Genomic DNA, 72,089 nt, shown 5'->3' on the forward strand with positions numbered 1-72,089 from the left:
CAGCTTTCTCCGACAGCTGACACTCCACTCTTGCCAGCCAGTGCTCCTTTGCCGCTGATTTTGGGAATTAACCCCTTAGATGCGGCGATCGTTTGCGATCGCCGCATTTTAGTTGTTTGTAGCACATCGGCAGACCCCGCTCTGAAATCAAGGGGTTTGCCGATGGTTAGCATGGCAAATGGAGGACAAACAATGGCCTCCGTGTCTGCCATGGACAGAAGCCTATCAGGACTAGCCAGAGGCTGTAAAAAGTTAAAAACAAAAGTTAATAAATATGTTGTATAAAAGTGTAAAGATAAAAGTTTAATAAGTCTTTTATTATAGGAAAAAATTAAAACGTTAAAAAAAAAGTCCACATATTTGGTATCACTGCTTCCATAATGATGGGACAGTTTAGTTTTGGCCAGAGTAACCGAAAAATGTGGTTTATGTTCTTACTGAATCCAGACATCTTATCTCAATGTTCTCAGTCACTCGGGACATAGATCTCATTCTCTAATCAAGATCTTCATCAAGATAATCCACCAGAAGTCATAGGATACGATATGTCTTACTTCCAAAGACTGCATTGTTTGCTATAATAATTCAGAAGCTACATGGCCCGTCGTCATCATCGTCGTTGTGGAGTCTTGAGGAGTTCTTGGGTGTATGAGACTTATCTTCAGTATCTCGAGTTTGCAGAATCTCGTAGGTAGATGATGGATTAAACTAATGATTGAGTTGAAAGGCACTGAAGATCATCCTGTATATTCATTATTTTACTGTACATATTTACTGTGGAGAAGACTCAAGTTGTCACTTAACCCTTTGGGGCTGAATTGTTTGCATTTAAAGGTAATGCTAAAAGTTTATTAATAGTGATCATTTTATAGTTTTACGTAATTGTGTGCCGGACCTGCACCGATCAGCTGCTCTGGCTGTCCCCGGGCACTGGATGTATATATGCCGGAAACAGATGGCTCCGGTCACAGTATAGCAGCCGTGCTGCTATTCGAGTAAATAGGAGACGATTTGCAGTTCTGCAGCACGGCCGCTATGCAGTGGTCGAAACCATCTGCTTCCGGCACCAAACGCTGCCACTGCATAACATCCGGCAGCCGGCACAGCTCATGGGTGCGGGGTCCGGATGTCAGACCCCCACCGATCCTATGTGCCCGTACAACCCGGATCTGGTCGGGGGTCTGAATTAAGATAAGGGGTCAGGTCTGGGGTCTGAATTGAAGTGGTTGTCTCATGAAGAAAACCCCTTGTCCATATGCCCTATTAAGGCATATAGACTTCATAGAGTGGGGTCCCCTGCTTGGGACCGGGTCTTTAAGCCAGAACGGAGAACAGCTATAAAGGAGCGGCTCCCGTTCTGGCGGACTCGTGCTGCGCTTGTATTACACGGATAGCTATTTATCTGTAGGACTGCATGTAATACGACATCTCCCTGGCAGCAGCTGCAAAATTTACCTGCAAATTCTCAATTGTCCTTACAATTTGTAATAATTTGATCAGTAGAGATGAGCGAATCGATTCTTCGCCGATCAAAATTGGTCTTAATTTCCCAGAAGTTTCAAATTTGGCGAAATCGCGGTAAAATTATGCCATTAAGCTGGCCTGGCGTTAAAGGGTGGCCTACGTTGTGTTTGCTTTCACTAATAAATGGGAATCGGCATTATGTGTCACTTATTACTACATAGAAGATCAGCGCCAATCTCTAACTTTGTGAAGCGCCGCCACTTGTTAGTACAGCCTTTATGGCGCTCCTGTTCTAAATATGGTCGTTGATGGCGGAGACCAGACACGTCCATTTGCGGCCTCCATTGAATAACACTGCAAAGGGCAGCGGAAACTAGCGCATGTTCAGCGCCACACTCAGTATTATTCAATGAGAGTCAGAGACGAGCTTCAGGGTGTATTCAGACATTACGGTTGCAAAACCGCATCCGAAAACCGTGTTTATGCCTTAATTTGGTGCATTTTTAGGCAAAAAAAACCCGAACTGCATTCGACGCTGTTTTTCAATGCGGTTTTAATTGTACGTCAACCGCACCGTCTGAATAAGGGTATGTTCGGACGTAGCGGTTATGATGTGTTTTTTTTTTTGTTTATTTTTGCTTTGACTGTTGCGAAATGGATGCAAAATGCTTCAGTATTGAAAAAAACGCTCCATTTTTCGGCAGTCGCAGTAAAAAAAAACAATAAGTTGGCCACACCATCTGAATAAGGCCGTAGGGTCCATTCTCACGTTGCGGTTGAGGTGCGCTTAGAACGCATTGAATAACTGCATCCAAAAACCGCATACATGTTTGTTGCGATTTGGAGCATTTATCAATGCGGTTGCATTAAAAAACGCAACCACATCAAAAAGACGCACCTAATCGCGGTAAAACACATGCGTTTTTTTGGATGCGGTTTTTTCAATGTGTTCTAAACGCGCCTCAACCGCAACGTGTGAATGGACTCTAAGGCCTTATTCACACAAACGTGTTTGTTTTGCGCGCATAAAAACTGCAGCGCATTTCCTGCGTTGCAGTTCCGTGTGACATCCGTGTACGGTGCGCGTCTTTGTTTTTTACGCGCGTACGTCATGCGTATGTCACACGTTTTTTACGCCGGCAAAAAAAAACGTGAAGGAGGGGTTTTTCTTTTTCTCATCATTCCTTTAGCAACTGTTGTGTGAATCACAGTCACCACACAGATGTGCGTCCGTGTGATGTCCGTGATTTTCACGCACCCGTTGACTTCAATGGGTCCGTGATGCGCAAAAAATGCACAAGAATAGGACATGCAGTGAGTTTCATGTAGCGGACACACGCTGCGTCAAAAACACTGAATGTCTGAATCGCCCCGTTGAATTGCATAGGTCCGTGAGCGTCCGTTGTTTTAACGCACATAACACAGACGTGAAATATGCTAGAGTGAATAAGGCCTTACAGTGTTAGTTTTTTAGACACACAGGACCTGCTCAAGTCCAGATGAAGGCTTGCTAGAATACTTCCTTCTGAAATGGTGCAGATCCTGGAAATCCAGGAAACTCGTGCAGGAGCAGTGTGCTGCAATGGAGGAGGCTTACCAACGTGTCTCATCTGGGGATGCATCCCGGCTGGTATCCACCTCAAGTGCCGGTAAGTTTTTCACTGGCAATAGTAATTTCCGGTGAAAAAAACTTTACGTAATTGCAGTCAATGTTGTTGAATAAAAAGATGACTCTCCTTTTAAATCCCCCTGCTGCTCCAGGTCTGGTGTTCCAGGGGTTGATGTACATCATTCATGTGATCGCTGCAGATCCTCTAGACCGGTCCACTACAGCAAGGGAAATGGCAAGATTCCCACCCCCTCAAAAACCAGCTCTCCCAACACTGAACCCAGTTTGACAAGCTCACCGCTATTTTATAGACACAGGCGTGATGACGCACACACATAATCTCCCATTATGTATCAAGTCCTTGAAGTGTTGATGGAGGACGGATTTGTTGGCATTGGGAATTGATTGTTTTTGTTAATCTTGAGTCGTTAATCTTGAGTCCTCTAGTTGTGGTGGTCCGTAAGGTGTTCAACGTCACTTAGACATCCCATAGAACCTTCTTTCTATGGACCCCATTCTGTTCGTTATGGGTCCAAACCTCCGTGTGATGGTGAAGATGTAGTTGAGGGTATTGGTGGAAGACTGGAATTTTAAAAATGTTTCTTAGGGTTTATGAAGAAGTTGACTTTATTATACTGTAATGAGAAATTATATTTCTTTTCAGATTCCTGCTGACTGGGGAGAGTTCTGCATCTGCTGTTTTGTGTAGTAATCGACCATTTCACTTATCAAGAACCGGTACATGGAGACCGGCTGCACCGGATTCTACAATTGAGCAACATTAAAAACTTTATTGACCTAGTTGTTCAATTTGACAGTCAATCTACATTTCTACTGTTTCGATTTTAAATATGTCTTGATTTTTTTTTGGGAAAAATGTTTCTTATTTCTACTATTCAGTAAATAAATTTGGTTTTCCTTTTAAGTTGTTTTTTTGTAGAATTTTGGCATTGTAATGTGAATGAATAGTAAAATTGTGTAACTGTAATTAACGAAAATCCTTGAGATATCCTCATATTTCCTTAAAGAATTCAAAAATGTTGATGGTTAAACTCCACAATGTTTTTAGGTTTTTCCAATATTCATATAGTGAGTCTTTTAAGACTGTGTTAGTTTATTTTGAGTCAATAGATGAGGGTCCTAAACAGGAGACCCTTTTCTTTGCTAGAAAGGAGAGTTACCACAAAGAGTGTATTTAGCTCTGGAGGACCCAGCTCATCTAAGTATTACAAGGACTACCCATTAATTACTTCAATTTGCCCTGCGGTGGCGCTGTAGAGGAGGCAAACACTTGTTGATGGGTTCCCACAAAAGGTTACAACTGATCAATGGGGGACCGAGCAGAGACAAGTGTATTGTCCTAATGGACTCCTGGTAAGATGGTATTAAAGGGTTTTTTCCTCATGCTTACAACGCTTACCCCTATCATGTAGATAAGTGTTTGATCACGGGAACTCCCATCAATCATGAGAACAGGGGGGGACCTGTTTCCCTCATTTTAATGGAGGAATGAACGGACCATGTTGCTCCATTCAACTCTATGGAACTGACTGATAGAGTACAGCACTTGGCTATCTGTCCGGTAGAGTGCATGCCCAATTATGTCTCTAATCAAATGGGGGACAAGGATCCCCTGTCTCTTGATCAGAGGGTGTCCCATTGATCAGATACTCATCCTCTATCCACAGGAAAGAAGATAAGTTATGTCCATGGGAAACCCCTTATGTGGAATTGATATTTGGCATTGACAACTTTCTTCTGGTCATGGTCATGACTAAAATAAATGATTGTAATAAGCGTGTCACATTATAGATGTATATAGTGTTACTTTTACAATTTATTTACAACTGTTTCTTCTCTGGAAACACATCCCATTTATAGTGGGTACGTTGAATGTCAAACATTGGTGAACACCTGGTACCCGCCAAGCTTCTCATTGTACCGCCTTTTGGGTTTGGGGGTCTAGATGGACCCATATGTTAACTTTCACTAGCTAGGGAGGCAAAAGGTTCTGTGTAAGCCCAGATGAATATGCGCCTTTTTTTTTTTCCTGAAAAGCAGAACAGTCTTCCACATCCGTTGTGATCTCATGCAGAGGAACTTGCCATTTCTGAACTGGGTACAAAAGATATCGATTCTGAAGATCAGTTTTTTTTATATGTATGGGCATTGTACAGGTAGGTCAAGATAACAAAATGAAATATAAAAAATAATGCTACATTAGGTGTCCTCTTCCTCCAAGAAACATATTAGAAAACATATTGTATATTATATATATATACCAATAACACACAGAGCACAATAAAACGGCAAGTGGCCATTCATTGAGCTAGTGGCATTTGCATGGCATAAATAATATGAAGACCAATCATCCTGGACATAAATGCAGAACGAATGCAAAAATTGTGTCTATGGTAGAGTAGCCAAGAGAACACAAGCACCAGACGTCCTTCATATACAGGTAATATATGAGCCATCCAGATCACATGTTTTAATATTGGTTACTCAAATTGTATTTACATATATTATTGCCATTTCGTGTGTTTCTTTTCTTTTTACTGCACTGGATTTGTAAAACAAAAATATTGAATGACCAAAACCACTGGTGACTTGACAAAAACTTTTTACATTTTCTATATTTGGAAAATGTGGAAATTATGAATAACGATTATAAATACTGTAATAAAACATGAGCATATTACAGATCTATTCAAACATTACGTTTTATGGCGCCTGTAAAAGTTTATGGAGCTCTACTGTACATCTGTGTATCGATGTAGCCATCTTTATCTTGACTTTTAACACATTAAATACACAGTGGCAAGAAACTTTAACTTGACATTTTTAATAGCTTTTGTTGTGTGATATCACGCTCAAGCTAGTCATCAGAGTCAAGATAAACTTGGCTACATCTGTACTACCAATTGTGTACAGGTTTTTTTTTCAGGTGGAGAATGTTTCTGTAAGGCAATATCATACAATTTGCAGTATATATACTGGTCCTTCTCAATGAATTAGAATACCATCAAAAAGTTTATTTATTTCAGTAATTTAATTCAAAAACGTGAAAGTCATATATTCTATAGATTTATTACACACAGAGGGATCTATTTCCAGCATTTTTTTTTTTATATTAATGCTGAATATTATGGCTAACAGTATATGAAAACCACAAATTTAGTCTCTCAGAAAATTTGAATATTGGGTAAAAGTTGAAGATTGTAGACTCATGGTGTGACACTCTAATCAGCAAATCAACACAAAACGCCTGCAAAGGTTTCCTAAGCCTTTAATCGGTCCAACAGTCTGGTTCAGTAGGCTACACAATTGTGGTGAAGATGCTGACTTGACAGTTGGCCAGAAGACAGTCATTGACACCATCTACAAGGAGGGGAAGCCACAAAAGGATGATGCTAAAGAAGCTGCTGTTCAGAGTGCTGTATCCAAGCAGATTAATGGAAAGTTGAGGGGAAGCACAAAATGTGGTAGAAAAAGGTGCACAAGCAACAGGGATAACCACAGCCTTGAAAGGATTGTCAAGAAAAGGCCATTCAAGAATCTGAGGGAGATTCACAAGGAGTGGACTGCGGCTGGAGTCAGTGCTTCAAGACCCACCGCACACAGATGTATCCAGGACATGGGCTATAACTGTTGCATTCCTTGAGACAACGACAGGAGCGTCTTACCTGGGCTAAGGAGAAAAAGGATGGGTCTGTTGCTCAGTGTCCACAGTCCTGTTTTCAGTGTAAAGTAAATTTTGCATTTCATTTGGAAATATCGGTCCCGGAGTCTGGAGGAAGAGTTGAGAGGTATCAATCCAAGTGACTTGTGGTCCACTGTGAAGTTTCCACAGTCAGCGATGGTTTGGGGGCCATGTCATCTGCTGGTGTTGGTCCACTGTGTTATATCAAGTCCAGAGTCAGCGCAGCGTCTAGCAGGACATTTCCCAGCATTTCATGCTTCCCTCTGCTGACAAGCTTTATGGAGATGAGGATTTCATTTTCCAGCAGGACTTGGCACCTGCCCACACTGCCAAACTCGCCTGACCTAAACCCCATAGAGAATCTATAGGGTATTGTCAAGAGGAAGATGAGAGACCCCAGACCTAACAATGCAGACGAGCTGAAGGCCAATATCAGAGCAACCTGGGCTTCCATAACACCTCAGCAGTGCCACAGGCTGATCACCTCCATGCCACGCTGCATTGATAACACCTCAGCAGTGCCACAGGCTGATCGCCTCGATGCCACGCCGCATTTATAACACCTCAGCAGTGCCACAGGCTGATCGCCTCCATGCCACGCCACATTTATAACACCTCAGCAGTGCCACAGGCTGATCGCCTCCATGCCACGCCGCATTGATAACACCTTAGCAGTGCCACAGGCTGATCGTCTCCATGCCACGCTGCATTGATAACACCTCAGCAGTGCCACAGGCTGATCGTCTCCATGCCACGCTGCATTGATAACACCTCAGCAGTGCCACAGGCTGATTGTCTCCATGCCATGACGCATTGATAACACCTCAGCAGTGCCACAGGCTGATCGCCTCCATGCCACGCCGCATTGATAACACCTCAGCAGTGCCACAGTCTGATCGCCTTCATGCCATGCCTCATTGATAACACCTCAGCAGTGCCACAGGCTGATCGCCCCCATGCCACTCCGCAATGATAACACCTCAGCAGTGCCACAGGCTGATCGCCTCCATGCCACGCCGCATTGTTAACCCCTCAGCAGTGCCACAGGCTGATCGCCTCCATGCCATGCCGCATTGTTAACCCCTCAGCAGTGCCACAGGCTGATCGCCTCCATGCCACGCCGCATTGCTGCAATAATTCATGTAAAAGGAGCCCGACCAAGTATTGAGGGCAGATATTGGACAGAGTTTTTAGTAGGTTTAAAAATCATTTTTGAAATTGGACTTACGTAAATAATATTCACATTTTTTGAGATACTAAATTTTGGGTTTTCATTAACTATTCCCATAATCATCAACATTATAAGAGAAAAATGCTGGAAATAGATCCCTCTGTGTGAAATGAATCTATAGAATATATGAATTTCACTTTTTGAATTGAATCACTGAAATAAATTAACTTTTTGATGATATTCTAATTCATTGAGAAGGACTAGTAGCAGCATGCATCTTATCTTTCACTTTAAGGCTGTCACACGTTGTGGTCAATTTGTGTTTTTTGCAAAAATAGGAAACTACAACACAGCCCTATTTAGCTCTAAAAATAAGTGAATCCAATGTACAGTATATTCCTCATTTAGCACAAGGGCGCACACTGTATGATAAATTTGGTGAACTTTTGGTTGGCTTCATTTTTTTCTGTGCATTTGTGCACTGTGGTGCATTTTAAGCCACACCTTTCCCCATTAAGCCACACCCCTTTTCTAGATGTTTTGGTTTTTTTTTAACAGTCATATTACTTTCTTATAAGTTTTTTCCCATCAAGGTCACAATTACAATGCTACTACTGTGTATGAAACAACTTAGAATGTTTACAGGCAGTTCAAAGTGTTGCTAGGACCAAAACAAAATTTGCATAATATTTTGCATCTTGTTTTAGACAACATTACCATATTCTTAACACAATAAGCTGATCACATGATCAAAGGGTGTCCCGCAGCTAAAATCCCAGAGATTATCTGTCACCCGTGGAGGAATCCAGAATTAACTGTACAATTCTCCTGCAGCGCCACCACAGGTGAACTAAAGCATTACACAGTGATCATTGAACTAAAGTCAGGTCAGAACCGGGTCCTCCAGAGCGAGAGTGGCTCTAATAGGGTATATGATTATGAAAGGTCATACATACCAAACAGGCTGACCATGCGGCCATTGGAGAGAGAGTGTGACGGTCTCCGTCCAATATAGCGTAGTAATAATATTTTTGGACCTCAAAGGATATAGTGATATAGGTATCGTATGGGATTTCTGGTGGCTAGACTGGGGAGCAGATTTCGGGGGACCCTCAGCTTTTCACTTTCTAACCCTTGTATAGGGTCTTGGTTTTCAGGGCAAGGAATCCCTTGATCGCTGAACCCCCAAAATAGTCTCCCAATACAACAGCTGATAATGATCCACTGGAATAGAAGTGACAAATGGCGCACTAACTATTTAGGTGTACAGTCTCGAGTGCGGATTCATAAAAGTAGATGTAGGCAGTGGTACTGAGGAATGGTAGGGGGTCACATTCCAGGCCGGCAGGTAGGAGGCAAACAAGAGTTATCGATGATACAGTCCAATAGATCAATAACAGCAAACACAGAACCAGGCTTTAAGAGGGAGCAACCATCTTGCTCTGGCAAAGTCAAACCGTGAGTGAGAGCATTATATAGGAAAGCAACAGGGCTGAAGATGACCAATTAGTGTATGCTGCTACACCAGAGCCAAGGACAGAAGGTGCAGAGAGTTAAGTACTAGTAGTGTGAGCTGTCCTCAGTAGTACCAGGAAGAGTAGATGTAGCAGAGCTGGCACTGCAGGAAGGAGGCCAGGACGCATCCTGGAGTGAACTGAGGTGGTACCGTGAATAGTATGAGTGGGGGAGAGAGGTGCAGTGCTACTGGGTGGTAAAAACCTGTACAGGACTCACATCTCGTGAAGACCTGCGTTGTTAGCAAGCAAGGGATTGGGAAATTTGCTCAAGGGTCAAAGGAATGGTGGGTTCGAGCAAGCAAACACTTTGCCCTACTGTCCTGGGTAGGAAAATCTGGCACAATAATTGAGGGCACATTTAAATTTTTGCTATGGAGACCTCTCTATGCTATGTACCCACCATGGGTAGGAGTCACCTGAGGCAAACAACCCTTTTAAATGAGTATTCCAGGAATTAACAATTATAACTTATTCAAAGTATAGGTGATTATTGTCTGGTTGCTGGGACTGCCATCGATCACGAGAACGGGGGTACCGAACCCTCTGTTACTCCTCACTGATTAACCGCAGTGAGGAAGAGCTTGAATGGAGTGGCGGACGAGCATGCTGCTGCTCCTCCATTTAAAGTCTATAGGAATGACGAAAACAGCCGAGTACAGAACACGGCTACTTCCATCAGTCCCCTAGACAATGAATGGAGCCGAAACACACATGCTCAACTGCCGCTCCATTCAAGCTCCTCCTCGCTTGCTTGACGGGGTGCAGATAGGAAGAACCGGAAGTTAAAGATCTCTATTTTTGTGATCGGTGGAGCCTACAGCGATCAGACAATTATCACCTATCTTATGGATAGGTGATAACTGTCCATTCTGGTACAACAGTATAATGTAGTGCTAACCGAATAGCAATGAATATAGCGCGAGTGCTGAGGACGGACTCACAAAGTTCCTCTTTTCCTGACCGGTTAATTATGGGCATAGTTTGCATATCATGACTAATGCCCAAACGCAGCATCCCAAAAAATAATTTACACCGGAATATTTAGGAGAACACCAGCTCTCAACTCTCTCAATCCACGGTTAATGTATAATATTATCTACTGCAGTAAGTGTAGTATATCTGGTGTTTAATCTCATCTTATATCTTCTTACTACTTTGCTTTTACTTTAGCTTTTGATCCACTCCATATAGAGAAAACCTGTTTGTAAGGTAAGAGCTCAAAGACAGTGTTTATATTATTATTATTATTTATTATTATTATTGTTATCATTATTATTATTATTATTATTATTATTGTTTATTATCAATATGATTAGAATTATTATTGTTTATCATTATTGTTATTATTTTTATTATTATTTATTATTATGATTATGATTATTATTATCATTATGATGATAATGTTTGTTGTTATTGTTGTTAACCCCTTCCCTCTGCAACAATTTTTCAGGTTTTCATTTTTCTTTTTTCCTCCCCATATTTCAAAAGCCATAACTTTTTTATTTTTCCGGCGATAAAGCCGTATGAGGGCTTATTTTTTTGCGGGGCAAGCTGTAGTTTCTATTGGTACCATGTTGGGTTATATGAGACTTTCTGATCACTTATTATAAAATATTTTTGTGGTAGATGAAGTGACCAAAAATCTGCGATTTTGTGTGTGTTCAATAATGTTATATTGTGATAGTTCTGACACTTAGGTTCAGTTCACACAGAGTTATTTGACTCATTGGAAAACTCACCAAAGATCAGATGATCGCATAGTGAAGTCCCCTAGTGGGACTAATAAAAAAGTTAAAATAAAGTTTAATAAAAGTTTATACTAAATAAACAGAAATTCAAAGTAAAAAACATGAAAAACCCACTTTTTCCCCTTACAAAATGCTTTATTATGAAAAAATAAATGTACACATATTTGGTATCGCCACATGCGTAACGACCCCAGCTATAAAGCTGTTACATTATTTAACCCCCTCGGCGAACGCCATAAAAACTAAAATTAAAAAAAATCATGAATTGCTGTTTTCTGTGCATCCTGCTTTAAAAAAAATGTGATAAAAAGTGATCAAAAAGTCGCATGTACTCCAAAATGGTACCAATAAAAACTACAAGTCGTCCCACAAAAAAAACAAACATCTATACAGCTGCATCGGTGGAAAAATAAAAAAGTTATAGCTCTCCAAACATGGAGACACAAAAACAATAGTTTTGAAAAAAAAAGTGTTTTTACTGTGTAAAAGTAGTAAAACATAAGACAACGATATAATATTGTTGCAATCGTAACATCCCGCTGAATAAAGTTATTATGTTATTTATACTACATGGTAAACGGTGTAAAGTTAGGACGCAAAAAATTGTTTATTTTTATTCACCCCCAAAAAAAGTTAACAAAAGTTGATCAATAAATTATACGTACTCCAAAATGGTGCTATTAAAAAATACAACTTGTCCCGAAAAAAAACAAGACCATATACAGCTTTGTAGACACAAAATAAAAAGTTAGAGCTCTTTGAATGAGACGATTGAAAAACGTAAAAAAATAGGGGTATGGAGCGCGGTTACGGGCTGAGCTCACTCCATAAACAGCGACGCAGCCCACACCTCACTTTCATTCCTCCTGTTTAAAACCATAAATGCAGCGCTCAATCGCGACCGCGGCCATTAAAGTGTTAGAATCAGGGGGCGCCCCCTCAAACACGCAATTGCGCCCCCCCGGCGGTGCGATCGGCCGGTAACAACGGTTGCTATGGCAGCCTGGGGGCCTAACAAAGGCCCCCAGGTCTGCCATCTTTGTACTCCGGCAGGGCTTCAAAGTGGACTGTCAGAATCACGATATACTGCAATACATTAGTATTGTAGTATGTCATGCAAGCGATCGAACGAACGAACGAACGAACGAACGAACGAACGAACGAACGATCGCTGCTTCAAGTCTCCTAGGGGGACTAATAAAAAAAAGGAAAAAACAGTTAAATAAAGTTTTTTGTTATGTTCCAAAAAAATAAAGTATTAAAAGTTAAAAAAAAAACCTTTTCAAAATTTTTCCCTAAATCAATGTTACAAAAAGTAAAAGTTAACATAACTGGTATCGCCGCGTCCGTAAAAGTCAGAACTTTTACAATATAGTGTTGTTTAACCTGCTCGGTGAGTACCGTAAAAAAAATAATATATATATATACAAATTGCTGTTTTTTGGTCACCTTAGCGCTCCAAAAAAATGAAATAAAAAGTGATCAAAAAGTCACATATACCCCAAAATTGTATCAGTGAAAACTACAATTTAAGCCCTCACATTGCTAAATTGATGGAAAAAATAAAAAGTTATGGCTCTCAGAACATGGTGACATAAAATATTTTTTTAATTTAGCAAATAGTTTTATTTTTTTAAGTGACAAAACATAAAACAAAACATATACATTATGCGGTAGGATAAATGGTGCCATGAACAACACATTTTGCCATCCACAACTTTTTACATTTTACATTGATGTGTCCGGATACAGCCTTGTTTTATGTGGAAGCAATTTTTTATTTTTTTTTAGAAACTATTTGGAGGAATATATACATAAGTAATTTAGATATTTGTATTGCGTGGTATCATTGTTTTTTTTAAATATCACGGTTCATACTAAATAACCTGTTAAATTAATTCTTGAGGTCATTACGGTCGTGGGGACTGATCAACTTTCCAGGGTTTGCCTTTATGAGGCAACCCCTTCGAAAGCTCAATAAAAATCATCTAAAGTACCTTAAATCTATATAGGCAATGAAATAAATGTTTCATCAAAGACAACTCCTTTAATATCAGAGCTTATGCAGCGTTTAGCTGACTACCGCCAGTGCTGCTCTGAAGACTCCGCGACAAACAACCGATTTTGCAAAAGTAGGTCTAGTCAGCTGCTCATTTCCCCTGCAGTGGCCTCTATGGGGAAAATGTAGTATTACATCTGCCGATTGAAATAAATGAGCATTCATGAATTACATGACCAGATCAGGTCCGCCATATGTCCATAAGCCTAATAGAGCATATAGATGAATTTGCCGGGTTAAAGACTCACTATTTAAAAATAAATTACGGGGAATAGTCAGATTGATTGTCCCAATATATTTAAATATCTGGCAAAGCAGCAGTTGAGAATAAAAATGTACTCATCTATAGCACGGTTTTACTAAGGAAAGAAGCTGTCAAACCAACCTGATTTGTTTTTATGAAGAGGTGAGCAGAAGCCTAGACAGAGGGGCCGCTGCGGGTATAGTGTTTTTGGACTTTGCAAAGGCATTTGACACTGTCCTTCATAGACGTCTAATGGGTAAATTAAGGACTATAGGTTTAGAAAGTATAGTTTGTAATTGGATTGAGAATTGGCTCAAGGACCGTATCCAGAGAGTTGTGGTCAATGATTCCTACTCTGAATGGTCCCCGGTAATAAGTGGTGTACCCCAGGGTTCAGTGCTGGGGCCACTATTATTCAACTTATTTATTAATGATATAGAGGTTGGGATTAATAGCACTATTTCTTTTTTTGCAGATGACACCGAGCTATGTAGTATTGTTCAGACTATGGAAGATGTTCGTGAATTGCAAGCGGATTTAAACAAACTGAGTGTTTGGGCATACACTTGGCAGATGAAGTTTAATGTAGATAAATGTAAAGTTATGCATCTGGGTACCAACAATCTGCATGCATCATATGTCCTAGGGGGAGCTACACTGGTGGATTCACTTGTTGAGAAGGATCTGGGTGTACTTGTAAATCATAAACTAAATAACAGCACAATGTCAATCAGCTGCTTCAAAGGCCAGCAGGATATTGTCGTGTATTAACAGAGGCCTGTACTCGCGGGACAGGGATGTAATATCACCACTTTACAAAGCATTAGTGAGGCCTCATCTAGAATATGCAGTTCAGTTATGGGCTCCAGTTCATAGAAAGGACGAAAAAATACAAAGAAGAGCAACGAAGCTAATTAGGGGCATGGAGAATCTAAGTTATGAGGAAAGATTAAAAGAACTAAACCTATTTAGCCTTGAAAAAAGACGACTAAGGGGGGACATTATTAACTTATATAAATATATGAATGGCACATACAGAAAATATTGTGAAATCTTGTTCCATGTAAAACCCCCTCAAAAAACAAGGAGGCTCTCCCTCCGTCTGGAAAAAGAAAGGTTCAACCTGCAGAGGTGACAAGCCTTCTTTACTGTGAGAACAGTGAATTTATGGAATAGTCACCGCAGGAGCCGTCACAGCAGGAACAGGAGATGGCTTTAAAAAAGGCTTAGATAATTTCCTAGAACAAAAAAATATTAGCTCCTATGTGTAGACATTTTTTACTTCCCCTTTCCTATCCCTTGGTTGAACTTGATGGACATGTGTCTTTTTTCAACCGTACAAACTATGTAACTATGTAATAGCGATGATCAATAAAAATATTTCTACTTGATTTACTTTCAGGAGACAAGACATGAACAGTAATAATTCAGTAAATTATTATCAATATCGGTAAGTTCACCTTTACTTAAAGGCTATGGAAACCTTTAAATGTTTTATTTATTATTAAATCAAAGTTTTTTTTTTTATTTTAAGCACTTTTTGAATGACACTATTTTTTCACTTTTTTCGATACAGCTTCTATGTATCCTCTATACATAGAAGCCTTATCGTTCTCTCTCAGCTGATTCTGTCAGTACAGCTAAACTGGTGGCTCAACTGACAGTGGGTCCTACGTAATAAATCTATTTATCTAATCATCTAATATCTATCGATCCTCAGAAAACAGGCAGTGTGAGACTCTTCCTCAGATAACAGGCAGTGTGTGACTCCTCCTCAGATAAAAGGCAGTGTGTGACTCTCCTCAGATAAAAGGCAGTGTGTGACTCTCCTCAGATAACAGGCAGTGTGTGACTCTCCTCAGATAACAGGCAGTGTGTGACTCTTTCTCAGATAACAGGCAGTGTGTGACTCTCCTCAGATAACAGGCAGTGTGTGACTCTCCTCAGATAATAGGCAGTGTGTGACTCTCCTCAGATAACAGGCAGTGTGTGACTCTCCTCAGATAACAGGCAGTGTGTGACTCTTTCTCAGATAACAGGCAGTGTGTGACTCTCCTCAGATAACAGGCAGTGTGTGACTCCTCCTCAGATAACAGGCAGTGTGTGACTCTCCTCAGATAACAGGCAGTGTGTGACTCTCCTCAGATAACAGGCAGTGTGTGACTCTTCCTCAGATAACAGGCAGTGTGTGACTCCTCCTCAGAAAACAGGCAGTGTGTGACTCTTCCTCAGATAACAGGCAGTGTGTGACTCCTCCTCAGAAAACAGGCAGTGTGTGACTCTCCTCAGATAACAGGCAGTGTGTGACTCCTCCTCAGATAACAAGCAGTGTGTGACTCTCCTCAGATAACAGGCAGTGTGTGACTCTCCTCAGATAACAGGCAGTGTGTGACTCTCCTCAGATAACAGGCAGTATGACTCCTCCTCAGATAACAGGCAGTGTGTGACTCTCCTCAGATAACAGGCAGTGTGTGACTCCTCCTCAGATAACAGGCAGTGTGTGACTCTCCTCAGATAACAGGCAGTGTGTGATTTTCCTCAGATAACAGGCAGTGTGTGACTCCTCCTCAGATAACAGGCAGTGTGTGACTCCTCCTCAGATAACAGGCAGTGTGTGACTCCTCCTCAGATAATAGGCAGTGTGTGACTCTCCTCAAATAACAAGCAGTATGTGACTCTCCTCAGATAACAGGCAGTGTGTGACTCCTCCTCAGATAACAGGCCGTGTGTGACTCTCCTCAGATAATAGGCAGTGTGTGACTCTCCTCAGATAATAGGCAGTGTGTGACTCTCCTCAGATAACAGGCAGTGTGTGACTCCTCCTCAGATAACAGGCAGTGTGTGACTCCTCCTCAGATAACAGGCAGTGTGTGACTCCTCCTCAGATAATAGGCAGTGTGTGACTCTCCTCAAATAACAAGCAGTATGTGACTCTCCTCAGATAACAGGCAGTGTGTGACTCCTCCTCAGATAACAAGCAGTGTGTGACTCTCCTCAGATAACAGGCAGTGTGTGACTCCTCCTCAGATAACAGGCAGTGTGTGACTCTTCCTCAGATAACAGGCAGTGTGTGACTCCTCCTCAGATAACAGGCGGTGTGTGACTCTCCTCAGATAACAGGCAGTGTGTGACTCCTCCTCAGATAACAAGCAGTGTGTGACTCTCCTCAGATAACAGGCAGTGTGTGACTCCTCCTCAGATAACAGGCAGTGTGTGACTCTTCCTCAGATAACAGGCAGTGTGTGACTCCTCCTCAGATAACAGGCAGTGTGTGACTCTCCTCAGATAACAGGCAGTGTGTGACTCCTCCTCAGATAACAAGCAGTGTGTGACTCTCCTCAGATAACAGGCAGTGTGTGACTCTCCTCAGATAACAGGCAGTGTGTGACTCTCCTCAGATAACAGGCAGTGTGACTCCTCCTCAGATAACAGGCAGTGTGTGACTCTCCTCAGATAACAGGCAGTGTGTGACTCCTCCTCAGATAACAGGCAGTGTGTGACTCTCCTCAGATAACAGGCAGTGTGACTCCTCCTCAGATAACAGGCAGTGTGTGACTCTCCTCAGATAACAGGCAGTGTGTGACTCCTCCTCAGATAACAGGCAGTGTGTGACTCTCCTCAGATAACAGGCAGTGTGTGACTCTCCTCAGATAACAGGCAGTGTGTGACTCCTCCTCAGATAACAGGCAGTGTGTGACTCTCCTCACTTTCACATTTTCACTTTCATTCTTATTTCGCTTGTTATATATTTGGAATGTTTAATATATGTTTGCCCCTTTTATGCTGAGTCTATTTTCTGTTCGCTGACTATCTCAATTTGTATTTCTGGCCAGTACTCATAATAAAATCAATATCAAACGCTCCAAGGTTCAACAAATACGATCTGTAAAACCAGAGCATTATATTAGTGCTCTGGTTTTGTAAAAAACCAACCAGTGGATCGCTGATACTCAGAGCCAATTTACCATGTTATACAAAGTAACGAAAACACACTCCACCCATGTTCACTACATGGGTTAAAGTTTCCACCTGCGGAATTAATTATCAATCAATGTCAGCCTATGCTGACTCTGGAATAGTAGTTTGCTTTGTATATAAAGCAGACACAGCATTGGGGGCACTCATATTCTTTTTGCCATGATTAAGAGCAACACGCTTGCTCGAAACGCGTAGGCCAAGGTCATCCAGCCCGCTATATATACACCTTGAGACTGCGTCTCCGTGTAACTTTTAACCATTTTTTCAATAAAATTGGGAACAATTTTCCTTTTTAATCAAACACAGCGCTGGATTTTCTCTTTCTTTTTCCTGAGTGTGTGACTCTCCTCAGATAACAGGCAGTGTGTGACTCCTCCTCAGATAACAGTCAGTGTGTGACGCCTCCTCAGATAACAGGCCATGTGTGACTCTCCTCAGATAACAGGCAGTGTGTGACTCTCCTCAGATAACAGGCCGTGTGTGACTCCTCCTCAGATAACAGGCAGTGTGTGACTCCTCCTCAGATAACAGGCAGTGTGTGACTCCTCCTCAGATAACAAGCAGTGTGTGACTCTCCTCAGATAACAGGCAGTGTGTGACTCTCCTCAGATAACAGGCAGTGTGTGACTCTTCCTCAGATAACAGGCAGTGTGTGACTCCTCCTCAGATAACAGGCCATGTGTGACTCTCCTCAGATAACAGGCAGTGTGTGACTCCTCCTCAGATAACAGTCAGTGTGTGACGCCTCCTCAGATAATAGGCAGTGTGTGACTCTCCTCAGATAACAGGCAGTGTGTGACTCTCCTCAGATAACAGGCAGTATGTGACTCTCCTCAGATAACAGGCAGTGTGTGACTCCTCCTCAGATAACAGGCCATGTGTGACTCTCCTCAGATAACAGGCAGTGTGTGACTCCTCCTCAGATAAAAAGCAGTGTGTGACTCTCCTCAGATAACAGGCAGTGTGTGACTCTCCTCAGATAACAGGCAGTGTGTGACTCTCCTCAGATAACAGGCCGTGTGTGACTCCTCCTCAGATAACAGGCAGTGTGACTCCTCCTCAGATAACAGGCAGTGTGTGACTCTCCTCAGATAACAGGCAGTGTGTGACTCTCCTCAGATAACAGGCAGTGTGACTCCTCCTCAGATAACAGGCAGTGTGTGACTCTCCTCAGATAACAGGCAGTGTGTGACTCTCCTCAGATAACAGGCAGTGTGTGACTCTCCTCAGATAACAGGCCGTGTGTGACTCCTCCTCAGATAACAGGCAGTGTGACTCCTCCTCAGATAACAGGCAGTGTGTGACTCCTCCTCAGATAACAGGCAGTGTGTGACTCTCCTCAGATAACAGGCCGTGTGTGACTCTCCTCAGATAATAGGCAGTGTGTGACTCTCCTCAGATAATAGGCAGTGTGTGACTCTCCTCAGATAACAGGCCGTGTGTGACTCTCCTCAGATAACAGGCAGTGTGTGACTCTCCTCAGATAACAGGCAGTGTGTGACTCTTCCTCAGATAACAGGCAGTGTGTGACTCCTCCTCAGATAACAGGCAGTGTGTGACTCCTCCTCAGATAACAGGCAGTGTGTGACTCCTCAGATAACAGGCAGTGTGTGACTCCTCCTCAGATAACAGGCAGTGTGTGACTCCTCAGATAACAGGCAGTGTGTGACTCCTCCTCAGATAATAGGACGTGTGTGACTCTCCTTAGCTATTATACATATTACTTTGGAGGCAATTTTGTTTTTTATAGGCAACGAGTGATTTTTAAGATAATAGAGGAAAGCTAACAAGGATATTCCATCTCCTACCTCCGGCTGCTCTGGGTTTATGGATGATTATGCTGGTGACAGGTTCCCTCAATAAATGTGTTATTTTAGTGAGGAGATTCATCCAAACTGTTAAAAGAAAAACAGTTTTTTGCCTTAACAACCTATCACAGCTCAGCTTTCATTTTACCACAGCAGTTTAAATAAATGAAAGCTAAGATCTGATTGGTTGCTATGGGCATGACAACACCTAGAGACAGACAGTGAATGAGCTGCACAACAATAAAAATTATTCCACCATTATTCTGATCTAGTTACACCATGGATGAAATGTAACCCTGTTAACTGAATGCCAAATGTCGCATGATGTGTGTGTGTATTGTGGGTGAACGCATTGCAGACAACAAAATTACTTCTATAAACAATGCCATGTCCAAAAAGGCAGTTACCAGCAAAAGAACAAGCGGATACTAAACGCTGCAAAGGCAATTATGATAGAACAAGGCGGCAACAACGAACGGCAGCATTTGCGTGATCGTCGTAAATAAATGACACTACAACAAATTAAAGCAGAATCTCACCGTGTGCATAATGTGAGTTTTGTAGAAGCACAAAACATGACACCCCGAAAAAAGGGGCAAGTCCCAACAATCGAAAGGCACAAAGACGACTCAGAAATAGACAAAAAGAACGGCCTCAAGAAACTGTTAGAAGTCGTCAAAACCCAGTGTGGGTGTAGAGCGGGTTACGTTGCGCCAGTAGAAAGCCATTGAGTAGGGGGGACTATCACTATTAGGAGGTCAGTATAATAGATATGGAGGAGTAAAAAATAAATATAAAAAAACATCAACTATGAAGCAACATGCGGAAGGGGTCCACGTCTCCTGCCCTGGGATTATCGTCCTGCACATGCTCACGCAGTTTGTATTTTAATGTTTCGTAAAAAATGAAAGAGCTGACCAACAAGAGTTTCCTAGAGCCCATTGTATGTCTTGCACTATGGGCATACAGGGGGTAGAGTGGTGACACACCGAGGACAGTGATGGCAGACAGGGGACAATGATGGCATATAGGAGACAAAGTGGTGGCATACACGTGACAGAGTGATGGCATATTAGGTGGCAGAGTATTCTAGAGCCCGTTTTTTTTTTTACACAATAGGCTTTATTGCTGGGGTATTGCATGAACAGATCAGGTTCGTTATGTCCATACACATCTTTTTGCCATGTTCAAAAGAGACCTTTTTAAAATTAAGGGGAATAATAGACAAATCGATTGTCCCAATATATTTCATTATCTATTAGAGCAGCAATTCAGATAAGAAAATTACTTCTCTATACTGATGATCAATAATATTTATTCTTGTCTCACTTGTAACAGACAATACATGAACAGTACCAATTCCATTGATAACAATGGGTAAGTTTACCTTTAAAAACTTGGACCAATCAATCATCAAAGTTTGCTTTCTATATGTTCATCTGTCTGTCTATCGTGAAATCTCTTTGAGATGGCCACCCACATTTGCATAAAAATTGTCTTCTCAAAGAAGACTGCCTTTTAATGAAATAGCAAATATAGTTCAAATATAAGGGAATTGGAAATTTGTAACACAAAACCTGGTTTAGGGATAGATAGATAGATAGATAGATAGATAGATAGATAGATAGATAGATAGATAGATAGATAGATAGATAGATAGATAGATAGATAGATAGATAGAAAGAGAGATAGATGATAGATAGATAGATAGATAGATAGATAGATAGATAGATAGATAGATAGATAGATAGATAGATAGATAGATAGATAGATAGATAGATAGATAATAGATAGATAGATAGATAGATAGATAGATAGATAGATAGATAGATAGATAGATAGATAGATAGATAGATGATAGATAGATAGATAGATAGATAGATAGATAGATAGATAGATAGATAGATAGATAGATAGATAGATAGATAGATAGATAGAAAGATAGATAATAGATAGATAGATAGATAGATAGATAGATAGATAGATAGATAGATAGATATGAGATAGATAGATAGATAGATAGATAGATAGATAGATAGATAGATAGATAGATAGATAGATAGATAGATAGATAGATAGATAGATAGATAGAAAGATAGATGATAGATAGATAGATAGATAGATAGATAGATAGATAGATAGATAGATAGATAGATAGATAGATAGATAGATAGATAGATTGATAGATAGATAGATAGATAGATAGATAGATAGATAGATAGATAGATAGATAGATAGATAGATAGATAGATAGATAGATAGATAGATGGCTAGATATGAGATAGATAGATAGATAGATAGATAGATAGATAGATAGATAGATAGATAGATACAAAGTCCAGCAGCACCAGCAGCGTGTGGGTGCAAGCTCGGAGGGACAGACCAAGTCCCAGATACACAGAAATCCAAAAAATGAGCAGCAACTCCAATATAGAGGGTGAAAAAAAGTGGGTACTTTATTGCCCGTGCAACGTTTCAGCTCCTATCTATCTATCTATCTATCTATCTATCTATCTATCTATCTATCTATCTATCTATCTATCTATCTATCTATCTATCTATCTATCTATCTATCTATCTATCTCATATCTATCTATCCCATATCTATCTATCTATCTATCTATCTATCTATCTATCTATCTATCTATCTATCTATCTATCTATCTATCTATCTATCTATCTATCTATCTATCTCATATCTATCTATCTATCTATCTATCTATCTATCTATCTATCTATCTATCTATCTATCTATCTATCTATCTATCTATCTATCTATCTATCTATCTATCTATCTATCTATCTATCTATCTATCTATCTATCTATCTCATATCTATCTATCCATCTATCTATCTATCTATCTATCTATCTATCTATCTATCTATCTATCTATCTATCTATCTATCTCATATCTATCTATCTATCTATCTATCTATCTATCTATCTATCTATCTATCTATCTATCTATCTATCTATCTATCTATCTATCTATCTATCTCATATCTATCTATCTATCTATCTATCTATCTATCTATCTATCTATCTATCTATCTATCTATCTATCTATCTATCTATCTATCTATCTATCTATCTATCTATCTATCTATCTATCTCTCTATTTCATATCTATCTAGATTTTTTTATACTTTTGACATATGTTAAATTAGAGGTTTTTTTTATTTGACTTTCTTCAGTTAGTTAGATGGCTTACGTAAACCAAGCTATTTATAAGATTTACCTCTTAGGCACTGGGAAAGATTGCCATTTGCCCTCAGAACAGTGTGAAGGCTCCATGCCATGGATTGAAGAATGTTCTGGAAGCGTTCCTAATAGATTATATTCTATACTGTCATGATAACATCAAGAGTTAGGCCCCATGCACACGACTGTAGAATTCATCCGTAATTACAAAACCATTCATTTCTTTTAAACTTTCTTTTACTCGGGGGAAAGATTCCGTTTCCTGACCTAGCCTTGTATCCAAATATCCTAGCAAGACAATGTAGCTTGTTGTGGCACCACCACTCTGTTCAGACCCTAGTTGATCCACTATAAATATTTGTAGTTCAAAATCTCACGCAATACTTTGATATCTCTTTCTTTTGTAATCTGTTTTCAGGGTAAACTCCTCTGTGAACAATAACGACACTTCGGACTTGTGGATAAGTTTCAACAATTTTTCTGTTTCAACCTTTTTAATCACCTGGTACAGCATCATTTTCCTTTTGGGAATTGCCGGGAATGGTTTAGTCATCTGGATTGTTGGATTTAAAATGAAGACAATAAGTTCTGTGTGGCTCCTCAACCTGGCCATCGCTGACCTCATAAGTTGTGCATCAATTCCACTGCGCATTGCAGAATGGATAACAATAAAATCAATTATATTTCCTCTATGTAAAATCAGCACCGGTATATTCTTTATAACCATGACTAGTAGCGTAAACTTTTTGACAGCCATGAGCGTTGATCGCTGCATATCAGTAATATGGCCCATTTGGTGGAAAATTCATAGAACCTACAGATCTTCCTCTTTCATATCAATGATCATTTGGGTGGTGAGTCTAATTATGAGTTCCCCTTTTGTCACGGTTAACAATTTGTATTTCACTTTTACAGAATGTTCTAGAAAAAAGCTTGATAAAAAGACAAAAAAAGCTATGCAAATTTCTAGATTTATCATCATGTTCTCACTCCCTTTCATCGTTATCCTGATCTGCTATGGAATCATGTGTATCAAAATTCAAAAAGTTAAAGAGAAAAGAAAAACTTATCGGTCCTACAAAATCATCATAACACTTGTTGTGAGCTTTTTTATCACTGTGTTTCCGTATCACGCTTGGCGGTTGATACCGTTAAATTTCAGTTCTGAGGTAGTTGATAATTTTTTAACTCAGTTTTTCGTCTGTTTGGCTTATTTCAACAGTTGTCTCAATCCCTTCCTCTACGTGTTCATGGGCACAGATTTTAAAAAGCATTTCTGGTTGGCACTATCAGAGGTGATGAGTTATTTTAAGGATAAATCTAACAAGACAACCTAGTGCCTTACACCTGTCTCTAAAATTAAGGGGCTGAATTTTTACGGAAAGTTTACAAACTCTTTTCCCTTTTTTTTATTTTTTATTCTCTCTGTAGTGCTTTAGACCCCTTTATTCTAATAATTGTTGGTGGTCCATCGTATCCTTGAAATATGCCATCACTTCATATGCTGAGAAAACACATTTAACATAATATTGTATTTGACAATAAGAAATTTTACGAACAGACTTCATTAATTTCAAAAGTTCCTCTTTATATGTCCTATAAGAAAATATGGACACTTTTTTTTATGAACAATGTTTTTTAATTTTATTGAAACAGTAAAAGGTTTGACATAACAAATCGTTATTACAAATATTGATTTGTTTGTACATAGATTTACATGTCTTGAGGATATAGTACAGAGAAAAAAATATATAGTAATTTCACATATCTTTTGTAACCATTCAGTCCTATATACTAGTATAAAGAGATAATTAAAAGTCAGCATCAATGGTAATTATACACGTATGACATACGATTGCTATTTTAAAGGGGTGCCATGTAATACTTCATTTCCCCTGTAGTGGCCACTGCAGAGAAAATATGTGGCTTTTCATAGCTTCTCTGCTATTATCCATGGAAATTTTAATGCCAGACCCGTGGTGATCAGAGAGATCAGAGAGAAGTTTAGGACAACCCCTTAGTAGTGAGCATATTTTTCTCAATATATAGAGCTCTAATGTATTCTGTAATATAAAAAGGTACATATATATATATATATATATATATATATATATATATATATATATGCATATATATATATACATATATATATATATATACATATACATATATACATACATATATTTTTATATTTATATATATATATATATATATATAAATATATATTTTTTATATTTTTTTCATTTACTGTATATATATATATATATATATGTATATATACATTTTTGTTTGTGGATGGTTTTAAGAATGTATTGTGAATGCCATAGATGTGAAGGTTGGAAATGTTATCAATTTAGGTTTTCGGTTAAAAATTTAGTTTTTACTGTCAAAAGTGTAAAAATTGTCCCAGCTACCAGAGGTGCAAATTGTCCAGAATGCCCAGGCAACAAAAGGGTTAAACCTTCAATTCCGTCTTCTTTAGTTTTGGCCATTCCAATTAAAATGCTGCTGCTTTTTAGCAAAAATGACAAACTGTCCCTTTGTCAACATGTAAAGGGGTGTAACTAGAGCGTGCTACACTTTAACCGCTTCAGCACGCATTCGTTAAACGGCTATAACTTTTTAATATGTTGGGCTAGCGACGTGATTTTTGCAACATTTTTTACGTAGACAATGCAGGTTTCTTTTTTCATCATTTTTATACACATCCTTTTTGCTATTTTTATAATATAGTTTAACCTTAAAATAGACCTTTTATTTGTGATAGTTATTGTCTACTGTAAATTTTTATATATTACATGTCTATTTTAGGGTAAATGGGTCAGAGCTGGCACTACGACAATGATTGGCTTGGGAAAAAAATTTTAATGGGTTTTTAATGTGTAATTATAAGTTTGTTTATTTGCACTTTATTTTACTTTTTTTTTTATTTGGGGGACCTTTAGGGGACTTAATTTTTCTTTTTTTTTTTCTTTTACATCTTGTTTTTCCACTGTAACTATTGTCACTGTTAGGGCTGTGCTAGGTCTAGTTAGACCCAGCAGCAGCCTCCCACTAACCGCATCCAAGCGATCATGTGACCAGTCACATGATCACTGGGACCAATAGAGACAACGGTGCTACCACTGCCTCTATTCTGTACACAGCGTTCATTGAGCACTCTGTACAAGTGATCAGAGAAGATAGAAGCAGTAAAAGCTGCTTCATCTTCTTTCCAAGGTCCCCCGCAGTTACTGGCTGCAGGGCACCCGACATTCAGCTGCCTGATCGCTTGAGCAGCCAGCTCAAACCCGCGCCGTAGATATACTATGGCGCAGGTTTTAATGACCTCGACCACCAGACAAATACACTACCGTTCAAAAGTTTGGGGTCACCCAGAAAATTTTGTGTTTTCCATGAAAACTCACACTTATATTTATCAAATTAGTTGTAAAATGACTAGAAAGTATAGTCAAGACATTGACAAGGTTAGAAATAATGATTTTTATTTGAAATAATAATTTTCTCCTTCAAACTTTGCTTTCGTCAAAGAATGCTCTATTTGCAGCAATTACAGCATTGCAGACCTTTGGCATTCTAGCTGTTAATTTGCTGAGGTAATCGGGAGAAATTTCACCCCATGTTTCCAGAAGCCCCTCCCACAAGTTGGATTGACTTGATGGGCACTTCTTGCGTACTATACGGTCAAGCTGCTCCCACAACAGCTCTATGGGGTTGAGATCTGGTGACTGCGCTGGCCACTCCATTACAGATAGAATACCAGCTGCCTTCTTCTTCCTTAAATAGTTCTTGCATAATTTGAAGGTGTGCTTTGGGTCATTGTCCTGTTGTAGGATAAAATTTGCTCCAATCAAGCGCTGTCCACAGGGTATGGCATGGCGTTGTAAAATGGAGTGATAGCCTTCCTTATTCAAAATCCCTTTTACCTTGTACAAATCTCCCACTTTACCAGCACGAAAGCAACCCCAGACCATCACATTACCTCCACCATGCTTGACAGATGGCGTGAGGCACTCTTCCAGCATCTTTTCAGTTGTTCTGCGTCTCACAAATGTTCTTCTGTGTGATCCAAACACCTCAAACTTCGATTCGTCTGTCCATAACACTTTTTTCCAATCTTCCTCTGTCCAATGTCTGTGTGCTTTTGCCCATATTAATCTTTTCCTTTTATTAGCCAGTCTCAGATATGGCTTTTTCTTTGCCACTCTGCCCTGAAGGCCAGCATCCCGGAGTCGCCTCTTCACTGTAGACATTGACACTGGCGTTTTGCGGGTACTATTTAATGAAGCTGCCAGTTGAGGACCTGTGAGGCGTCTATTTCTCAAACTAGAGACTCTAATGTACTTGTCTTGTTGCTCAGTTGTGCAGTGGGGCCTCCCACTTCTCTTTCTACTCTGGTTAGAGCCTGTGTGTGCTGTCCTTTGAAGGGAGTAGTACACACCGTTGTAGGAAATCTTCAGTTTCTTGGCAATTTCTCGCATGGAATAGCCTTCATTTCTAAGAACAAGAATAGACTGTCGAGTTTCACATGAAAGCTCTCTTTTTCTAGCCAGTTTGAGAGTTTAATCGAACCCACAAATGTAATGCTCCAGATTCTCAAATAGCTCAAAGGAAGGTCAGTTTTATAGCTCCTCTAAACATCAAAACTGTTTACAGAGGTGCTAACATAATTGCACAAGGGTTTTCAAGTGTTTTCTAATCATCCATTAGCCTTCTAACAGTTAGCAAACACAATGTACCATTAGAACATTAGAGTGATGGTTACTGGAAATGGGCCTCTATACACCTATGTAGATATTGCATTAAAAACCAGACGTTTGCAGCTAGAATAGTCATTTAGCACATTAACAATGTATAGAGTGTATTTCTGATTAATTTAATGTTACCTTCATTGAAAAAAACAGTGCTTTTCTTGCAAAAATAAGGAAATTTCTAAGTGACCCTAAACTTTTGAATGGTAGTGTAACTACAGCGGGCGGTAAAAAAAAAATAAAAAAAAAAAAAAAAAAAAAATATATATATATATATATATATATATATATATATATCTTTATCTATATATATATATATATTTTAAAAAAATAAGTATACCATGTATTTACTCACCACTGGCTTCTCTTGACTTTAGGGCCCAACACACAAGGCCCCTTGCTACATCAGTCCCTGTAACAAAACGTCTGTGCTGTGGCACATATAAGGTCCTCACACTGCCCTTATATGCGCCATGACACAGACCTGTGTGCCCAGACATGATGTGGTGGAGGTCCTGCGGAGATCTAGGACGGAACCGCTTCTACTCTGGGCTGGCTCGCATTCTTTACGCTATTGACTAAAAACTTATAAAATTGCAATATGTAATCTGTTGCTAAGGAGCAATGATTGAACCTAATCTTAAAACACCTAGTCACCTGAACCTATAGAAATGTTACGGATTGTACTGGGTGTATAAATATTATTACAAACAATTGTGATGTTTCCATATGATTAATAAATATTTTTGCATAAGTGTGTGAATTTATTTTCATTATTTTTAAATTCTTCTGCAGGTGTGGGGTTAACCAAGGATACCCAATCCCTTAATGGGGTATTCCCATCTAAGACATTTATGACATATCTAGAGAACAGAAGTGACGACCCTGTCCTTCCTTGGCTGTATTTGTAACTCCTCTAGAATTAAATATAGAGAGCCTCACACATGCACGGCCACCTCCCCATTCATTCATCGCTTGTGGATATGCCATAAATGTTTGAGATGGGAATATGCCTCTAGGCCATGTGTATCTCCAAAGCACCCATATGCACCTGAAGGCCTCTGATGCTTATCTCGTAGAACAGACTGAGACTTACAGTGGGTAGGGAAGCTTATGAGACAGAGCTTGTCTCCTACATGGTTGAAGTTGTGAAGTGGTGCAGCATAATAATGAAAAGAGGCGCTCACCTCTAATAGTGTATATGGCGAACAGGTCATGGTTAGAGCAAAAACACATTCAAAGTTAGTTGTAACTAAAGGTACATTTTAAGGACAAAAAGCACCAAATAATATAGGACCTGATGTCATAGACTGGGCAGACAGAAACAATGGTGCAACAGGACACTAAAATAATATGAGACAGCATGTAGTAGAATACTCCCCTGAGAAAACCCGCATATAATAGAACACACCTCTGAGGAGACCGCATGTAATAGAATACTCCCCTGAGGAGAACGCATGTAAAAGAATACTACCCTGAGGAGACCTATGTAATAGTATACTCCCCTGAGGAGACTGCATGTAATAGAATACTCCCCTGACGAGACCGCATGTAATAGAATACTCCCCTGAGGAGACAGCATGTAATAGAATATTCCCCTGAGGAGAACGCATGTAATAGAATACTCCCCTGAGGAGACCGCATGTAATAGTATACTCCCCTGAGGAGAACACATGTAATAGAATACTCCCCTGAGGAGACCGCATGTAATAGAATACTTCCCTGAGGAGAACGCATGTAATTGAATACTCCCCTGAGGAGAACTCATGTAATAGAATAATCCCATGCAGAGACCTATGTAATAGTATACTCCCCTTAGGAGACTGCATGAAATAGAATACTCCCTGAGGAGATAGCATGTAATAGAATACTCCCCTGAGGAGAAAGCATATAATAGAATACTCCCCTGAGTAGAGGGCATGTAATAGAATATTCCCCTGAGGAGAACACATGTAATAGAAAACTCCCCTGCCAAGACCTATGCAATAGTGTACTCCCCTGAGGAGACTGCATGTAATAGAATATTCCCCTGAGGAGATCACATGTGATAGAATACTCCCCTGAGGAGACTGCATGTAATAGAATACTCCCCTAAGGAGACAGCATGTAATAGAATACTCCCCTGAGGAGACAGCATGTAATAGAATACTCCCCTAAGGAGACAGCATGTAATAGAATACTCCCCTGAGGAGACCGCATGTAATAGAATACACCCCTGAGGAGACCGCATGTAATAGAATACTCCCCTGAGGAGACCGCATGTAATAGAATACTCCCCTGAGGAGACAGCATGTAATAGAATAATCCCCTAAGGAGACAGCATGTAATAGAATACTCCCCTGAGGAGACCGCATGTAATAGAATACACCCCTGAGGAGACCGCATGTAATAAAATACTCCCCTGAGGAGACCACATGTAAAAGAATACTCACCTGAGGAGACAGCATGTAATAGAACACTCCCCTGAGGAAACTGCATGTAATAGAATACTCCCCTGAGGAGACCGCATGTAATAGAATACTCCTCTGAGGAGATATTGTCAGGGCAAAACTTCCTTCTCCCTGTTATTCCACACCGAATAGCCACCTCTGTAAATTGGAACTGAGGGCATGCATGGAGAAAATATACCACGAGACGAGTTGGTATAGATCCTCCCTCAGTGAGGTAGAAAGTGAACTGAACTTTTTATTGAACAAAAGAAAGAAACACAAGTTCCCACCCTAGAGATGTGGGACGTGCTTAAGCCCTATTGGCTTTATTCAGCTGTAAGTTCTTCTGTACACTCCTCTTGCATTCCAGGGGCAGTGTCTCCATAGGCGTGTCCATCATTCAGGCTCCTTTGTGTTCCATAGATCCAATCTCTTTGTGAAATACACTGATATATATATATATATATATATATATATATATATATATATATGTAAGGATAATATTTTTGAAAACAATATACATGGTAATGATCCTTGACAGTCCCCCCTAAAAATATTATTACTCTATCTCTGAGTCTTGCCTAGCAACCTACCACTGACCACTCGAACCAGGCGGGTAGGGGTTTTGGATTTCTTCACCAGCTTGAGACGAGCTACTCCTTATGAGTAACCCCCCTTTGTACCTGGACTTCCAAGGTTTCGGAGTGGTCCTAACTGTCCCTATTCTCCTCAGTATACAGAATGGTTGTCTTGGTATAATCTACAAACCGCTGCTGGTTGTAATATATATAATTAATCCAGTCTACATTTTTATTAATGTTAATAATTGTCGCACTGTAACTTACTGTCCTAATGGGACTTTTACCCCTGCAGATATAACAGGTCATGGGCAGCATCTTCCCTAAACCTAGATACACCTGGATAACATAACCTCCGGGCTGTTACTGCTGCCATGTACTTCTTACTTATGAGTGACAACAACCAGTGACCTTCACCTCACACCTCCACATAAACCTCCTCAGATCGTAATTTGCAGCACCGTGGCATATTTACACACATTATAATTATAAACTTCAGACAATATAAACAATAGGGCCTCAATTAATAATATAATGCTATCACCAATCTCATGCTATCACCCTCAGGTTTTGGGTCCCATCAGTTCATTGCCAGTCCTGTACATCATCGTCCTCTCCTTCTCCTGTCTTCTGTGGAGTCAGACTGCACAGTGGTGTCCAGTGGGGGATTTATTATTATCCTCCACCTGGTCACTTACTTATTAAAACACTTGATACTGCTGACGGATTCACTCAGGTCTTTGGTCTTTACTTTACTTCGCTGATGTCATCAGGACTTGGTTCGGTCCTTCTCATCTGTCAGACACTGTCTCTTTTAGTATACGTCACCGGGCTGTACATAGCACATCATGCTGTGAGCCTGGGGTGAGATCCCATGTAGACGGAGTAGTGGAGTTTTATTGTGACTACCACAAACCCTCCGTATCTGTCCTCTTCCTCTGGTAAGTTACTTGTCTGGGCGCCTGCTTAAAATAAATACTAATCTGGTGATAACATCATCCGCATACACTATAAACGTTGTTCTAAGTACATACAATAATAATGACAGGCCCTTAAACGACAAACAAACACCTTTATGTAAGAAAAACTTCTCTGTTCCACTGGACAGGGCCCCTAGAAGATGTGTAATTATTGGGTACATTATATTTGAACTTGGTGTTACACTTTCCAGCAGGATTTATATCTTATTCTCAGCTGATTACCTGGAACATCTCCTATTCACAGAAATATACACAGATTCCACATGTTTATCTGACAAGTGTCTCAAACCAATTTTTCCCCCCTACTCTGGTTCGTTCTACCTGGGAGGGCCTCTCAAGGTCTCTTCTCTTCGTGGGAGGCGGGTATGATAAGGTTGGCACCGGTCTGCCAGGACTGTTCTGTAGGCAAATAAAAAAGCTCTAACAGAATTTAGCAGCATCAGCTGTAAAGCCTGGGACATATCAATTAGATCTTACCACATGGATCCTTGCAGTCTTGGGGCATATGTGAGGTCATACACCATCAATGCAAGTGCCATCAAGGGTGCCTTGGGTGGTACCGGTTTACCTTCCTTTATCCATCCACATTCTGTCAGAATCTGGTTCTCACGCCTTCCGCTCCCAGTTGGAGAATAAGCTTTTCATCACATAATCATTAATTGATCTTAATCAGATAATTAATTTGAAGAAAAACATTAACAAATAACATCTTTACATTAAAAGTTCACATTGAGCAATAACTAGAAGTGATACATGCAAACTCATTTTACTTCTTTTTATATATCTATAGATACACATATACACCGCACAGAATTCTCTGCTCTAAAATTTTCCTTTCACAACAAAAATATTTTCAAATGGGAATCTACTTGCACTGAGAAGTTGTCATTTACACAAACATAATACTGACGCACGCCTCCAATAGTCCAATGCTAAGGCTGGTCCAGAACTTTACATAAAACTTAACCTCAGTATTTAATATTCCCACAACACTTTTTGAATATCGTTATTAAACTAACTTTGGGATATAATCTGGAGAACTGCTGACATCTTATCATTGTACAAACATCAGCTCAATACTTGGGATAACACTGTTCCCCTGTCACTACACACAACGTCTGCAGTGGGGAAGATACCGGCCGGTATTCAGGCCCCCCTGAGAACAGGTCTACACATACGAGCACATTGTCATACACTTCTACCTCGGGTAGTTGTATGTTCTGCAGTCGCTGGGACGGGTAATCTGGCCGGGCTGCACTTTTCACAGGTACCTTTGCTGTTTTACCTATGTCATGCCGTGTGCACATCATGCCGGCTGCTACAAACCTAGTGGTGGCATTATTGTATCCAGGGACAAGCCAATTTACTGACACCTGGCTGCAGATACTCTTGTTGTCAGTTCTGTCTTCCCTTGCGCTCTCAATTGGCTTACCCAATGATCCAATAAATGTCCTACTACCAACGGGCCCATAATTGTGGGCGATGCCAAAAGCGTACCTAGAGTCAGTGTAAATGTCGGCTGTCTTACCTTCTGCCAGGTTACAGCCGCAGCGAGCACCTCCAACTCTGCTCCTTGAGATGAATGAGGAGGTAAGAGTGGTTTCTGGATGATTTACCTGGTGCCTCGTATCCTGTCTTGTACATACTGTATATGATTAAGTATTTCTATATTACAAATTTACATTAAAAACTCATGTAACATATAGATAGAACATTTCAAAGGGGGGCGTCTTCATTCTCTAAAATAAAAACAAATGTTATACACGTCTCCACACTCATCCGATAATCCAGAACACTTTGAGAATCTCACTTTATCAGGTTCCTTCCCTCCTAAATCTGTAAAGACTCATCTGTAAGTGACTTCAGCCTCTTGGGTCAATTTGCTGGAGTGGGATGGTCTCTTACACAATACCTCATATTGGATGGAGACTACAGCACAGCATACCCGGTGCCATATTTACTGTTCTGGAAGGATTTACACAGAAAAACCTCAACATTTAAGTTACTCTCATACACATTTAATCTGGGTTACTCATTGGGGTCTCATACACATTTTGTAGATCTCCTGGAACCAAATTCATTAATTCAAAACGAACCAAAATTTTACCTGTTCAGTTCCTTCACCATTCCCCCCTTTGTGGACTCTGCGAAAGTAATGTAGCAGGGTTCAAAACTACATCTCAACATAATAAGGTCGGGCACTCTATCTGGGGGGCACTGGTTTAACCCCCTGTAATACACAACAGCCTGGAACAAAAATGACTTTCTCCTGACAAAAAATACATTTTATCTTTAAAATGACTTGCAACCATTTACCTGTAAAACATGTCACATTTTCCAAAATAAGATTTAGGCCGCACCATAGCACGTGCCTCATGTGTGAAAACAAAAACAAAACAATTGTAATTAGTTATTCAATAAAACGGAAAATATTATATCTGGTAATATTAATTACTGGAAACCAATAAACTATATACAAGAATAGGGAAAAGTGGGGGCACATACACTTTCAAGACACCGTGTCTCACAATATCTGTAGTTTAATACATTTGAATTAACATCAAAACACATTAAATCTTATCACATCATAACACATAAAATATGCAGCGTAACTTTTATCAACAACAGCGCATGTGCAAAGATAAGAAACTTTCCTGTACACAGAAAAAATAAACTGATTTTAACCCCATACACAAAACACTAAGAATTTTTGTTTTTTAGAAATTATTGCTGTTAAAAATAAGAGCATACAATATAGATCTAAAATCAGTGCAATATTGTAATCCCTTGTCTAATCAGTCCACGCCCTGTACACCAGTCTGCTTTTCAGACTGCACACATCACACAGCCCCGCTCCCACACACCATCTCATTCTACAGGAGGGGGTCACACATTCACTCCTCACAGCTTCTATTCTCACAATCTTAACAATTTCAATGCCGGAAAAACAACGTACGTATCTGCAATCATTCATCACACTATTGTATAGAAATGTTCTACGTTCAAAACATCAAACACATAATCTGTAACTGTGTCCAATCTGTCGGCCACCATCTCTATATTATCATGACGTGTCTTTTCACCAGTGCACAGCGTCCTACACACTGGGACGGAATCTAGAATAGAAAAAAACACTGCTGCATGTGTTACTGAGGGAAATGACAAAATTAACAAGGCTATCATTTCATACTGATTTCATTGGGCCGGGCGTGACCTCATCAGGGGAGGGGGGGCAGCCTCTCCCACAGGAAGCACATTGCTCAGCTGTGAGGGGGGTTTTGCTGCCCACAATGAGGACACACTCAACATGAGGGACGGACGCCATTACAGGGCGGCAGCTGGTCCTGTGGTTTCTAATACATAACATAATACAATGCCTTTCTTATTCCTAACTTCCATTCGCTTCACCAAATCATACGAATAGGATAATCTGGGTACGGGTGATCCTGATGATTTGAATAAGCACCGTAAACCATCCATTCTAACAGTCTATATTATACACGTAATTTATATAACAATTTTCGGTCTACAACGCTCTAGGTCTAGCCGGAAATATTACAATTTCACAGTCTGCAACTCTCTCTAGGTCTCGCCAAAATATTACAATCTCCCAGTCTGCAATGTATTAAATCTCGCTGGAATATTACAATCTCGCTGGAATATTACAATCTTCCAATCTGCAATTCATTAAATCTCGCTGGAATATTACAATTTCCCAGTCTGCAACTCACAGGTCTTGCTGGAAAATTACTCACGACTTATCGTGCCCCTGTATAAAACAGGTTATATTTTCTATCTAGTCCCTAATTACCCAGAGGATGGTTAGTCGGGCGCGACTAATTTCTTACGGGTTCGTGACCACACAGCAGGGATGTCGCCTCTGTCGCCTGAGATAATCCAGCCAACCGACAAGGGCTATACATATTCCCACAAGACCGTCCACTAACACAGATAAGTCGAAGAATAATCAAATCAACTGACTTACCGTGTTATTGTGGAGGTGATCAGGTTCCTTCAGTGGGCAGTCCTGGGTCGTCTGTTTCACCCTGTGATTGTCGGTTGTCCGGATTCCGCGATCCCCTCAAGTGTGGCCCTACGTTGGGCGCAAATTGTCAGGGCAAAACTTCCTTCTCCCTGTTATTCCACACCGAATAGCCACCTCTGTAAATTGGAACTGAGGGCATGCATGGAGAAAATATACCACGAGACAAGTTGGTATAGATCCTCCCCCAGTGAGGTAGGAAGTGAACTGAACTTTTTATTGAACAAAAGAAAGAAACACAAGTTCCCTCCCTAGAGATGTGGGACGTGCTTAAGCCCAATTGGCTCTATTCAGCTGTAAGTTCTTCTGTACACTCCTCTTGCATTCCAGGGGCGGTGTCTCCATAGGCATGTCCGTCATGCAGGCTCCTTTGTGTTCCATAGATCCAATCTCTTTGTGAAATACACTGATATATATATATATATATATATATATATATATATATATATATATATATATATATATATATATATATATATATATATATATATGTAAGGATAATATTTTTGCAAACAATATACATGGTAATGATCCCTGACAATGTCATATAATAGAATACACCCTTAATAATATACTGTAATATAGCACAGATTGAGGTGTTCACTCTAACATTATTGTAACACTACCAGGTCTCGTACCTCAAAGAAAGTATTGTAATGAGAGGAGTTCTGTATGATACATTACAAATATAAATAAATTGTAATAGTAACATTATACACAACTGTTCCTTCCCTGGAAACCCATCCCATTTATAGTAGGTACTGAGAATTTCAAACATTGGTCAACACCCGTTACCTGCCAAGCTCCTCATTGTACCTCCTCTTTGTTTTGTGTTCTGGACAGATACATAGACCTCTATATGTCAACTTTCACATCCGTTGTGATATCATGCAGTTGAACTTAATACAGTATCTCAGAACTGGGGATCTGTCATTCTGAATAGTGTGAAGAGTGGGAGAAGAGGGTTGCATTGACAATCCAACACAATGGGCAGCACTTTGAACACATTTTATAAGTAGTCAGAAACTTGTAAATAACTCATGAAAGAATAAAGTAACGTTAAAACCAAGCACACCATTGTTTTTCTTGTGAAATTCTCGATAAGTTTGATGTGTCACATGACCCTCTTCCCATTGAAAAAACTAAAGTTGGATACAAAATGTCTGACTTCAAAATGGCCGGCATGGTCAACACCCAGCTTGAAAAGTTTCCCCCCTCCCATATACTAATGTGCCACAAACAGGAAGTTAATATCACCAACCATTCCCATTTTATTTAGGTGTATCCATATAAATGGCCCACCCTGTACATTTGAGCCATTAAACTGTGTAAATATCAATAAAAACTGGAAAAATGTAGGTGCTCTAAAACTTTGGACCGGTAGTGTATATTGTTGCCATTTTGTTTCTTTTCCTTTCTCTTTAGTAAACTGAATTTTGAGAACAAAAATATTAAATTACCAAAATCACAGGTTACTTGACAAAAACATTTTAAATTTAAATCTTAACAATTGTCTATATTTGGAAAATGTGGAAATCTTATACTTTGGTAAAAGAAAATTAATAAAGGCTAAGCCTATTATTAATTTACATTTTTTTTTAAGAAATCAAAAACCACAAGTCCTTGTCATGCTCCAATATTTTTATATTTACAATATTAAAATTTGGCTCAAGCTCGGAGTTCATGACTATGAGGAATAGGCTGGCTGTAGATATACCATATGACTCTTCAGTGGACAAGGGAATATAACCTATTCATAACTAGCTGCAATAAAAAATGGGCATGGTCTGTTAGGCCATAAGGTTTTATGGCACCCATAGAAGTTTTTGGAGCCATCTTGTACATCTGTATGCTTTCAGTATATATATGTTGTAGCAGTTTGGGGAATGTGGTTAGACAAAGAGATACTCTCAGCGCAGTATTCTTGTTAAACAGGACTTAGAAGCTTTATTTCTCTTTCAAGCAGGAAAGTCCAATAAACACACAGGTAGCTTGTGGCATCAGCATACACAAAGTTTAGAACAGAAAGAAACGTTTCAAGTAACAAAAGTCCAAGTATACAGTGTTTCTCTCTGAGATCATTGACAGCCATCATGACAGCCACAGGTAATGGAGACTATTCGATGTCCATTAATTAACATGTGCAAAGAGCCACTTATATATCATTGTATAGATCGTATTGATTGAGGATTGTGCTAAGGGAAATTGGGACAGAGACATATTATATGTTCTCTTTATATCTCTGTTTTACCTGTTGTATACTATACATCATTATACCTATATGGCTATGGTGGAATTGTTTGATGGTGCCAGAGTTACTATTTTAAGTATGTTTTAAAATTTGTATGTATATTTGTTAGGGTTCTGGGGGGTATACATATTTATTTAGTAATAAAATAATTATTTCTGGACAAACTCATGTCTAAGATTTATTTGTCGCATGGTACGTGCAATTGAGATGTATATAGGTTTTCTGAATTTGGATTATGTCTTGTGCTTATATTTATGCCCAAAGAGCATTAAAGGTGTTGAAGTAGAGTAATTAGAAGCTCTGTATCAGAAAATGGAGCTCCAACTGCTATGAAAATATTCTAAAGAAATTATTTAGCACAGAATATTAGTTATATTTAGATTATTTTTTTTTTACAAATTAGAAATTTTTTAATAGTGGACATTTACGTTAAATATACCCGATTAGGACATCATTTGAATGAGCACTAGGAGTGTTGTACAATGAGTACGGACTCACAAAGTTCCTCTTTTCCTGACTGGTTAATTATGGGCATAGTTTGCATATCATGACTAATTCCCAAACAAAGCATCCCAAAAAATAATTTACACCGGAACATTTAGGAAGACACTAGCTCTCAACTCTCTCAATCCACGGTTAATGTATAATATTATCTACTGCAGTCAGTGTAGTACATCTGGTGCCTAATCGCATCTTTATATCTTCTTACTACTTTGCTTTTACTTTAGACACAAAAGCTTTTGCTTCGCTCTATAAAGAGGAAACCTGTTTCTAAGGTAAGAGCTCAAAGACAGTGTTTATATTATTTTTATTATTATTATTATTATTATTATTATTATTATTATTATTATTATTATTATTGTTATTATTATTTGTATTGTTATTTATTTTTATTTTTGTGATTATTATTTTCTTTGTTGTTACTTTTATTATTATTATTATTATTTCTATTATTATTGTTATTATTTGTATTATAATGTTTATTGTTATTATTATTGTCTTTGTTGTTCTTGTTGTTTTTATTATTATTATTATTATTTATTATTATTGTTGTGATTATTATTGTCTTTGTTACTTTTATCAATATTATTATTATTATTATTATTATTATTATTATTATTATTATTATTATTATTATTATTAATGTCTTTGTTGTTGTTCTTGTTGTATTATTATTATTCCAAATTATAAAATAAACACCATACTAAAATGTATAGAAACATTAGAAATAACCAAGGAGTTCAATAAATATAAAAAAGTGTAAGACTATATCTATTATATCTACTTCATAATGAGTTCACCTATGAAGCAGCACAGAGTCCGGTTATGGGATGGTGTCATGTCCGTCTTGTATCCGACATCGGATTTCCTCAATCCTTACAGTAGTTCGCTGACGACAGCACACATCTCCACTATGTTCGAAAGTTATTTATTGATCAAACATCCATAGCAAAAAGTCCAGTGATTCGATCCATCAACATAACAGGGATGACTCAAAACTTGCACTTTTTTTTAAGGGTTATTGATCTTGCATCCAGCAGAGGCAACTTCAATCCCCTGTAAACATGTATGTTTGGCTGAATTGTAAGAGGGAGAAAAGCAGCTACCATACCACACTAGTGCCGCTTGTCTATGTGAATACCAAGGATCAGACAGGTCAAAATCCAGATGGTTGGATTCCTCCAATATATCTCATTTTGGTATAGATGGACTGTCCCCATAGATATTATATTGTTGGCAGATCCCTTAACCAATTAACGACCGTATAGCATGTTGTTAGAGTATCCACTGGATTAAGCTCTTGAGTGCTGTCGCCGATTTCTTTTGGGCAGTATATAATTTTTGCTCAACACATTTCGGCAGACACAACTTTTACATTTTTTCATTGGTGTGTCCGGACACAGCCTTGTTTTATGTGGAAGAAATTGTAGTTTGTTTTTTTAGTAACTATTTGGAGGTATAGCTACATAAGTAATAAAAAAAATTTTTTTTATTGCGGGGTATCATTTTTTTATACTGATCACGGTTCATACTAAATAATCTGTTAAATAAATTTTTCTGGTTATCAGTTATGAGGATTGATCAGCTTTCCCGGTTTGACTCATGACAACCCTGACAGCTAATTTTGCCAGGTAAAACAGCAGCCAGCCAGACATTTCCCCTGCCTACACTGCCTGGAAAATGTTATATTATGTAGTGGCCATTAAGATAAATGGCCATCTATATAATTAGTTGACAGCTCAAGTCTGCCAAAATAGTACCTGTTCTTACATAGCTGCTTCAAATTCAGGCTCATAGAGGGGAACCTCTATGGGGGACCCTGGTCTATCACATATACTCATAATAGGGCACATGAATAGGGGTTGTCTTCTGAGACAACCCCTTCAAATAATAACTACACCGGTAATTGTTAACGCTATTACAAATATATAATGGGGGCCAACATTTTTAAACTCAAATGTGAAATTTGTCAGGGTCTGTAGAGGTTGCGTTTGTTCTGCCTATGGCTCTGTAGTAAGAGCAGTAGGGACTTCCGGTCCAGCCGTACGGGCTCGGTGCACACAGTTCTGCAATGTCAGATATTTGTGTAGGAATACAGGTGTCATGTACCAACGAGTCAGTAATTTAAATGAGCTCTCTTGGATCCTCACACATTGGGAAAAGCTTGAGAGTTAGACAAAATGGTATGTATTTCCTATTCTGTGAAATGTCTGTCAAGTTCCTGCTCCCATTCTCGCACATAGCACAGCTTCGAGGTATAGCCGTGTAAGAGCAATAACAGTGAAACATTGGATGTAGATTTAGCCCTTGGTGCAGTGTTTGTAAGGAGTTTTTCAACCCACTTCAAATTACTAAGTGGGTGAGATATTTGATGTAGGAACCGTCTACAGGTCTGCCTGAAAGTCAATCGGTGTAGAAAGTTAGTTCCACCGTATCATGTTGCGATAATAAAGTGATGATATACTGTATAAATTTGGCTCTCGAGAGCAAATAGTTGTTATAGGTGAGCTAAAAAGGTCTAGCCCAAGGTTCAAAAGTATCAACTATGTGTTTATTCAGCCAAGAGTGAATAACTCCTATCGCATCATAGGTGACGGCAAGTCACCTGATGCAAGGAATACAATAAGGTCCTGATTAACTCTGCCCATAGTAATAGTGCTGGGAACATCTAGGTTCCAAGGTGTAATTCTTAAAATCTATTAAAAAAAATGTGGCTTGTGAGCCTAGAAGAGTCCGTTCAATTTCTACGTGAATGGGGACAGAAGACGGCGTGACCAAGTCTAGCCATCGGGAAATAATAATATTTATTCTTGTTTTCATTTCAGGAGCCTAGACATGGATGGGATTGAAGCTTCTTCTTCTTCTTCTTCTTCTTCTTCTTCTTCTGTCTATTATTATTATTATTATTATTATTATTATTATGACTACTATAATTCTGGGTAAGTTGATTATCAGTAAGTTGAAAAGTTTTTTTTTTTTGTTTTTTTTTATTACATCAATGTTATTTGTTATTTTGACCCCTTAATGACCAGGCTTATTTATTTTGGCCTTATGGACCAGGCAAATTTTTTCAAATCTGACATGTGTCACTTTAAGTGGTAATCAATTTGAAATGTTTTTATTTTTTCAAGCGATTCTCAAATCGTTTTCTCGTGACACATTGTACTTTAAGTTAGTGGTAAAATTTGGTTAATACATTCAGTTTTTATTTGTGAAAAATACCAAAACTGAGAAAATTAGCAACAATTAGCATTTTGTAGATTTTTATAAATTTAAATGTATTTGCTTGTAAGACAGATAGTAATCCCACACAAAATAGTTACAAGTCAACATTTCCTATATGTCTACTTTATGTTGGCATAGTTTTTTGAACATCCTTTTTTTTTTCTAGGACATTACAAGGCTTATAAGTTTAGCAGCAATTTCTCATATTTTAATGAAAATTTCAAAAGCCGTTTTTTTTAGTGACCAGTTCAGTTCTGAAGTGGCTTTGAGGGCCTTATATATTAGAAAACCCCAATAAGTCACCCTATTATAAAGACTGCCCCCCTTAAGACATTTTATGGGGTGTAGTGAGCATTTTGACCCGACAGGGGCTTTTTCATTAGAAATGAATGTGCAGTGGATGGTGCAAAGTGAAAGTTGCCATTTTCCACAGATATGCCAATTTAGTGCACAATATGTTGTGTCCAGCTTGGGCCACTTAAGACAAATACCTCATAAACGGTTAAGCGGGTTCCCCCGGGTACGTTAATAACATATATGTGAATGTAAACTGCTGTTTGGGCACGCTGCAGGGTTCAGAAGTGACGGAGCACCATTTGACTTTTGGAGCGCAGATTTTGCTTGGTAGTTGTTCTGTGTGGTTTCTATGTTTTGGGAGGGGTGATGACCAAAAAAATTTAGATTCTGCCATTGATTTTTTTTTTTGTGGTGTTCACTGTGCGGGAAAAATAACATTACAGTTTTACAGTTTGAGTCGTTATGGAGGCGGTGATCCCAAATATGTGGACTTTTTTTTTTTACATTTTCATTTTTTTCCTATAACAAAAGTCTTTATTATAGGAAAAAAGGCAGTTTTTGTTTTTTTAACTTTTATTTTTAGACTTTTGTTCACTTTTATTAACTTTTTTTTTTTTGTCCCACTAGGGGACTTGAAGGCCTGCATGTAGTGGAATGGATTAGAGCTATTAGGCTCCACCTCTGGGCGGGGACTAATGGGCTTCCAGACCAGGAGGCCACTACTGACTGACCAATCACAGCGATCGATGGCGGCGGCGCCGCACCATGATTGGTCCCCCGCCCTATTATAGTGACTATCGGCTGTTTGTGACAGCCGATATCACTGTTCTGTCGCCATGACTTTTGACACGGTGATAGAACATTACCATGACATAATTGTACTTCATGGTGCCTTAAAGAGGCTCTGTCACCACATTATAAGTGGCCTATCTTGTACATGATGTGATCGGCGCTGTAATGTAGATTACAGCAGTGTTTTTTATTTAGAAAAACGATAATTTTTGACGGAGTTATGACCTATATTAGCTTTATGCTAATGAGTTTCTCAATTGCCAACTGGGCGTGTTTTACTATATGACCAAGTGGGAGTTGTACAGAGGAGTGTATGACGCTGGCCAATCAGTGACCAATCAGCGTCATACACTTCTCTCCATTCATTTACTCTGCAGATAGCGATATAGCTATATCGCTATGTGCAGTCACATAAACACACTATAACTCTACTCATGTGTCATGACAATGAATATACATTACCTCCAGCCAGGATGTAATGTGTATTCATTCTCCTGATCACTTCTGCAGTAAATATTCTATGGGTTAATAGGATTACAGCGTTTACATGCCATAACTTTATTACTTTTTTGTCGATTTAGCGGTATGATGGTTTATTTTTTTGCGGGACGAACTGTAGTTTTAATTGACATTATTTTTGGGTACATGCAACTTTTTGATCACTTTTTATAAAAAAAACTTTTTTTGGGGGACACTAAAGTAACAGAAAAAAAAAAAATTTGGGTTGGGTTTTTTACTACGACGTTCACCGAGCGTTATATGGTGAAAGTTGTGACTTTTTTTGAAGGCAGCGATACCAGTTATGAAAAAACTTCTTTTTTACCTTTAATTTAGGGGAAAAAAATTTGATTATTTATTTTAATTTTTTTACTTTTAATATATTAAAAAAAACTTTATTCAACTGTGTTCAACTTTTCTTACTACTGCCCCTAGGGAATTGTTGGATCGCTTACATGATATACTGCATTACTAATATGTTGCAGTATATTGTGATCACCTCACTCTAACGGCTTACATGCCACGGTCGCTATTGACCACAGCATCTAAGGCTATGTTCACACTCTAGATTAAAAACGGCTTTAAAATACGGAGCTGTTTTCAAGGGAAAACAGCCTCTGATTTAGAGCAGTTTTTTATGCATCAGGCATTCGTTGATGCGTTTTTTTTTACGTCTGTTTTTGGAGCCATTTTTCTATTGATCCAATGAAAAACGGCTCCAAAAACGGCTCAAGAAGTGACATGCACTTCTTTTTTATGGGGCTTTTTTTTCTCGCCGTTTTTAAAATGAAACACAGTTTTTTTTCATTGGAATCAATGGGCAGATATTTGGAGGCGATTGGCCCCTGTATCTTCAGCCGTTTCCTGGGCCGTTTACGGCCTGAAAAGTGGCTGAAAATAGGCCGTTTGAACATACCCTAAGGGTTTAAACTAGCTTATTTAAACCCGCTTCATACTCCCCCACCCGACTTCTGCCGTATATATATAGCGGATGTCAGCGAGAGGTTAATGCCCGGGGCCCAAACCACTCTGTTCAGACCCTAGTTGATCCACTATAAATATTTGTAGTTCAAAATCTCACGCAATACTTTGATATCTCTTTCTTTTCTAATCTGTTTTCAGGGTAAACGCCTCTGTGAACAATAACGACACTTCGGACTTGTGGATAAGTTTCAACAATTTTTCTGTTCCAACCTTTTTAATCACCTGGTACTGCATCATTTTCTTTTTGGGAATTGTCGGGAATGGTTTAGTCATCTGGATTGCTGGATTTAAAATGAAGACAATAAGTTCTGTGTGGCTCCTCAACCTGGCCATCGCTGACCTCATAAGTTGTGCATCAATTCCACTGCGCATTGCAGAATGGATAACAATAAAACAAATGAAACTTCTTCTATGTAAAATCAGCACCGGTTTATTCTTTGTAACCATGACTAGTAGCGTAAACTTTTTGACAGCCATGAGCGTTGATCGCTGCATATCAGTAATATGGCCCATTTGGTGGAAACATCATAGAACCTACAGGTCTGCCGCTACCATAACCGTGATCATTTGGGCGTTGAGTCTAATTATGAGTTTCCCTTTTGTCACTGTTAACAATTTGTTTTTCAGTTTTACAGAATGTTCTACAAAAAAGCTTGAAGAAAAGACAAAAAAATTTATGCAAATTGCTAGATTTATCGTCATGTTTTTTATCCCTTTCATCATAATCCTTATCTGCAATGGAATCATGTGTTTCAAACTACGAAAAGTTAAAAAGAAAGGAAAAACTTTTCGATCTTACAAAATCTTCGTAGCACTTGTCATGATCTTTTTTATCACTGCGTTTCCGTATCACGCTTGGCGGTTAATTCCGTTAAATTTCAGTTCTGAGGCAGTTGATCATTTTTTAACTCAGTTTTTCGTCTGTTTGGCTTATCTCAACAGTGGTCTCAATCCCTTCCTCTACGTGTTCATGGGCACAGATTTCAAAAAGCATTTCAGGTTGGCACTATCAGAGGTGAAAAGTTCTTTTAGCGAAAAACCTAGTAAAACAACCTAGTGCCTTACACATGTCTCTAAAATTAAGACGCCTCAGTTCTAAGAAAGTTTTGCAAACCCCTTTGTTTCATTTTTTTTTTCTCTCTGTAGTAGTGTAGCTCTCTAAGTCTAATAATTGGGGGTCCATATTAATATTCTTGTATGCCATCACTTCATATGGTCAGAAAACCCATTTAACATAATATTACATTTCACAATAAGGAATTTTACAAACAAAGTTCAATAATTTTGAACAATTTCTTTTTATATGAAAATATGGACACCCAATTATTTGAATGGGTGCCATGTAATACTGAATTTCCCCTGTAGTGGCCACTGCAGGGATAATATGTGGCCTGTCATAACTTCCCTGCTATTCACTGTATTTTCAGAAGTCAGACCCATCGTGATCAGGGAGGAATTTAGAACAACTCCCTTAAAAAGTGACCGTAACTGTTTTTTCTGAATCTACAGAGCTCTATTGTACTATGTAATATAAATAGTTGTATTATTTACTAGTCCTTCTCAATGAATTAGAATATCATCAAAAAGTTAATTTATTTCAGTAATTCAATTAAAAAAATGAAACTGATATATTATGTAGGTTCATTACACAGAGTGATTTATTTACAGCATTTTTTTTTCTTTTAATGTTGATGATTAGGGTAACAGTTAAAGAAAACCCAAAATTTAGTATCTCAGAAAATTGTAATATTATTTAAGCCCAATTTCAAAAAAGATTTTTAATACCGAATTGTTGGCCTACTGAAAAGTCTGTACAGTATCTGCCCAAACTACTTGATCGGGGCTCCTTTTACATGAATTACTGTATCATGCGGCGTGGCATGGAGGCTATAAGCCTGTGGCACTGCTGAGGTGTTATCAATGCGGCGTGGCATGGAGGCGATCATCCTGTGGCACTGCTGAGGTGTTATGGAAGCCCAGGTTGCTTTGATATTGGCCTTCAGCTCGTCGGCATTGTTGGGTCTGGGGTCTCTCATCTTTTTCTTGACAATACCCTATAGATTCTCTATGGGGTTTAGGTCAGGCGAGTTTGCTGGCCAATCAAGCGCAGTGATACTGTGTTTATTAAACCAGGTGTTGGTACTTTTGGCAGTGTGGGCAGGTGCCAAGTCCTGCTGGAAAATGAAATCCGCATCTCCATAAAGCTGTCAGCAGAGGGAAGCATGAAGAGCTGGAAAATTTCCTGCTAGAAGCTGTGCTGACTCTGGACTTGATATAACTCAGTGGACCAACACCAGCAGATGACATGGCCCCCAAACCATCACTGACTGTGGAAACTTCACACTGGACCACAAGACACTTCGATTGATGCCTCTCCACTCTCCCTCCAGACTCTGGGACCGAGATTTCCAAATGAAATGGAAAATTTACTTTGATCTGAAAACAGGACTTTGGACACTGAGTTACAGACCCGTCCTTGTAAAGGCTTAGGAAACCTTTGCAGGTGTTCTGTGTTGATTCGCTGATTAGAGTGTCACATCAGGAGTCTACGCTCTTAATTTTTTACCCATATCCTAGCTTTCTGAGAGACTAAATCCGGGGTTTTCATTAACTGTTCCCATACTCATCAACATTTAAAAAAATGCTGGAAATAGATCCCTCTGTTTGTAATGAATCTATAGAATATATGAGTTCCACTTTTTTAATTGAATTACTGAAATTAATTAACTTTTTGATGATATTCTAACTCATTGAGAAGGACTAGTATATATATATATATATATATATATATATATATATATATATATATATATGCATCTTTGTTTGGTAATGGCTTCAAGAATTTATTGTGAATGCCATAGATGTGAATGCTGGAAATGTTAGGAATTTAAGTTTTCGGTTTTGTGCTAATTGATTGTCTGCCTTATCCAAAACTTGAGCTTTTATGCATTTTTATTAAAAATGACACTTTGACACATAATTGTATGAAGACGCCTTTTTCTGTATAAAGTGATGAGTGGCATGTTTACAATGTGTCACGGCACATAAAAAAACTTAACACCATCCTTATTTGGAACAGACCTGTGTACCGGGGCCTGATGTGATGGGGTCCTGTGTGGATCTAGGACGGGACCCTTTCTCTTCTAGGCTCGCTCACAATCGTTACGCCCTTGAATATATCACTTACACATTCGCAGTAAGCCTAATCTTAAAACACCAGAACCTATAGAAATGTTGTGGATTGTACTAGTTGTATGACTAATATTTTATTTCATAATTGTGATGTTTCCATATGACTAATACATATTTTTTCATATTGTGGGCATTTGTTTTTCATAAATGTTTTAATTCTTCAGTAAGAAGTGGCGGTGAACCAAGGATATTCAATATTCCTGTCACTGAATGTGGTAATTCCATCTCAGACATTTATAGCATGTCCTACCTTGTCTGTTTCTGTTACTCCTCTAAAAGTGAATAGAAAGAGCCTCCCACATGCACGGCTAACTCCCCATTCATTCTCCACTTGTGGATGTGCCATAAATCTTGGTGCAACAGGACACTGAAAAAAAAAGAGACCGCATGTAATAAAATACTTCCCCTGCGAAGACCGCATGTAATAGAACAATCCCCTGAGGAGACTGCATATAATAGAATACGCCCCTGAGACAGCATGTAATAGAATACACCAATGAAGAGATTGCATGTAATAGAATACTCCCCTAAGGAGATCGTACATAATAGAATACTCCCATGGGGAGACAGCATGTAATAGAATACTCCCCTGAGGAGATCACATGTAAAAGAATACTCCCCTGAGGAGATTGCATGTAATAGAATACTCCCCTGAGGAGATCACATGTAAAAGAATACTCCCCTGAGGAGATCACATGTAAAAGAATACTCCCCTGAGGAGATTGAATGTAAAAGAATACTCCCGTGAGGAGACCTATGTAATAGTATACTCCCCTGAGGGGACAGCATGTAAAAGAATACTCCCCTGAGGAGAACGCATGTAATAGAATACTGCCCTGAGGAGACCGCATGTAATAGTATACTCCCCTGAGGAGACTGCATGTAATAAATATATTCCCCTGAGGAGACGTCGTATAATAGAATACACCCTTAATAATAGACTGTAATATAACACAGATTGAGGTGTTCACTCAAACATTATTGTAACGCTGCCGGGTCTCGTACCTCAAAGAAAGTATTGTAATGAGAGGAGTCCTGTATGATACATTACAGATATAAAAAAATTGTAATATTAACATTATACACAACTGTTCCTTCCCTGGAAACCCATCCCATTTATAGTAGGTACTGAGAATGTCAAACATTGGTCAACACCCATTACCTGCCAAGCTCCTCATTGTACCTCCTGTTTGTTTTGTGTTCTGGACAGATACATAGACCTCTATATGTCAACTTTCACATCCATTGTGATCTCATGCATTGGAACTTAATACAGTATCTCAGAACTGGGGAATCTGTAATTCTGAGGATCTGTCTTTCTCATATGTATGGGCATTGTACAGGTAGGTCAAGATATCAAAATGAAATATAAAAACAAATGTTTCTTTTAGATGTCCTTTTCCTCCAGGGGAGCACACAGGGATATCAATAAAAGTTCATAGCCATACAGTTTACCACTTCCTATTCACTGCTGTCTCAAACAGAGGACAATAAAGTAGGCAAAATTTGCACGCAAAAAAAGTGCTGTAATTTAAGGCTGGTCCGTCGCCATTCATTGAGCTAGTGATGTTTGCATGGCATAAATAATATGAAGACTATCATCCTGCACATAAATTCAGAACGAATGTAAAAAATTAGACTAGGGCTGAACAGCCAAGAGAAGACAAGCTCCCGACGTCCTTCATATACAGGTAATATATGAGCCACCCAGATCACATTTTTTAATATTGGCTTTCCATTAAATTTATATACATACACTACCGGTCTAAAGTTTAAAGAACACCTTAATTTTTGCAGTTATTTTTTAATTTAAAACACGGATCTAGTACAGCAAATAACGTGAAATAGTTCAAAGGTTCAAAAGAAAGTTAAAAACATAAAAATAATATGAGTTTTTAACCTCAAACGCATCAATTTGAATTTCTGATTTTAACCAGACGGCTTTTTTCAGGGAAGACATCAAGGACAACTGTTCTGCAGCACAGAAAATAAACTATGGTTTGAGATGGAATGCAAACTATTCCTACAGGTGTCTCAACTTTTGGGGATTACTTTCAAACCCTCTGATTTTATATAACCAGTGTTGGAACAGACTGCATTACAACACCCTGTAGGGCGGGACTGGACCGTTTTGCTCTTCAGGACCGAGCACATTTATATCAAATGGCAAGAAAAAGGCAATTAACAAAAGAAGACAGACAATTCTAACCCTTAGGCCGGATTCACACGAGCGTTTCGCATCTCGGACTGGAAAAACTGACGTTTTTCACGTCCGAGGTGCATCCGTTCTCTGCGCTGCGGGACACAATGTCACGCATCCCCCATAGATTAAAGTCTATGGAGGAATGCATGAAGCGTGAAAAAGGAAATGTCCTATTTTCTCACGGACCCTTCACAACGTCCGTTGAATCTACGGCTGTGTGAACGGCCACATTGAATTACAAAGGTCTGTGGGACAGATGTTAATTCAATGGCCGTCACAGGGATGTTTAACACGCTCGTGTAAATAAGGCCTTAGAAGTGTAGGTCTGTCATACAGAGAAATTGCCAAGAAAGCCAAGGTGGCAATCAATACAGATTCCTATACCATAAAAAGGCACTTGGAAACTGCTGGAAGCTCAGACTGTAAGAGTTCTGGCAGACCAAAGGCCACTACAAAATCAGATGACAAGGTTTTGAGAGTCAACAATTTGCGTGATCGGCTCCCCACAGCACAAAATCTTCAAGTACAGCTTAATGCAACAAATTATAAACAAGTTTCCATTTCAGCTGTGAAGAGAAGACTTCTATCTGCAGGTTTGACAAGTCGAGTATCTGTAAGAAAGCCACTACCAAGATTGAAAAATAAAAATAAAGACTTGCCTGGGCCAAGCAGCACCTCTATTGGACTACTGGAGAGTGGAAGGAGGTCTTATGGACTGATGAATCAAAAGTTGACATCTTTGGTACATCACACAGGGTTTTTGTACCTAGTCGAATACGTGAAAGGATGCTCCCTCAGTGTGTGACACCAACTGTCAAACATGGAGGAGGAAGCGTGATAGTCTAGGGCTCTTTTGCTGGACCTAGAGTTGGCAACTTGCACAGGGTTACTGGCACTTTGGACAAAATGGGCTACCACAGCATTTTGATGTGCCATGCAAAACCCTCTGATGTACGCCTACTTGGTAAAGGGTTTATATTACAGCAAGACAATGATCCAAAACATACTTCTAGGTTATGTCAGAACTACCTAAGAGGACAAGAAGAAGACGGTAGGCTTCAAAGAATGGAATGGCCGGCACAGTCTCCAGACTTAAACCCCATTGAGCTTGTTCGGGATGAAATGGACAGAAGGGTGAAAGCAAAGCAACCTACAAGTGCAGCACATTCGTGGGAACTTCTGCAACAATGTTGGGAAGAAATTTCTGAACAATATCTGAATGCAATTGTAGAAAGAACGCCTCGATTGTGTAAAGCTGTAATATCAGCTGAGGTGGCTACTTTGAAGAATCAAAAATCTAGATTTAATTTGTTGAAACAAATATAATCCATTATTGTTATTCATCTCAACTTAAAGCCATCCTGTACATCTGTATGATTCCAGTATATATATATATACACAACGAAGAAAAACAGCAGCACTCACTTTAGGAAGGAATTGTATATATATCTGGGTGCCCAGCAAGTAGTCCCGATCCTTGGACTAAGTACAGATATAAATAAAGAAAGTCTTCGAGCACTCCTTTGGATATATGGATATATGGATATATGTATATACATATATTGTAGTAGTTTGGGGAATGTTGTTAGACAAAGAGATACTCTCAGCGCAGTATTGTTGTTAAACAGGACTTAGAAGCTTTATTTCTCTTTCACGCAGGTAGCTTGTGGCATCTGCATACACAAAGTTTAGAACAGAAAAAAAACGTTTCAAGTAACAAAAGTCCAAGTATAAAGTGTTTCTCTCTGAGATCATTGACAGCCATCATGTCAGCCACAGGTAATGGAGACTATTCGATGTCCATTAATTAACATGTGCAAAGAGCCACTTATATATCATTGTATAGATTGTATTGATTGAGGATTGTGCTAAGGGGAATTGGGACCGAGGTATATTATATGTTCTCTTTATATCTCTGTTTTACCTGTTGTATACTATACATCATTATACCTATATGGCTATGGTGGAATTGTTTGATGGTGCCAGAGTTACTGTTTTAAGTATGTTATAAAATTTGTATGTATATTTGTTAGAGTTCTGGGGGGTATCCATATTTATAGAGTAATAAAATAATTATTTCTGGACAAACACATGTCTAAGATTTATTTGTCGCATGGTACGTGCAATTGAGACATATATAGGTTTTCTGAATTTGGATTATGTCTTGTGCTTATATTTATGCCCAAAGAGCATTAAAGGTGTTGACGTAGAGTAATTAGAAGCTCTGTATGAGAGAAAATGGAGCTCCAACTGCTATAAAAATATTCTAAAGAAATACTTTAGCACAGAATTTTAGTTATATTTAGATTATTTTTTTTACAAATTAGACATTTTTTAATAGTGAACATTTACGTTAAATATACCTGATTAGGACATCATTTGAATGAGCACTAGGAGTGTTGTACAATGAGTACAATAGGGGACATTTATATTAAAGGGATTGTCGCATTAGGACAACCATTAGGACAACCTCCAGTCCATATACTCGATTAGGACATCATTTGAATGAGCACTAGGAGTGTTGTACAATGAAGATGGACTCACAAAGTTCCTCTTTTCCTGACTGGTTAATTATGGCCATAATTTGCATAACATGACTAATGCCCAAACAAAGCATCCCAAAAAATAATTTACACCGGAACATTTAGGAGGACACCAGCTCTCAACTCTCTCAATCCACGGTTAATGTATAATATTATCTACTGCAGTCAGTGTATTATATCTGGTGTCTAATCTCATCTTTATATCTTCTTACTACTTTACTTTTACTTCGGACACAAAAGCTTTTGCTTCGCTCTATAAAGAGGAAACCTGTTTCTAAGGTAAGCGCTGAAAGACAGTGTTTATATTATTATTATTATTATTATTATTATTATTAGTATTGTTATTTATTTTTATTTTTGTGATTATTATTTTCTTTGTTGTTACTTTTATTATTATTATTTCTATTATTATTGTTATTATTTCTATTATAATGTTTATTGTTATTATTATTGTCTTTGTTGTTCTTGTTGTCTTTATTATTATTATTATTATTATTATTATTATTATTGTTGTTGTTCTTGTTGTATTATTATTATTCCAAATTATAAAATAAACACCATACAAAAATTTATAGAAAGATTAGAAATTACCAAGGAGTTCAATAAATATAAAAAAGTGTAAGACTATATCTATTATATCTACTTCATAATGAGTTCAGCTATGAAGCAGCACAGAGTCCGGTTATGGGATGGTTTCATGTCCGTCTTGTATCCGACATCGGATTTCCTCAATCCTTACAGTAGTTCGCAGATGACAGCACACATCTCCACTATGTTCCAAAGTTATTTATTGATCAAACATCCATAGCAAAAAGTCCAATGATTAGATCCATCAACATAACAGGGATGACTCTAAACGTGCACTTTTTTTTTAAGGGTTATTGACCTTAACGTGATCTTGCATCCAGCAGAGGCAACTTCAATCCCCTGTAAACATGTATGTTTGGCTGAATTGTAAGAGGGAGAAAAGCAGCTACCATACCACACTAGTGCCGCTTGTCTATGTGAATACCAAGGATCAGACAGGTCAAAATACAGATGGTTGGATTCCTCCAATATATCTAATTTTGGTATAGATGGACTGTCCCCATAGATATTATATTGTTGGCAGATCCCTTAACCAATTAACGACCGTATAGCATGTTGTTAGAGTATCCACTGGATTAAGCTCTTGAGTGCTGTCGCCGATTTCTTTTGGGCAGTATATAATTTTTGCTCAACACATTTCGGCAGACACAACTTTTAAATTTTTTCATTGGTGTGTCCGGACACAGCCTTGTTTTATGTGGAAGAAATTGTAGTTTGTTTTTTTAGTAACTATTTGGAGGTATAGATACATAAGTAATAAAAAAATTTTTTTTTATTGCGGGGTATAATTTTTTTATACTGATCACGGTTCATACTAAATAATCTGTTAAATAAATTTTTCTGGTTATCAGTTATGAGGATTGATCAGCTTTCCCGGTTTGACTCATGACAACCCTGACAGCTAATTTTGCCAGGTAAAACAGCAGCCAGCCAGACATTTCCCCTGCCTACACAGCCTGGAAAATGTAATATTATGTAGTGGCCATTAAGATAAATGGTCATCTATATAATTAGTTGACAGCTCAAGTCTGCCAAAATAGTACCTGTTCTTACATAGCTGCTTCAAATTCAGGCTCATAGAGGGGAACCTCTATGGGGGACCCTGGTCTATCACATATACTCATAATAGGGACATGAATAGGGGTTGTCTTCTGAGACAACCCCTTCAAATAATAACTACACCGGTAATTGTTAACGCTATTACAAATATATAATGGGGGCCAACATTTTTAAACTCAAATGTGAAATTTGTCAGGGTCTGTAGAGGTTGCGTTTGTTCTGCCTATGGCTCTGTAGTAAGAGCAGTAGGGACTTCCGGTCCAGCCGTACGGGCTCCGTGCACACAGTTCTGCAATGTCAGATATTTGTGTAGGAATACAGGTGTCCTGTACCAACGAGTCAGTAATTTAAATGAGCTCTCTTGAATCTTCACACATTGGGAAAAGCTTGAGAGTTAGACAAAATGGTATGTATTTCCTATTCTGTGAAATGTCTGTCAAGTTCCTGCTCCCATTCTCGCACATAGCGCAGCTTCGAGGTATAGCCATGTAAGAGCAATAACAGTGAAACATTGGATGTAGATTTAGCCCTTGGTGCAGTGTTTGTAAGGAGTTTTTCAACCCACTTCAAATTACTAAGTGGGTGAGATATTTGATGTAGGAACCGTCTACAGGTCTGCCTGAAAGTCAATCGGTGTAGAAAGTTAGTTCCACAGTATCATGTTGCGATAACAAAGTGATGATATACTGTATAAATTTGGCTCTCGAGAGCAAATAGTTGTTATAGGTGAGCTAAAAAGGTCTAGCCCAAGGTTCAACAGTATCAACTATGTGTTTATTCAGCCAAGAGTGAATAACTCCTATCGCATCATAGGTGACGGCGAAGTCATCTGATGCAAGGAATACAATAAGGTCCTGATTAACTCTGCCCATAGTAATAGTGCTGGGAACATCTAGGTTCCAAGGTGTAATTCTTAAAATCTATAAAAAAAAATGTGGCTCGTGAGCCTAGAAGAGTCCGTTCAATTTCTACGTGAATGGGGACAGAAGACGGCGTGACCAAGTCTAGCCATCGGGAAATAATAATATTTATTCTTGTTTTCATTTCAGGAGCCTAGACATGGATGGGATTAAAGCTTCTTCTTCTTCTTCTTCTTCTTCTTCTTCTTCTGTCTATTATTATGATTATTATTATTATTATTATTATTATGACTACTATAATTCTGGGTAAGTTGATTATCGGTAAGTTGAAAAGTTTTTTTTTTTTTTTATTACATCAATGTTATTTGTTATTTTGACCCCTTAATGACCAGGCTTATTTTGGGTTTATGGACCAGGCAAATTTTTTCAAATCTGACATGTGTCACTTTAAGTGGTAATCAATTTGAAATGTTTTTTATTTTTTCAAGCGATTCTCAAATCGTTTTCTTGTGACACATTGTACTTTAAGTTAGTGGTAAAATTTGGTTAATACATTCAGTTTTTATTTGTGAAAAATACCAAAACTGAGAAAATTAGCAACAATTAGCATTTTGTAGATTTTTATAAATTTAAATGTATTTGCTTGTAAGACAGATAGTAATACCACACAAAATAGTTCAACATTTCCCATATGTCTACTTTATGTTGGCATCGTTTTTTGAACATCCTTTTATTTTTCTAGGACGTTACAAGGCTTATAAGTTTAGCAGCAATTTCTCATATTTTAATGAAAATTTCAAAAGCCTTTTTTTTTAGTGACTAGTTCTGTTCTGAAGTGGCTTTGAGGGCCTTATATATTAGAAAACCCCAATAAGTCACCCTATTATAAAGACTGCCCCCCTTAAGGCATTTTATGGTGTGTAGTGAGCATTTTGACCCGACAGGTGCTTTTTCATTAGAAATGATTGTGCAGTGGATGGTGCAAAGTGAAAGTTGCCATTTTCCACAGATATGCCAATTTAGTGCACAATATGCTGTGTCCAGTTTGGGCCACTTAAGACAAATACCTCATAAACGGTTAAGCGGGTTCCCCCGGGTACGTTATTAACATATATGTGAATGTAATCTGCTGTTTGGGCACGCTGCAGGGTTCAGAAGTGACGGAGCACCATTTGACTTTTGGAGCGCAGATTTTGCTTGGTAGTTGTTCTGTGTGGTTTCTATGTTTTGGGAGGGGTGATGACCAAAAAAATTTAGATTCTGGCATTGATTTTTTTTTTGTGGTGTTCACTGTGCGGGAAAAATAACATTACAGTTTTATAGTTTGAGTCGTTATTGATGCGGTGATACCAAATATGTGGACTTTTTTTTTTAACATTTTAATTTTTTTCCTATAACAAAAGCCTTTATTATAGGAAAAAAGGCAGTTTTTTTTTTTTAACTTTTATTTTTAGACTTTTGTTCACTTTTATTAACTTTTTTTTTTTGGCCCACTAGGGGATTTGAAGGCCTGCATGTAGTGGAATGGATTAGAGCTATTAGGCTCCACCTCTGGGTGGGGCATAATGAGCTTCCAGACCAGGAGGCCACTACTGACTGACCAATCACAGCGATCGATGGCGGCGGCGCCGCACCATGATTGGTCCCCCGCCCTATTATAGTGACTATCGGCTGTTTGTGACAGCCGATATCACTGTTCTGTCGCCATGACTTTTGACACGGTGATAGAACATTACCATGACATAATTGTACTTCATAGTGCCTTAAAGAGGCTCTGTCACCACATTATAAGTGCCCTATATTGTACATGATGTGATCGGCGCTGTAATGTAGATTATAGCAGTGTTTTTTTATTTAGAAAAACGATAATTTTTGACGGAGTTATAACCTATATTAGCTTTATGCTAATGAGTTTCTCAATGGACAACTGGGCGTGTTTTACTATATGACCAAGTGGGAGTTGTACAGAGGAGTGTATGACGCTGGCCAATCAGTGACCAATCAGCGTCATACACTTCTCTCCATTCATTTACTCTGCAGATAGCGATATAGCTATATCGCTATGTGCAGTCACATAAACACACTATAACTCTACTCATGTGTCATGACAATGAATATACATTACCTCCAGCCAGGATGTAATGTGTATTCATTCTCCTGACCACTTCTGCAGTAAATATTCTATGGGTTAATAGGATTACAGTGTTTACATGCCATAACTTTATTACTTTTTTGTCGATTTAGCGGTATGATGGTTTATTTTTTGCGGGACGAACTGTAGTTTTAATTGACGTTATTTTGGGGTACATGCAACTTTTTGATCACTTTTTATAAAAAAAACTTTTTTGGGGGGACACTAAAGTAACAGAAAAAAAAATTTGGGTTGGGTTTTATACTACGACGTTCACCGAGCGTTATATGGTGAAAGTTGTGACTTTTTTGAAGGCAGTGATACCAGTTATGAAAAAACTTTATTTTTTACCTTTAATTTAGGGGAAAAAAATGTGAATATTTATTTTAATTTTTTTACTTTTAATATATTTAAAAAAACTTTATTCAACTGTGTTCAACTTTTCTTACTACTGCCCCTAGGGAATTGTTGCATCGCTTACATGATATACTGCATTACTAATATGTTGCAGTATATTGTGATCACCTCACTCTAACGGCTTACATGCCACGGTCGCTATTGACCACAGCATCTAAGGCTATGTTCACACTCTAGACTAAAAACGGCTTTAAAATACGGAGCTGTTTTCAAGGGAAAACAGCCTCTGATTTAGAGCCGTTTTTTATGCATCAGGCGTTCGTTGATGCGTTTTTTTTTACGGCCGTTTTTGGAGCCATTTTTCTATTGACCCAATGAAAAATGGCTCCAAAAACGGCTCAAGAAGTGACATGCACTTCTTTTTTATGGGGCTCTTTTTACTCGCCGTTTTTAAAATGAAACACAGTTTTTTTCATTGGAATCAATGGGCAGATATTTGGAGGCGATTGGCCCCTGTATCTTCAGCCATTTCTTGGGCCGTTTACGGCCTGAAAAGTGGCTGAAAATAGGCCGTTTTAACATACCCTAAGGGTTTAAACTAGCTTATTTAAACCCGCTTCATACTCCCCCACCCGACTTCTGCCGTATATATATAGCGGATGTCAGCGAAAGGTTAATGCCCGGGCCCAAACCACTCTGTTCAGACCCTAGTTGATCCACTATAAATATTTGTAGTTCAAAATCTCACGCAATACTTTGATATCTCTTTCTTTTCTAATCTGTTTTCAGGGTAAACTCCTCTGTGAACAATAACGACACTTCGGACTTGTGGATAAGTTTCAAAAAATTTTCTGTTCCAACCTTTTTAATCACCTGGTACTGCATCATTTTCCTTTTGGGAATTGTCGGGAATGGTTTAGTCATCTGGATTGCTGGATTTAAAATGAAGACAATAAGTTCTGTGTGGCTCCTCAACCTGGCCATTGCTGACCTCATAAGTTGTGCATCAATTCCACTGCGCATCGCAGAATGGATAACAATAAAACAAATGAAACTTCCTCTATGTAAAATCAGCACCGGTTTATTCTTTGTAACCATGACTATTAGCGTAAACTTTTTGACAGCCATGAGCCTTGATCGCTGCATATCAGTAATATGGCCCATTTGGGGGAAAGTTCATAGAACCTACAGATCTGCCGCTACCATAACCGTGATCATTTGGGTGTTGAGTCTAATTATGAGTTTCCCTTTTGTCACTGTTAACAATTTGTTTTTCAGTTTTACAGAATGTTCTACAAAAAAGCTTGAAGAAAAGACCAAAAAATTTATGCAAATTGCTAGATTTATCGTCATGTTTTTTATCCCTTTCATCATAATCCTGATCTGCAATGGAATCATGTGTTTCAAACTACGAAAAGTTAAAAAGAAAGGAAAAACTTTTCGATCTTACAAAATCTTTGTAGCACTTGTCATGATCTTTTTTATCACTGCGTTTCCGTATCACGCTTGGCGGTTAATTCCGTTAAATTTCAGTTCTGAGGCAGTTGATCATTTTTTAACTCAGTTTTTCGTCTGTTTGGCTTATCTCAACAGTGGTCTCAATCCCTTCCTCTACGTGTTCATGGGCACAAATTTCAAAAAGCATTTCAGGTTGGCACTATCAGAGGTGAAAAGTTCTTTTAGCGAAAAACCTAGTAAAACAACCTAGTGCCTTACACATGTCTCTAAAATTAAGACGCCTCAGTTCTAAGAAAGTTTTGCAAACCCCTTTGTTTCATTTTTTTTTTCTCTCTGTAGTAGTGTAGCTCTCTCAGTCTAATAATTGGGGGTCCATATTAATATTCTTGTATGCCATCACTTCATATGGTCAGAAAACCCATTTAACATAATATTACATTTCACAATAAGGAATTTTACAAACAAAGTTCAATAATTTTGAACAATTTATTTTTATGCCCTATGTGAAAATATGGATACCCAATTATTTGAATGGGTGCCATGTAATACTGAATTTCCCCTGTAGTGGCCACTACAGGGATAATATGTGGCCTGTCATAACTTCCCTGCTATTCACTGTATTTTCAGAAGGCAGACCCATGGTGATCAGGGAGGAATTTACAACAACCCCCTTAAAAAGTGACCGTAACTGTTTTTTCTGAATCTACAGAGCTCTATTGTACTATGTAATATAAATAGTTGTATTATTTACTGGTCCTTCTCAATGAATTAGAATATCATCAAAAAGTTAATTTATTTCAGTAATTCAATTAAAAAAATGAAACTGATATATTATGTAGGTTCATTACACAGAGGGATTTATTTACAGCATTTTTTTTTCTTTTAATGTTGATGATTAGGGTAACAGTTAAAGAAAACCCAAAATTTAGTATCTCAGAAAATTGTAATATTATTTAAGCCCAATTTCAAAAAAGATTTTTAATACCGAATTGTTGGCCTACTGAAAAGTCTGTACAGTATCTGCCCAAACTACTTCATCGGGGCTCCTTTTACATGAATTACTGTATTATGCGGCGTGGCATGGAGGCTATAAGCCTGTGGCACTGCTGAGGTGTTATCAATGCAGCGTGGCAAGGAGGAGCTCATCCTGTGGCACTGCTGAGGTGTTATGGAAGCCCAGGTTGCTTTGATATTGGCCTTCAGCTCGTCGGCATTGTTGGGTCTGGGGTCTCTCATCTTCTTCTTGACAATACCCTATAGATTCTCTATGGGGTTTAGGTCAGGCGAGTTTGCTGGCCAATCAAGCGCAGTGATCCTGTGGTTATTAAACCAGGTGTTGGTACTTTTGTCAGTGTGGGCAGGTGCCATGTCCTGCTGGAAAGTGAAATCCGCCTCTCCATAAAGCTGTCAGCAGAGGGAAGCATGAAGTGCTGGGTAATGTCCTGCTAGAAGCTGTGCTGACTCTGGACTTGATATAACTCAGTGGACCAACACCAGCAGATGACATGGCCCCCAAACCATCACTGACTGTGGAAACTTCCCACTGGACCACAAGACACTTGGACTGATGCCACTCCACTCTCCAGACTCTGGGACCGAGATTTCCAAATGAAATGGAAAATTTATTTTGATCTGAAAACAGGACTTTGGACACTGAGTTACAGACCCGTCCTTGTAAAGGCTTAGGAAACCTTTGCAGGTGTTCTGTGTTGATTCGCTGATTAGAGTTTCACATCAGGAGTCTACGCTCTTCATTTTTACCCATATCCTAGCTTTCTGAGAGACTAAATCCGGGGTTTTCATTAACTGTTCCCATACTCATCAACATTTAAAAAAACGCTGGAAATAGATTCCTCTGTTTGTAATGAATCTATAGAATATATGAGTTCCACTTTTTTAATTGAATTACTGAAATTAATTTACTTTTTGATGATATTCTAACTCATTGAGAAGGACTAGTATATATATATATATATATATATATATATATATATATATATATATATATATATATATATATATATGCATCTTTGTTTGGTAATGGCTTCAAGAATTTATTGTGAATGCCATAGATGTGAATGCTGGAAATGTTAGGAATTTAAGTTTTCGGTTTTGTGCTAATTGATTGTCTGCCTTATCCAAAACTTGAGCTTTTATGCATTTTTATTAAAAATGACACTTTGACACATAATTGTATGAAGACGCCTTTTTCTGTATAAAGTGATGAGTGGCATGTTTACAATGTGTCACGGCACATAAAAAAACGTAACACCATCCTTATTTGGAACAGACCTGTGTGCCGGGGCCTGATGTGATGGGGTCCTGTGCGCATCTAGGACGGGACCCTTTCTCTTCTAGGCTCGCTCATAATCGTTACGCCCTTGAATATATCACTTACACATTCGCAGTAAACCTAATCTTAAAACACCAGAACCTATAGAAATGTTGTGGATTGTACTAGTTGTATGACTAATATTTTATTTCATAATTGTGATGTTTCCATATGACTAATACATATTTTTTCATATTGTGGGCATTTGTTTTTCATAAATTTTTTAATTCTTCAGTAAGAAGTGGCGGTGAACCAAGGATATTCAATATTCCTGTCACTGAATGTGGTAATTCCATCTCAGACATTTATAGCATGTCCTACCTTGTCTGTTTCTGTTACTCCTCTAAAAGTGAATAGAAAGAGCCTCCCACATGCACGGCTAACTCCCCATTCATTCTCCACTTGTGGATGTGCCATAAATCTTGGTGCAACAGGACACTGAAAAAAAAAGAGACCGCATGTAATAAAATACTTCCCCTGCGAAGACCGCATGTAATAGAACAATCCCCTGAGGAGACTGCATATAATAGAATACGCCCCTGAGACAGCATGTAATAGAATACACCAATGAAGAGATTGCATGTAATAGAATACTCCCCTAAGGAGATCGTACATAATAGAATACTCCCATGGGGAGACAGCATGTAATAGAATACTCCCCTGAGGAGATCACATGTAAAAGAATACTCCCCTGAGGAGATTGCATGTAATAGAATACTCCCCTGAGGAGATCACATGTAAAAGAATACTCCCCTGAGGAGATTGAATGTAAAAGAATACTCCCGTGAGGAGACCTATGTAATAGTATACTCCCCTGAGGGGACAGCATGTAAAAGAATACTCCCCTGAGGAGAACGCATGTAATAGAATACTGCCCTGAGGAGACCGCATGTAATAGTATACTCCCCTGAGGAGACTGCATGTAATAAATATATTCCCCTGAGGAGACGTCGTATAATAGAATACACCCTTAATAATAGACTGTAATATAACACAGATTGAGGTGTTCACTCAAACATTATTGTAACGCTGCCGGGTCTCGTACCTCAAAGAAAGTATTGTAATGAGAGGAGTCCTGTATGATACATTACAGATATAAAAAAATTGTAATATTAACATTATACACAACTATATTAACATTATACACAACTGTTCCTTCCCTGGAAACCCATCCCATTTATAGTAGGTACTGAGAATGTCAAACATTGGTCAACACCCATTACCTGCCAAGCTCCTCATTGTACCTCCTGTTTGTTTTGTGTTCTGGACAGATACATAGACCTCTATATGTCAACTTTCACATCCATTGTGATCTCATGCATTGGAACTTAATACAGTATCTCAGAACTGGGGAATCTGTAATTCTGAGGATCTGTCTTTCTCATATGTATGGGCATTGTACAGGTAGGTCAAGATATCAAAATGAAATATAAAAACAAATGTTTCTTTTAGATGTCCTTTTCCTCCAGGGGAGCACACAGGGATATCAATAAAAGTTCATAGCCATACAGTTTACCACTTCCTATTCACTGCTGTCTCAAACAGAGGACAATAAAGTAGGCAAAATTTGCACGCAAAAAAAGTGCTGTAATTTAAGGCTGGTCCGTCGCCATTCATTGAGCTAGTGATGTTTGCATGGCATAAATAATATGAAGACTATCATCCTGCACATAAATTCAGAACGAATGTAAAAAATTAGACTAGGGCTGAACAGCCAAGAGAAGACAAGCTCCCGACGTCCTTCATATACAGGTAATATATGAGCCACCCAGATCACATTTTTTAATTGGCTTTCCATTAAATTTATATACATACACTACCGGTCTAAAGTTTAAAGAACACCTTAATTTTTGCAGTTATTTTTTAATTTAAAACACGGATCTAGTACAGCAAATAACGTGAAATAGTTCAAAGGTTCAAAAGAAAGTTAAAAACATAAAAATAATATGAGTTTTTAACCTCAAACGCATCAATTTGAATTTCTGATTTTAACCAGACGGCTTTTTTCAGGGAAGACATCAAGGACAACTGTTCTGCAGCACAGAAAATAAACTATGGTTTGAGATGGAATGCAAACTATTCCTACAGGTGTCTCAACTTTTGGGGATTACTTTCAAACCCTCTGATTTTATATAACCAGTGTTGGAACAGACTGCATTACAACACCCTGTAGGGCGGGACTGGACCGTTTTGCTCTTCAGGACCGAGCACATTTATATCAAATGGCAAGAAAAAGGCAATTAACAAAAGAAGACAGACAATTCTAACCCTTAGGCCGGATTCACACGAGCGTTTCGCATCTCGGACTGGAAAAACTGACGTTTTTCACGTCCGAGGTGCATCCGTTCTCTGCGCTGCGGGACACAATGTCACGCATCCCCCATAGATTAAAGTCTATGGAGGAATGCATGAAGCGTGAAAAAGGAAATGTCCTATTTTCTCACGGACCCTTCACAACGTCCGTTGAATCTACGGCTGTGTGAACGGCCACATTGAATTACAAAGGTCTGTGGGACAGATGTTAATTCAATGGCCGTCACAGGGATGTTTAACACGCTCGTGTAAATAAGGCCTTAGAAGTGTAGGTCTGTCATACAGAGAAATTGCCAAGAAAGCCAAGGTGGCAATCAATACAGATTCCTATACCATAAAAAGGCACTTGGAAACTGCTGGAAGCTCAGACTGTAAGAGTTCTGGCAGACCAAAGGCCACTACAAAATCAGATGACAAGGTTTTGAGAGTCAACAATTTGCGTGATCGGCTCCTCACAGCACAAAATCTTCAAGTCCAGCTTAATGCAACAAATTATAAACAAGTTTCCATTTCAGCTGTGAAGAGAAAACTTCTATCTGCAGGTTTGACAAGTCGAGTATCTGTAAGAAAGCCACTACCAAGATTGAAAAATAAAAATAAAGACTTGCCTGGGCCAAGCAGCACCTCTAGTGGACTACTGGAGAGTGGAAGGAGGTCTTATGGACTGATGAATCAAAAGTTGACATCTTTGGTACATCACACAGGGTTTTTGTACCTAGTCGAATACGTGAAAGGATGCTCCCTCAGTGTGTGACACCAACTGTCAAACATGGAGGAGGAAGCGTGATAGTCTAGGGCTCTTTTGCTGGACCTAGAGTTGGCAACTTGCACAGGGTTACTGGCACTTTGGACAAAATGGGCTACCACAGCATTTTGATGTGCCATGCAAAACCCTCTGATGTACGCCTACTTGGTAAAGGGTTTATATTACAGCAAGACAATGATCCAAAACATACTTCTAGGTTATGTCAGAACTACCTAAGAGGACAAGAAGAAGACGGTAGGCTTCAAAGAATGGAATGGCCGGCACAGTCTCCAGACTTAAACCCCATTGAGCTTGTTCGGGATGAAATGGACAGAAGGGTGAAAGCAAAGCAACCTACAAGTGCAGCACATTCGTGGGAACTTCTGCAACAATGTTGGGAAGAAATTTCTGAACAATATCTGAATGCAATTGTAGAAAGAACGCCTCGATTGTGTAAAGCTGTAATATCAGCTGAGGTGGCTACTTTGAAGAATCAAAAATCTAGATTTAATTTGTTGAAACAAATATAATCCATTATTGTTATTCATCTCAACTTAAAGCCATCCTGTACATCTGTATGATTCCAGTATATATATATATATACACAACGAAGAAAAACAGCAGCACTCACTTTAGGAAGGAATTGTATATATATCTGGGTGCCCAGCAAGTAGTCCCGATCCTTGGACTAAGTACAGATATAAATAAAGAAAGTCTTCGAGCACTCCTTTGGATATATGGATATATGGATATATGTATATACATATATTGTAGTAGTTTGGGGAATGTTGTTAGACAAAGAGATACTCTCAGCGCAGTATTGTTGTTAAACAGGACTTAGAAGCTTTATTTCTCTTTCACGCAGGTAGCTTGTGGCATCTGCATACACAAAGTTTAGAACAGAAAAAAAACGTTTCAAGTAACAAAAGTCCAAGTATAAAGTGTTTCTCTCTGAGATCATTGACAGCCATCATGTCAGCCACAGGTAATGGAGACTATTCGATGTCCATTAATTAACATGTGCAAAGAGCCACTTATATATCATTGTATAGATTGTATTGATTGAGGATTGTGCTAAGGGGAATTGGGACCGAGGTATATTATATGTTCTCTTTATATCTCTGTTTTACCTGTTGTATACTATACATCATTAATAATGGTATAATGATAGGTATAATAATAGGTATAATGATTCATTATACCTATATGGCTATGGTGGAATTGTTTGATGGTGCCAGAGTTACTGTTTTAAGTATGTTATAAAATTTGTATGTATATTTGTTAGAGTTCTGGGGGGTATCCATATTTATAGAGTAATAAAATAATTATTTCTGGACAAACACATGTCTAAGATTTATTTGTCGCATGGTACGTGCAATTGAGACATATATAGGTTTTCTGAATTTGGATTATGTCTTGTGCTTATATTTATGCCCAAAGAGCATTAAAGGTGTTGACGTAGAGTAATTAGAAGCTCTGTATGAGAGAAAATGGAGCTCCAACTGCTATAAAAATATTCTAAAGAAATACTTTAGCACAGAATTTTAGTTATATTTAGATTATTTTTTTTACAAATTAGACATTTTTTAATAGTGAACATTTACGTTAAATATACCTGATTAGGACATCATTTGAATGAGCACTAGGAGTGTTGTACAATGAGTACAATAGGGGACATTTATATTAAAGGGATTGTCGCATTAGGACAACCATTAGGACAACCTCCAGTCCATATACTCGATTAGGACATCATTTGAATGAGCACTAGGAGTGTTGTACAATGAAGATGGACTCACAAAGTTCCTCTTTTCCTGACTGGTTAATTATGGCCATAATTTGCATAACATGACTAATGCCCAAACAAAGCATCCCAAAAAATAATTTACACCGGAACATTTAGGAGGACACCAGCTCTCAACTCTCTCAATCCACGGTTAATGTATAATATTATCTACTGCAGTCAGTGTATTATATCTGGTGTCTAATCTCATCTTTATATCTTCTTACTACTTTACTTTTACTTCGGACACAAAAGCTTTTGCTTCGCTCTATAAAGAGGAAACCTGTTTCTAAGGTAAGAGCTCAAAGACAGTGTTTATATTATTATTATTATTATTATTATTATTATTAGTATTGTTATTTATTTTTATTTTTGTGATTATTATTTTCTTTGTTGTTACTTTTATTATTATTATTTCTATTATTATTGTTATTATTTCTATTATAATGTTTATTGTTATTATTATTGTCTTTGTTGTTCTTGTTGTCTTTATTATTATTATTATTATTATTATTATTATTGTTGTTGTTCTTGTTGTATTATTATTATTCCAAATTATAAAATAAACACCATACAAAAATTTATAGAAAGATTAGAAATTACCAAGGAGTTCAATAAATATAAAAAAGTGTAAGACTATATCTATTATATCTACTTCATAATGAGTTCAGCTATGAAGCAGCACAGAGTCCGGTTATGGGATGGTTTCATGTCCGTCTTGTATCCGACATCGGATTTCCTCAATCCTTACAGTAGTTCGCAGATGACAGCACACATCTCCACTATGTTCCAAAGTTATTTATTGATCAAACATCCATAGCAAAAAGTCCAATGATTAGATCCATCAACATAACAGGGATGACTCTAAACGTGCACTTTTTTTTTAAGGGTTATTGACCTTAACGTGATCTTGCATCCAGCAGAGGCAACTTCAATCCCCTGTAAACAGGTATGTTTGGCTGAATTGTAAGAGGGAGAAAAGCAGCTACCATACCACACTAGTGCCGCTTGTCTATGTGAATACCAAGGATCAGACAGGTCAAAATACAGATGGTTGGATTCCTCCAATATATCTCATTTTGGTATAGATGGACTGTCCCCATAGATATTATATTGTTGGCAGATCCCTTAACCAATTAACGACCGTATAGCATGTTGTTAGAGTATCCACTGGATTAAGCTCTTGAGTGCTGTCGCCGATTTCTTTTGGGCAGTATATAATTTTTGCTCAACACATTTCGGCAGACACAACTTTTACATTTTTTCATTGGTGTGTCCGGACACAGCCTTGTTTTATGTGGAAGAAATTGTAGTTTGTTTTTTTAGTAACTATTTGGAGGTATAGATACATAAGTAATAAAAAAATTTTTTTTTATTGCGGGGTATAATTTTTTTATACTGATCACGGTTCATACTAAATAATCTGTTAAATAAATTTTTCTGGTTATCAGTTATGAGGATTGATCAGCTTTCCCGGTTTGACTCATGACAACCCTGACAGCTAATTTTGCCAGGTAAAACAGCAGCCAGCCAGACATTTCCCCTGCCTACACTGCCTGGAAAATGTAATATAATGTAGTGGCCATTAAGATAAATGGCCATCTATATAATTAGTTGACAGCTCAAGTCTGCCAAAATAGTACCTGTTCTTACATAGCTGCTTCAAATTCAGGCTCATAGAGGGGAACCTCTATGGGGGACCCTGGTCTATCACATATACTCATAATAGGGCACATGAATAGGGGTTGTCTTCTGAGACAACCCCTTCAAATAATAACTACACCGGTAATTGTTAACGCTATTACAAATATATAATGGGGGCCAACATTTTTAAACTCAAATGTGAAATTTGTCAGGGTCTGTAGAGGTTGCGTTTGTTCTGCCTATGGCTCTGTAGTAAGAGCAGTAGGGACTTCCGGTCCAGCCGTACGGGCTCGGTGCACACAGTTCTGCAATGTCAGATATTTGTGTAGGAATACAGGTGTCATGTACCAACGAGTCAGTAATTTAAATGAGCTCTCTTGGATCCTCACACATTGGGAAAAGCTTGAGAGTTAGACAAAATGGTATGTATTTCCTATTCTGTGAAATGTCTGTCAAGTTCCTGCTCCCATTCTCGCACATAGCACAGCTTCGAGGTATAGCCGTGTAAGAGCAATAACAGTGAAACATTGGATGTAGATTTAGCCCTTGGTGCAGTGTTTGTAAGGAGTTTTTCAACCCACTTCAAATTACTAAGTGGGTGAGATATTTGATGTAGGAACCGTCTACAGGTCTGCCTGAAAGTCAATCGGTGTAGAAAGTTAGTTCCACCGTATCATGTTGCGATAATAAAGTGATGATATACTGTATAAATTTGGCTCTCGAGAGCAAATAGTTGTTATAGGTGAGCTAAAAAGGTCTAGCCCAAGGTTCAAAAGTATCAACTATGTGTTTATTCAGCCAAGAGTGAATAACTCCTATCGCATCATAGGTGACGGCAAGTCACCTGATGCAAGGAATACAATAAGGTCCTGATTAACTCTGCCCATAGTAATAGTGCTGGGAACATCTAGGTTCCAAGGTGTAATTCTTAAAATCTATTAAAAAAAATGTGGCTTGTGAGCCTAGAAGAGTCCGTTCAATTTCTACGTGAATGGGGACAGAAGACGGCGTGACCAAGTCTAGCCATCGGGAAATAATAATATTTATTCTTGTTTTCATTTCAGGAGCCTAGACATGGATGGGATTGAAGCTTCTTCTTCTTCTTCTTCTTCTTCTTCTTCTTCTTCTTCTTCTTCTTCTTCTTCTGTCTATTATTATTATTATTATTATTATTATTATTATGACTACTATAATTCTGGGTAAGTTGATTATCAGTAAGTTGAAAAGTTTTTTTTTTTTGTTTTTTTTTATTACATCAATGTTATTTGTTATTTTGACCCCTTAATGACCAGGCTTATTTATTTTGGCCTTATGGACCAGGCAAATTTTTTCAAATCTGACATGTGTCACTTTAAGTGGTAATCAATTTGAAATGTTTTTATTTTTTCAAGCGATTCTCAAATCGTTTTCTCGTGACACATTGTACTTTAAGTTAGTGGTAAAATTTGGTTAATACATTCAGTTTTTATTTGTGAAAAATACCAAAACTGAGAAAATTAGCAACAATTAGCATTTTGTAGATTTTTATAAATTTAAATGTATTTGCTTGTAAGACAGATAGTAATCCCACATAAAATAGTTACAAGTCAACATTTCCTATATGTCTACTTTATGTTGGCATAGTTTTTTGAACATCCTTTTTTTTTTCTAGGACATTACAAGGCTTATAAGTTTAGCAGCAATTTCTCATATTTTAATGAAAATTTCAAAAGCCGTTTTTTTTAGTGACCAGTTCAGTTCTGAAGTGGCTTTGAGGGCCTTATATATTAGAAAACCCCAATAAGTCACCCTATTATAAAGACTGCCCCCCTTAAGACATTTTATGGGGTGTAGTGAGCATTTTGACCCGACAGGGGCTTTTTCATTAGAAATGAATGTGCAGTGGATGGTGCAAAGTGAAAGTTGCCATTTTCCACAGATATGCCAATTTAGTGCACAATATGTTGTGTCCAGCTTGGGCCACTTAAGACAAATACCTCATAAACGGTTAAGCGGGTTCCCCCGGGTACGTTAATAACATATATGTGAATGTAAACTGCTGTTTGGGCACGCTGCAGGGTTCAGAAGTGACAGAGCACCATTTGACTTTTGGAGCGCAGATTTTGCTTGGTAGTTGTTCTGTGTGGTTTCTATGTTTTGGGAGGGGTGATGACCAAAAAAATTTAGATTCTGCCATTGATTTTTTTTTTTGTGGTGTTCACTGTGCGGGAAAAATAACATTACAGTTTTACAGTTTGAGTCGTTATGGAGGCGGTGATCCCAAATATGTGGACTTTTTTTTTTTACATTTTCATTTTTTTCCTATAACAAAAGTCTTTATTATAGGAAAAAAGGCAGTTTTTGTTTTTTTAACTTTTATTTTTAGACTTTTGTTCACTTTTATTAACTTTTTTTTTTTTGTCCCACTAGGGGACTTGAAGGCCTGCATGTAGTGGAATGGATTAGAGCTATTAGGCTCCACCTCTGGGCGGGGACTAATGGGCTTCCAGACCAGGAGGCCACTACTGACTGACCAATCACAGCGATCGATGGCGGCGGCGCCGCACCATGATTGGTCCCCCGCCCTATTATAGTGACTATCGGCTGTTTGTGACAGCCGATATCACTGTTCTGTCGCCATGACTTTTGACACGGTGATAGAACATTACCATGACATAATTGTACTTCATAGTGCCTTAAAGAGGCTCTGTCACCACATTATAAGTGGCCTATCTTGTACATGATGTGATCGGCGCTGTAATGTAGATTACAGCAGTGTTTTTTATTTAGAAAAACGATAATTTTTGACGGAGTTATGACCTATATTAGCTTTATGCTAATGAGTTTCTCAATTGCCAACTGGGCGTGTTTTACTATATGACCAAGTGGGAGTTGTACAGAGGAGTGTATGACGCTGGCCAATCAGTGACCAATCAGCGTCATACACTTCTCTCCATTCATTTACTCTGCAGATAGCGATATAGCTATATCGCTATGTGCAGTCACATAAACACACTATAACTCTACTCATGTGTCATGACAATGAATATACATTACCTCCAGCCAGGATGTAATGTGTATTCATTCTCCTGATCACTTCTGCAGTAAATATTCTATGGGTTAATAGGATTACAGCGTTTACATGCCATAACTTTATTACTTTTTTGTCGATTTAGCGGTATGATGGTTTATTTTTTTGCGGGACGAACTGTAGTTTTAATTGACATTATTTTTGGGTACATGCAACTTTTTGATCACTTTTTATAAAAAAAACTTTTTTTGGGGGACACTAAAGTAACAGAAAAAAAAAAAATTTGGGTTGGGTTTTTTACTACGACGTTCACCGAGCGTTATATGGTGAAAGTTGTGACTTTTTTTGAAGGCAGCGATACCAGTTATGAAAAAACTTCTTTTTTACCTTTAATTTAGGGGAAAAAAATTTGATTATTTATTTTAATTTTTTTACTTTTAATATATTAAAAAAAACTTTATTCAACTGTGTTCAACTTTTCTTACTACTGCCCCTAGGGAATTGTTGGATCGCTTACATGATATACTGCATTACTAATATGTTGCAGTATATTGTGATCACCTCACTCTAACGGCTTACATGCCACGGTCGCTATTGACCACAGCATCTAAGGCTATGTTCACACTCTAGATTAAAAACGGCTTTAAAATACGGAGCTGTTTTCAAGGGAAAACAGCCTCTGATTTAGAGCAGTTTTTTATGCATCAGGCATTCGTTGATGCGTTTTTTTTTACGTCTGTTTTTGGAGCCATTTTTCTATTGATCCAATGAAAAACGGCTCCAAAAACGGCTCAAGAAGTGACATGCACTTCTTTTTTATGGGGCTTTTTTTTCTCGCCGTTTTTAAAATGAAACACAGTTTTTTTTCATTGGAATCAATGGGCAGATATTTGGAGGCGATTGGCCCCTGTATCTTCAGCCGTTTCCTGGGCCGTTTACGGCCTGAAAAGTGGCTGAAAATAGGCCGTTTGAACATACCCTAAGGGTTTAAACTAGCTTATTTAAACCCGCTTCATACTCCCCCACCCGACTTCTGCCGTATATATATAGCGGATGTCAGCGAGAGGTTAATGCCCGGGGCCCAAACCACTCTGTTCAGACCCTAGTTGATCCACTATAAATATTTGTAGTTCAAAATCTCACGCAATACTTTGATATCTCTTTCTTTTCTAATCTGTTTTCAGGGTAAACGCCTCTGTGAACAATAACGACACTTCGGACTTGTGGATAAGTTTCAACAATTTTTCTGTTCCAACCTTTTTAATCACCTGGTACTGCATCATTTTCTTTTTGGGAATTGTCGGGAATGGTTTAGTCATCTGGATTGCTGGATTTAAAATGAAGACAATAAGTTCTGTGTGGCTCCTCAACCTGGCCATCGCTGACCTCATAAGTTGTGCATCAATTCCACTGCGCATTGCAGAATGGATAACAATAAAACAAATGAAACTTCTTCTATGTAAAATCAGCACCGGTTTATTCTTTGTAACCATGACTAGTAGCGTAAACTTTTTGACAGCCATGAGCGTTGATCGCTGCATATCAGTAATATGGCCCATTTGGTGGAAACATCATAGAACCTACAGGTCTGCCGCTACCATAACCGTGATCATTTGGGCGTTGAGTCTAATTATGAGTTTCCCTTTTGTCACTGTTAACAATTTGTTTTTCAGTTTTACAGAATGTTCTACAAAAAAGCTTGAAGAAAAGACAAAAAAATTTATGCAAATTGCTAGATTTATCGTCATGTTTTTTATCCCTTTCATCATTATCCTTATCTGCAATGGAATCATGTGTTTCAAACTACGAAAAGTTAAAAAGAAAGGAAAAACTTTTCGATCTTACAAAATCTTCGTAGCACTTGTCATGATCTTTTTTATCACTGCGTTTCCGTATCACGCTTGGCGGTTAATTCCGTTAAATTTCAGTTCTGAGGCAGTTGATCATTTTTTAACTCAGTTTTTCGTCTGTTTGGCTTATCTCAACAGTGGTCTCAATCCCTTCCTCTACGTGTTCATGGGCACAGATTTCAAAAAGCATTTC

General features: G+C 38.4%; 1 protein-coding gene across 1 annotated transcript; it reads left to right on the forward strand.

Annotated features, from left to right (window-relative positions):
- The first annotated feature begins 32,995 nt into the window (after positions 1-32,995).
- Positions 32,996-44,888, forward strand: LOC142662667 (C3a anaphylatoxin chemotactic receptor-like). Its single transcript, XM_075840879.1, has 2 exons — positions 32,996-33,093; positions 43,970-44,888. Exons 1-2 carry the CDS (start codon positions 32,996-32,998, stop codon positions 44,886-44,888), a joined length of 1,017 nt encoding a protein of 338 aa, XP_075696994.1.
- Positions 44,889-72,089: the final 27,201 nt, after the last annotated feature.

Source organism: Rhinoderma darwinii, chromosome 10 (assembly GCF_050947455.1).
Source record: "Rhinoderma darwinii isolate aRhiDar2 chromosome 10, aRhiDar2.hap1, whole genome shotgun sequence".
NCBI lineage: Eukaryota > Metazoa > Chordata > Amphibia > Anura > Rhinodermatidae > Rhinoderma > Rhinoderma darwinii.

Coding starts and splice junctions, on each gene's coding strand:
- LOC142662667 (XM_075840879.1), top strand. CDS start 32,996: ATGTTATACACGTCTCCACACTCATCCGATAATCCAGAACACTTTGAG. Junction 33,094..43,969: donor AAATCTGTAAAGACTCATCT/GTAAGTGACTTC, acceptor ATCTGTTTTCAG/GGTAAACGCCTCTGTGAACA.